The 72,089-nt window shown below is 35.1% G+C and overlaps 1 protein-coding gene across 1 annotated transcript; it reads left to right on the forward strand.

Moving 5' to 3' along the window:
- The first annotated feature begins 21,802 nt into the window (after positions 1 to 21,802).
- On the forward strand, positions 21,803 to 40,084 carry LOC149796409 (protocadherin-20-like). The gene is made up of 5 exons (XM_089961069.1): positions 21,803 to 21,870; positions 22,953 to 25,693; positions 34,016 to 34,192; positions 37,023 to 37,164; positions 38,422 to 40,084. The coding sequence occupies exons 2-5, from the start codon at positions 23,021 to 23,023 to the stop codon at positions 39,084 to 39,086; spliced, it is 3,657 nt and encodes a 1,218-aa protein (XP_089817195.1). The 5' UTR covers positions 21,803 to 21,870; positions 22,953 to 23,020; the 3' UTR covers positions 39,087 to 40,084.
- The last annotated feature ends 32,005 nt before the right edge of the window (positions 40,085 to 72,089 follow it).

Here is a 72,089-nt window from a genome sequence, read left to right on the forward strand (position 1 = left end):
TGTACAAGAAAGAAAAAAATTCAAATAAAAATTCCGAACTTAATCTTCCTGACTATGTCTATGATTTGAAATGTACGTGTTTAAAGGCTGGTAATAGTTTCACTGTACTCAGTCAAAAATGAAATTAAGGCACGACAGAACTGCAAAGGAAAGGAGATTTCACGTTGGTGAGAGAGACTCGCTAATATCAACATCGTATTCGGACTAAATGCTAATGTCTTTGTTCAATTGAAAAGAAAGTAAATGACTTCAATTATACCATTAATACACTTGGTAGGTGAAAACAGAAAAAACTTTGTCGTATAAATGTATTAAAGGATTATGTTGATAGCACAGTTATTTATTCAATCAATATACTTGTATGTATTCAACACAGAGATCGTGTACAGGATGGAACGCAAGCTGTATGTAGTATTCTGTATGTAGTACTCTAATTTCACCAGTCTTCCGAATTCAGAAATGTTAAACAATCTGGAACAGAAACGTTCGCATCTACAACAACCAGAAAGGGGTGAATTTAAACGGCTGTTATGTGAATATGAGCACTTATTTCCTGATTTTCCAACACGAACAAATACAATATATCGTGAAATTGAAATCGTAGAATCTATACATGTGAAACAGCATCCTTACATGATGAATCCTCGCAAACGGGAATACTTGAAAAAGAAATTAAATATTTAATGGAAAATGATTATATAGAATAAGGTAAAAGTATCTGAAGTTCACCGTCTATTCTTGTGCCTAAATCAGATAATGCTTTCCGCATGTGTTCTGACTATAGAAAAGTCAACAGTGTAATCAAAACGGATTGATTTCCAATTCCATGAATAGATTATTACATCGACAACATTTGAAATGTGTATGACACAAAATATTGGACCTTTTGAAAGGATTGTGGCATATTCCAATCACGGAAAGAGCAAAAGAACAACTTCAGATGGACTTCATCAATATAAAGTGATGCCATTTTTGTTTGAAAAACCTAAGTCAACATGCCATCGTTTAATGAACATGAACACACCTGGTCTAAATGATCGTGACGCGTACATGGATGACTTCATCATCTACAATGATACATGGAAATATCACTTGGAAATCATTTAGAAGCTCTTTGTTCCACTCAGTGATGCAAATCTGATGGTCAGTTTAGGTAAAAGTGAGTTTTACCGTGCCTTGACACATTTTCGGACATATCGTGGGACAAAGTCCATTAAACTTGTAGAAGTTATGGTCAAAGAAATTTCTGAATTCCAGTGCCTATTAGTAAAAAGTGACTGATGCGATTTTGGGTACGGCTGGATATTGTCGGAAGGTTTGTTCAAATTTTTTCCGTAATTGCCAAGCATCGGACAAAGTTGTTAATTAAGAAATCCAAAGATTGACCCCGAACTTTTTAGCTCCAAATTTCATAAAATGTATGTTGATACAAGTGATGTAGGGATTGGTAGAGTATTGATTCAAAAAGATATTAAAAAAATAGTGTGGATAATCCTGTGTGGTTTCATTCTATAGCAAATATACAAGCACCAAAGAAATTATTCTACAATCGATAAGGAATATTTGATATTGTCATTACAGTATCTTTGAGTATCTCATATGCAAAAGTATCCGCCATTGCAGCATCTTTGAATATCTTGATACAATTTTCAGCTTATAAAAAGAATAATTTATAGCTATGCAACTGTAGTTACTAACGGCAGATTATCTGAGTATGCTGGGCAATCCCGACAGCGTCATAAAATTTGTTCTTTGTGTATATCAGTCATCTGAATTCATCTTATTTCTTTTTCTTTTTGCTCTTTAATTTAAGGTAATTGTTCTGTGGGATTCTGTTGAAAGTTCCAAAAATAAAAGTTATGGCAACAGGGAATCGGTAGACCAATTTACTGGCGATAGACCAATGCACTGACGTCTTAGTTCTAGCTATTAAGTCGACTTCCGTAGCCCAGCCCACAGTGGAGAGTATTAAAATCAAATATGTCTTTACAGCTTGGTGGATCTGAAGAAAGTTCCACTTAGAATATATTCATTTAAGGTACACATGACACTGTGAGTTAGTTTTGGGGGTAATTGTCTGTATTCGTTTAAAGGACACATGCCACTACGAGTTGGTTTTAGGGGTCATCTTCAGTATTCGTTTAAAGGACACATGACACTACAAGTTGATTTTAGGGGTAATTGTCTGTATTTTTTTAAAGGACATGTGACATTACGAGTTGGTTTTGGGGGTAATTTTTGGTATTAATTTAAGGGACACATGACACTACGAATTGGTTTTGGTGGTAATTCTCGGTATTCATTTAAGGCACACATGACATTACGAGTTGGTTTTGTCGGTAAATGTCTGTATTCATTAAAGGTACAAACGAGAACTACGTGTTGATTTTGGGGGTAATGCCTGTATTCATTTAAAAGGCATTTGACACTACAAGATGGTTTTGGGGGTAATTCTTGGTATTCATTTAAATCAAACATGGCATTACGAGTTGTTTTGTGGAGTAATTGTCTGAATTCATTTAAGGCACACTTGACACTACAAGATGGTTTTGGGGGTGATTCTCTGTGCAGAAACTAGAGACACCTAGACGTTTTGTTATCATCACAATAAATGTGCCCTATTTTAATATCAGCCATTAAATGCACACAATAAACTTTTAAGAAATACTTTAACATATTATTTTCAATGATGAACTCCATAGGAGATGTTCAGAACTCGTGCAGCCCCATTGTTATATGACACATTGATATCTGGCTGATTTGGTGATGACATTGTAATATAAAACACTGACATCTGTCTGATTTCGGGATGACATTGTAATATACAACACTGATATCTGGCTGATTTAGGCATGGCATTGTAATATACAACACTGATATCAGTATGTTATGACACATCCGTATTGTAGACTTTAACACTGTTGTTTTTGTGTGTTTGTGTATGCATATATCATGTAGAATTTAGCATATTGTTGTCTTTATGTATGTATGTATGTAAGTATGTATGTATGTATGTATGTATGTATGTATGTACGTATGTATGTATGTATGTATGTATGTATGCATGTATGTATCTATGTATGTATGTATGTATGTATGTGTGTATGTATGTATGTATGTATGTATGTATGTATGTATGTATGTATGTATGTATGTGCTTTAAAGTCATTGAAATAATGCTAACTTTGCTGGGGAAAATAAAAGAAACAGGTATTAGTTCTGTTTGACTGAATAAATTTTTCCTTCATCGAACGGAAGTTCATCCAGGCTAAGTATTCATTACGACTAATTTAGCGAGGCTCTCTTTCTCCCTCTTGTTGAGAGAACCAAAGAAGCTTGCAAAAATAAATTATGTATTTTAGGGTTTAGTTTTGTATATTACAATGTCATCCCTAAGTCAGCCATATATCAGTGTTGTATATTACAATGTCATCACCAAATCAGCCAGATATCAGTGTTGTATATTACAATGTCATCCCTAAATCAGCCATATATCAGTGTTGTATATTACAATGTTATCCCTAAATCAGCCAGATATCAGTGTTGTATATTACAATGCCATCCCTAAATCAGTCTTATATAAGTGTTGTATATTACAATGTGATCCCTAAATCAGTCTGATATCAGTGTTGCATATTACAATGCGATCCCTAACTTAGCCAGATATCAGTGTTGTATATCACAATGTCATCACCAAATCAGCCAGATATCAGTGTTGTATATTACAATCTCATCCCTAAATCAGCCAGATATCAGTGTTGCATATTACAATGTGATCCCTAACTCAGCCAGATATTAGTTCTGTATATTACAATGTCATCCCTAAATCAGCCAGATATCAGTGTTGTATATTACAATGTGATCCCTAAATCAGCCAGATATCGGTGTTGTATATTACTATGTCATCCTTAAATCAGCCAGATATCAGTGTTGTATATTACAATGTCATCCCTAAATCAGCCATACATCAGTGTTGTATATTACAATATCACCAAATCAGCCAGATATCAATGTGTTTCTGGGTCCTTAAAACTGGATAAGGTTGGATAGGGCAGTGTTGGTTTCTAGGTCCTTAAAAAGATAAGGTGAGATATGGCAGTGTTTGCTTCTGGGTCCTTAAAGATGGATAAGGTTGGATAGGGCAGTGTTAGTTTCTGGGTCCTTAAAACGATAAAGTGAGATAGGGCAATGTTGGTTTCTGGGTCCTTAAAGATGGATAAGGTTGGATAGGGCAGTGTTGGTTTCTGGGTCCTTAAAGATGGATAAGGTTGGATAGGGCAGTGTTGGTTTCTGGGTCCTTAAAGATGGATAATGTTGGATACGGCAGTGTCAATTTCTGGGTCCTTAAAGATGGATAAGGTAGGATAGGGCAGTGTTGGTTTCTGGGTCCTTAAAACAATTAGGTGAGATAGGGCAGTGTTGATGTCTGGGTCCTTAAAACAATTAGGTGAGATAGGGCAGTGTTGATGTCTAGGTCCTTAAAACAATTAGGTGAGATAGGGCAGTGTTAGTTTATGTGTCCTTAACATTGATAGGAAATGCTGTAAGTAGTACTTGTCACATTTGTGTTGGGGTCTTCTGAGAAAATATGAAAACAGACATTTTCAGGCTGTAGTTAAAACTGAAATAACAAATTTAATTATTTAAAGAGTCCATTGCGATTCAGATTGTATATATGTTTATTCTGATTTGTCAAGACAGCTGTCTCGTTTTATTCTTCATTTAAAGTTTTTCCACATTTGTTGACAATTTCTTTCCAAATTTTGTCACTTGACGGACAGGTTGAATGCGTCATCTTGGGGAGAAACCGTGGATGATGATCATGATGGCAAATTAACCAGCTGAGACCCTCCTTTGGGAATCTAGGGAATGCGAAGATTAGCACAACGCATCATCTTATGTCTCAGTTCAGCTTTGTAAATGTACTTTTAAATTACCATAACATGGCCCCATCATTATATTGCCTTTAGAGAATGAATAAGCAGTCTACGTTGATTTTGTTTGCATTATACGTATCAATAGAAGCAGTCTACGTTTACGAGGCGCCGTAGCGGACAAAAGCGGGTCCAATGAGAAAGTTGCAGTTGCAGTTGAAATGTTGATGTCTTTAGTCGAGAAATCCAAGATCACATGTCCTTATAGTTCCATTTTCTAGATCGAAATTTTAGATTTGATATGTTCATGTAATTCACACGTTGAATGTGACTGTTTGTAATGAAAGTTCCTTTTCATATAACGAGTATTTAGATTTCATCTGTTGAATTTCACAGCAGCAAGAAGCAGCCTCCTTGTTTAAAAATAACGTGAGAGCGACCTCTAGCGAAAACATTCATAGTAATTCTCGACCTGTGAAAGTTAACTTTCAAACTGTAAATGCATGAAATGTAATGGCGCCTCATAATTGAATACACGAATGATATATTTTAATACTCTATATTATTTTGAATTGTTCAAGTGGACATTGTGTAAGGTTACTTTTAACACCAACACATCATTTCACCATATAACATTAGCAGTTCTAATAAGCACAATAAAATGTCCAACCACCGCTGTGTAATTCAACAGATGCAATCTAAAAACTCAACATACGAAATGGTACTTTCAAAACATGTTAAATTTAAAATCTCGACATATGACATTAAAATTTCAACAACCGCATAGTCACTCAGAGGAAACAATCTAAAAACTCGACATTGGAAATCGAATTTTCGACCAGCACTGTGTAATTTAACAGATGAAATCTAAATACTCAGCATATGAAATGGAATTTTCAACATAAACTCTTTGAACCAATAAGTATTTTAGGAATTCTTGACGTATGACTTTGAAATTTCAAACCACCGCCGTGTAATTCAAACGACATAATCTAAAAGATCGACCTAGAAAATGGAACTTTAAGGACAAGCATTTTTGATACAAAACGTGAAATTGGAATTCTGGACATATGACATTAAAATTTCAACGGCAACGTTTTGATTGGACCAACTTTTGTCCGCTACTGCGCATCATATACGCTGTTTTTTTTTTGCATTAAATTTAGCACTGGAGCCAGTTATACCCCCTGTTTCCGGTTGATAATGTAGCTATCCATAATTTTGCTACGTGGGTCATACCCCTCCCCCAATTTCCAGTTGGTGAAGCCTTTCGAGTAACTCAAACTTTATCCACATCCTTTCATTAAAATCCTACACTTTTCTCATGTTAATTTGCAATAAAATTCCAAATATAAAGAAAAATGTTTTCACAACTTTCATTAATTTTTTTAATGATCATTATCATTAGTATCTTCATCAATAACACCAATGACAAGAGCCACCTGGGTTATTGTATATGAACCAATAAAGTTACTGGCACGAAAGGAGCAAACATCGATTATATTACCTCTTCTGATGAGATAGTTTTGACTTCGATTGGGTTTATCCAAAGATGACATCAATTATACAATTCTTGGTAATAAATAAGTGCTTTTTCATCTTCACGTAGTTCTTTTCACGCTAGTTTTAGGCGAGGAAGATATTTATTACCCGATAAAACAATTGTTTTCTGTATTCGGCGACAACTGAGTCATACATAGTACGTAAGTTGTCACATGTGAGTCACCGGAAGTATTATTGGATCATATAAGCCTTCGTTTGTTGGCCTGAATGTCACATCTTGCCCTCATAGTACGCAGGAACTGTTTGCAGGCATCTCTTAACCATATGCCATTCCATATCTTCTATCTTTCCGTTACAATGATACTAACGTAGCTTTCATGTACAGATATCGATGTTAGTCCGTTATGCATGAATCACGTGCCGAGTAGACTAGTATTACATCCAATGGGTCAACGAAGCATTTGTAAACTGAATAAAGACTTTTTAACAGGGTGACAAATTTTAGATACAATCCTGACATTAAGATTTTTTATATCAGATACCAAGAAACATGCAGTTAAACAAAATACTTGGTTAACTGACAAGTTCTTTTATGGACAATGTACAATGAGGTGTCGTTAAAACGGATTTTATATATCGGATAGTCCTGTTAATCGTACCATATATTTTAGCCATATTTCTTTGAAATGGTTTTAGGTTTTCTTTCGGATCCTCCGGTAATCGTTATGAAACGGGTCGAATTGACTAACTGGTTAATTACTGTTTAATAGCAAATCAGATCATAAATAAATTATAGTACCAAGAGAGTACAGGAGTATAGTGTCATGGACTGAAATTATTAAATACCGAGGTAGTACACGAGTAGAGTGCCATGAACAGAGATTACTACATACCGAGGTAGTGCAGGAGTAGAGTGCCATGGACTGAGATTATTTAATACCTAGGGAGTATATACAGGAGCAGAGTGCCATGGGATGAGATTACTAAATACCGAGGTAGCACAGGAGTAGAGTGCCATGGGATGAGATTACTAAATACCAAGGTAGTATAGGAGTAGAGTGCCATGGACTGAGATTATTAAATACCGAGCTAGTATAGGAGTTGAGTGCCATTGCCATGGACTGAGATTATTAAATACCGAGCTAGTATAGGAGTTGAGTGCCATTGCCATGGACTGAGATTATTAAATACCGAGCTAGTATAAGAGTTGAGTGCCATTGCCATGGACCGAGATTATTAAATACCGAGCTAGTATAGGAGTTGAGTGCCATTGCCATGGACTGAGATTATTAAATACCGAGCTAGTATAAGAGTTGAGTGCCATTGCCATGGACCGAGATTATTAAATACCGACGTAGCACAGGAGTAGAGTGCCATGGACTGAGATTATTAAATACCGAGGGATTATTGAAGTAGAATGCCAAGGACTGAGATTATTAAGTATCGAGTTAATACAGGGTTAGTGTGTCATGGGCCGAGATACGCCACGCCAGGTGACCCTGGCAGGTCTAGACCGATTCCAAACAGATAGGTTATTCAGCAAGCTAAATATTGGGCACGTGTCGCTCTCCGAAGCAAACGTGTCCGAAGTCACTGTTTTCCCGTATAGACAGGGCAAAATATTTATAAGTTACTTAGGAGTGTTATGGTTGACGCTTAAATGTTCAAGGCTATTATGAAGTGTGATTAATCTATTTGCCTTTTTTCACCAAAATCTTATCATTTTGTTACCTGGTATACAATTATGCGGAAATATCTCCTTTTCTTTGAAACAAATACTTTTTAGTTAATCATTGCGGGTGGGGGAGCGGTCGGATTAAGGGGTGTTTCATTGTGTTATTGTAATTTGATACATATGAATAAAACTAGGAGGAAGAAGTACAATGTCTGAAACTCAAAGAATGAAACGTTAAGGCTTGGATGTAAAAACATTGATCCCAATATATAAATATGACTTCAAATGGCTCATCTATCTGATGAAGTAATACTCATAAGGTTTGAAATACTGCATTACTTTGACAACGGAATTATTCAACACTGTTGCTTGGACCTGAGCATATATAGCAGATTTAGACGATAAATTTATAAATTAACAGTATATATATATATATATATATATATATATATATATATATATATATATATATATATATATATATATATATATATATATATATATATATATATATATATATCTATGTATGTATATATGTATATATATATATATGTATATATATATATATGTATATGTATATATATATGTATCTATATATATATGTATATATATATGTATATATATATATATATATATATATATATATATATATATATATATATATATATATATATATATATACATATACATATATATATATATATATATATATATATATATATATATATATATATATATATATATATATATATATATATGTGTATGTGTGTGTGTGTGTAATTTTTGTGTCGGAAAGGTATCAAAATGCAAGGCAATTAGTTAATCTTTGAAAGATGTATCTATATCCTCTGTCCACCACCTGTTTTGCATTATTATCTCCCTTACATTTCATCGTGACGAAGGTATAAACCAAATTAGAAACGGAGCTTTTAATATTTCCAATGGAGTGAAACTGAGTTATCTCTCCATAGTGAAATCGATTTTGCCTGTGATTGCAGCCAATTGAACGTATTCTGAGGCCAAGGAAAAAAAATTATAGCCAAAGTTCTATTCCTCTCGTATATGCACAAACATGTGTTGTTTTATAATAAACTTCGCACATGTGACATCACTTGTAACTGAATACTTCTCCCGTGATTGCAGTCTGCATAGATCTGTCACAAAAGACTGGCAATAATTCACCAATACTTAGCGGAGGACATGGTGGCCTTGTAATAAATTAATGTTCTATGTTCTAATGGTTATGTGTCCCCCACAACGGTCTATAATGTACTACTGTCATGCGGGACCCATGGTGGCCCAGCAATAATGTACTAATGGCTAGTTAGGGCCAATAGAAGCCCCGCAATAATGTTTAAAGCTTGTTGGGGCCAATGGTGGCCCCGCAATAATGGTATTTTAGTCCGATTTCTATTTTTCGTCTTAAGTTTAAGATGTCGAAAAACTTCAAATACAACACATAATAACAAGGTACAGAACTCGTTCAAATACAACACATAATAACAAGGTACAGAACTCGTTCTGCAACAAGATTATGCATTTGCTGCTTGACCATACAAAATAAAAAGGTAAACTTTCCCCCGTTACCATAGGATCATGAATTGCGTCATAAGAAGCTTAGCACCTAATCCGTTAATCCGACAAACAGAGCCATCATACTGCACTAAGAAAGTGATCATGACAAATCAGGGTTGGTGATATTTGAATGACTGTAGTAATAGTCAAAGTTCTAAGCAGCATTCTAAGGCAGCATTGTGTTTCCTTTTAATCCCCCTGATATGCAAAATATGTTTATCGCTCGTTTCCCCAAAGTATTGTGTCACTAAGTACTTTATTTTACGACTTGTAAAATGACATGAAATAGTCATGGCTGTTTTCTTTCCAGTTTTGTTCCTTTGCTTTACAGGAAAAGAGATCTAACAATGATCCCTCTTTCTAAAGCCATGCGTACTGTTGAGATCAATCAAGGACAAATTTCCCTCATTCCAAGATTCCTTCGTAATAACGTCACTCTCACCAGCCGAGATTTACCAACTCTATTTTTTCACCAAACAGCCAGTTTCATTTTCTTGCACAAAACACCAGATTCCTTCGAAAGGCACTGAGGGTGTTACCGTTATAAGACTCACGACAAAAAGGGTGCGGGTTCGAATCCTCCCGTGGAATCAGCTTGGGTCGACTACTGTTGTTTACCACTGGGCAAGGTGATCTATACCAATTACCTCAGCACCTTATGACCTATTTATGTTGCTGTATCACATAATACCAAACAAAATCTTCAGATACTGATATTGACATAAATATTGATTTAGACATACTATTTACATAAATATTGATTAGGCATCATATTTACATAAATATTGATTAGGCATCCTATTTACATAAATATTGATTTAGACATCCTATTTAGATAAATATTGATTTAGACATTCTATTTACATAAATATTGATTTAGACATAATATTTGCATAAATATTGATTTAGATATTATATTTACATAAATATTGATTTAGACATAACATTTACATAAATATTGATTTATACATTCTGTTTACATAAATGGTCCATTTTTGCTAATGTCAGGCGCCGTAAATCTTTCTATATTTCATATATAACTAAAGTCAGGGATATTTCAAACTTTCAGAACTCATTTTTGTTATCAGCAATCTATTTAAAACCAGTGAGTTATTCATTCTGCCGTCAACCCTGCCCTGTTTCGTTTGTTGATAATATACATTTCGACCGATTTCTGCCCAGAATTTGTCTTCTTATTTATGCATTGAAATTACTAATAATGGTAACTCGTTCCTGTAAGCAGAGGATTAGGATGAGTTAGTTATCAATATATAAGTACGATGACTATATATTTACTTTTTCACTAATACAATCATATACCTTCATGGGGTACTTACCTAATAGTACGTGAGCTGATTAAGTAAAAAGTGACAACAGGATTAGAGAAAACCCCACGAGAAAAGACGGGAGGGGTTTATGCTGTCAAGTCAGGTATATGTGGACCATCTCTTTTACTAGGAGGTATTGAGTAAGTAGGTTCTTGGATTACCTGCAGAACGGCTGTCTGTCTTAATCGGGAGTAGGAATGTCTGGCAGTCTTCTCACTGGTTCATTAGTTCACATATCCAAGCTATTCAAACTGCTTGACATTTATCCTCGTGAGAAGTTGAAAAGTAGTTTCTAAGTCAAGAAAGGATTGTGTGTGTGTGTGTGTATGTGCGTACGTGCGCGTGTTTGCAAAATAAACCATTGACAGTTTGATATAATTTGAATTTGTTATTTTATATACATATTCATTTACACACACACACACACATACTTATATATATATATATATATATATATATATATATATATATATATATATATATATATATATATATATATATATATATATATATATATATATATATATATACATACATACATACATACATACATACACATATATATACACACACACGAAACTAGTATTTAACTAGCCTCATTAAGAGTGGAAAGTGTGTGTGTTTGCTATATATATGTGTGTGTGTGTGTGCTATATGTGTGTGTGTGTGTGCTATATATGTGTGTGTGTGCTGCGTCATAATTTTTGCAGAATAGTTGTTTCTAAGTGCGAATTAGAACTTTATTGATAAAAGGACTTTTTTGATGGTATCTAATGAAAACGAAAATTGAAAACTAAAATCTAATGAAGAAGAAAAATGAGGACTTAGGTATAATGAAGAATGAATATGAAGATTATGATGACAACTCGAGTAGTCTACGTTATAAATATTTTGTTAGAACAATGTGACGAGTCAGGATGAACACATAAAATTATCACATAGCGTCAAAGAAAATAATGTTTCAAACATTTATTTTATATTTTTATCACGTGATATAATATCCTTTGCGTATCTCTTGCGTATATTCTTGGCACTCTTCTCACTGGTTCATTAGCATCTGAGTCAATATCATTTTCAATGAGTACGAGTCAATATCATTATCAACGAGTACGAGTCAATGTCTTCAACGAGTACGAGTCAATATCATTATCAACGAGTACGAGTCAATATCATTATCAATAAGCACAAGTATACACTCATTCTGAGGCATTTTGTAAATACAGACCCCTTCACTTTGTGACTCCATTCTGAGCCTTATGCTTCGATTATCGTGATCGGTAAGAAAGCATCGCAGTCCCCACCATCTGTTAAACGATGTGCTTGTATAGCCAAGGTAAGTAATGATAAACGTGCTAATTACAACAATAAAAACAGCTGAATTGAAAATCGAGACAAGGTTGAAGCATAGTTTTTTTTTATTTGATCCCATATAATCATATATCTGATCAAAATAAACCTGTCATGTACGTTGGAGGAGGCATTTTTTGTACTCGAACTCTCCGAATGATATCATACTCATATAGAGACATCAAAATTTTTTTAATTATTTGTTTGTAGGTTTAGGGTTACATCTTTTAAGTACAGTCCTTACCTCAGTAGGTAATACAAGCCCATCAAACCATGTTGAAGCAAGCCTTTGCAAATAGCGTGGGGTTTTAAAATGATTAGGACAGTATCATGTCATGAGTGTGGTTTTAATATTTCATTAGCACACACCGCTATATTAGGATTCAGCTTTACATGGTATATTGTCCTCGTAGTGTATAGTGTAACACTTATTACAAAAATGTCCAGGATATTCCAAATTGTACTTTTTATTACGAATGCTTTTATTGTAATAACGGTGTATGATTTTGGACATCGGGATGGAAATTGGTAAGTCTAGAGCGTTTGTCTACACACTATGTGCATTTTGTTCTTTAAAAAACCTATATAATGTTCTTTTTTATTGTTGAAATATATGTACTTTACTAACATATGTGAGACCGCTGCGGTGGCCTAGTGGTCAGAGCGTCCGCCTCGGGTGCGAAAGGTCGCGGATTACACCCCCCCCCCCCAGTCATACCCAAAGACTTAAATAAAAGGTATTAACAGCTACCTTGCTAGGCGCTCAACATTAAAATGTTAGTGGTACGACTGGTCTGGAAATGGTCGGCCTGGTGACAGGATAATGTTACTGGGTGTGACATCATGTTCCATGTCTGCGGCATGATGTCCCAGTGCTAGATATCACTATAAACTGACACACTGCAGTCATCTACGCGACGTTACTGAAAAATTGTAAAAGCTACGTTAAAAATCTAAATATCACAGACACACACATATACTGACATATGTGTACTTTATTGAAATGTGTACCTTATTGACATATGGTTACCTTATTGACATATATGAATATGTCGTCATATGTGTACCTTATTGACCTATGTGTTCCTTATTGACATATATGAATATGTCGTCATATGTGTACCTTATTGACATATGGTTACCTTATTGACATATATGAATATGTCGTCATATGTGTACCTTATTGACATATGGTTACCTTATTGACATATATGAATATGTCGTCATATGTGTACCTTATTGACATATGTGTACCTTGTTGGCATATATGTACCTGTTGTCATATGTGTACTTTATTGACATGTGTGTACCTTATTGATATGTGTATCTTGCTGACAGAACCGGAGAGCTTTAACGCAGTCATATTTTTGGTAGATAAATAAATCCAGTTGTTGTATGGGACTATTTACATCATTTATTCTTGGTAAAGTGTCGACTGATGGTCGATTCCAAAACCTTTGCCTCTATCTCATATTTACCACCGACCTGGCTGTTGATTGCTTTGTTGAGAAGCTTGGATAAGAAATTGATGTTTTTCACATCACGCCGTCAGTGAATAGGGTAAGAGTAATTAGGAAACAGGTTCAAAGCCTTTTTTTTTAGTAATTAGATATACCATTTCGCTAACTGTGCATTTGTTTTTGTCAGGCATAATTCGAAGAAAGCATTTTTGGTACTGTTCACACGGGGGTTTATTCATTCACGATCGTGAAATGTAAAAATGGCAGAGTGCAAAATGCCTTATTAAAGTTTTATGCCTTTTGTCAAACGTGTGACTATTGCACGGAAGGGTGACCAGTGTCGAGGGAGTGAGGGGTTTAGGTAAACAAGACAGGTATATATAAATAAAACAAGATCAAAGCAGTGACAATGAAAAGGAAAACAATAGATATGTTTGTGGAATGCCTTAGCTCCGGTCCTTTCATCACCTTCCTGGCCAAGCTGCTTTCCCATCTCGCCTGCATTCGTCGGTAATCAATCAAAAAGGTGTGAATACATGTAGTAATGCTCAACGGAAATTTTAGAAAGAAGATGAACAATCGGTTGCTACTTACAGAAAACCAAATTATCTTTACAACAGTGCTTGCTTGTCTAAGTAAAAACAACTCGACTCTTTGTCATACTGGTAAAATATTTTTTGGCTTAGCCATGACACCAAGACAAAAGTATTTTACAACTAGGTGTTTATGTCAACTTCTACGTACAACGATTGTTGCTTTAGTGTAGTTTATTTAAGTGACTAATTGGATTATGTTAATTGTATTAAGATGAGATCACGTGGATGATGTCAATGGTATTAAGATGAAACCATGTCATTTTACAGATAAACATAGAATAATTCATTGATTAGAGTATGACGTTATTTATAATCATGTTCCGTTTCGTTCTGGGACCGTTTGAACGAGACTAAAGAAAAAGGCGGAAGCTGATACGAAGACATGGACATCAGAGAAATGGTTTTATTGTTGTTTTGGGTGTAACGCCATTTCTTAGACCAAGATAGGGAAGTTACTGTCAGCTTTCTCACCTACCCACACTGGTGGAGCTTGAGACTCAGGCCCAAGATGGACAAGGGTGAGATGGCAGTGGTAAAAAAAAGCGAGAACTTTAGAGAATTCGGCCACATGAGTTCCCATTCTGAACTAAAATAGTAGCAATTAGTTACCTGCCTTTACTTTATATCATGTACATGCCAGTGTATACATGGAAATCATACAAATATATGTTCATACATACATACATACATACATACGAACGCACGCACGCACGCACGAACACACACACACATACATACATAAATGCATACATACATACATACATACATACAGACATACATACATGTACATGCCTATGTCTATGTACCAATACAAAAATGTACGTACTCACTCATGCATAAAAACACATACATGCTCTCACCACGTTTGCGTTGAAAGTAAATATCTACTATATTTTCAATTCATCAATTTCTGTGCTTACAAACTACGATAAAGTTTATGCAAATTTCAGAAATCTGATTGTTTATGAAACGAAATCAACGAGAATAATGCCTGTTTACGCAACATGTTTTAAAGAACCATAACAGAAGAAAAAACTGCGATCACACTTTACTTCTCTCCTCTCACCGGATGTACAGATGCACTTTGTAATACAATCTCTTAAGTTCCTGCGGTGGATGTGGAAATGTTTAAACATGAAACTACACATATCACAGTGTTGTTCAAGGTACTAATCTGGATGGTGCCATCATAGCATATGTCTTTAAGCCTTGTATACAAAGAACCGTCATGAAATGGGGATACTCACACAACATCTGTCTTTAAGGGTTATATACAAGGAACCGTCATGAAATGGGGATACTCACACATCTGTCTTTCAGCCTTGTATACAAAGAACCGTCATGAAATGGGGATACTCACACAACATCTGTCTTTCAGCCTTGTATACAAGGAACCGTCATGAAATGGGGATACTCACACAACATCTGTCTTTCAGCCTTGTATACAAAGAACCGTCATGAAATGGGGATACTCACACAACATCTGTCTTTCAGCCTTGTATACAAAGAACCGTCATAAAATGGGGATACTCACACAACATCTGTCTTTCAGCCTTGTATACAAAGAACCGTCATGAAATGGGGATACTCACACAACATCTGTCTTTAAGGTTTGTATACAAGGAACCGTCATGAAATGGGGATACTCACACAACATCTGTCTTTCAGCCTTGTATACAAAGAACCGTCATGAAATGGGGATACTCACACAACATCTGTCTTTAAGGGTTGTATACAAGGAACCGTCATGAAAGGGGGATACTCACACAACATCTGTCTTTCAGCCTTGTATACAAAGAACCGTCATGAAATGGGGATACTCACACAACATCTGTCTTTAAGGGTTGTATACAAGGAACCGTCATGAAATGGGGATACTCACACAACATCTGTCTTTCAGCCTTGTATACAAAGAACCGTCATGAAATGGGGATACTCACACAACATCTGTCTTTCAGCCTTGTATACAAAGAACCGTCATGAAATGGGGATACTCACACAACATCTGTCTTTAAGGGTTGTATACAAGGAACCGTCATGAAATGGGGATACTCACACAACATCTGTCTTTCAGCCTTGTATACAAAGAACCGTCATGAAATGGGGATACTCACACAACATCTATCTTTAAGGGTTGTATACAAGGAGCCGTCATGAAATGGGGATACTCACACAACATCTGTCTTTCAGCCTTGTATACAAGGAACCGTCATGAAATGGGGATACTCACACAGCACGCCTGTCTCAAAAACCTGGCGTAATTTGAACAGGCGAGATACGTAGTAGTCATTGCAATATATGAATGTGATTGCAAAGACAACCCTTTCATACATAACCGTTTCCAATGCAAAAAACCTAAATGTTCAATCAAAAAGGTGATATGGATAAATAAGCAGTATCTTCGTTTAAACACAAACGCGCGCGCACGTACACGTATCCCCACCTTTTTAAAAATCACACTGCGACCCCAAGAAACTTCATTGGAAAATTGAGAGCAATGCATTTTAGATTTAAGAACCAGCAATGCAGTGGAAATAATGGAAAGTAGTGCAAATTGAAATTGATAAATAGAATTTTATTTTATCACTAGTATTAACTCAATGGTAGTTTATCTGAATTGTCTTTTTAAGATTATTTATTTATTTATTTATTTTTGGGGGAGGGGACTAATGGCTTTTTACGGCCGCTATTTTTGTGCGGGAAATTTTGGCTTTTTTCAATTGGTTTATAATAAATATGTTTAAGTAAGCTTTGTGATTCTTTAATAAAATCGAAAGTATTATCATGACACAAGAATAGTCATGTCTTAATTTCCCCCACCCCTATGTTGCTATTATCAGGTGACAATGATGACAGAATTGATACGAAACAGATTCCATCTCGCACAATAAAAAATACATGCAACTTTGCTTCATTGTTACCACAGAAACTTGAAAATAAGATTGATGCTATGAAAGAACGACTGTTATGATTAATCATCGCTTTTCTGCACATAAAAAAGACAAGGAGAGTTGGGGACTTGGTAAACAAACATAGGTGATCGCCCATTCAATCATAAAATAGATACTTTGTAACAAGCTGTAAAACCAATCGTTTTTTGACTGATCACTTCATTTCTTATCACCTTATCAGTCAAACTGATCACTGGTGTATGTACAGAGGAACAGCTAACCTATGCCATTGATGGAAACTTGTTGAACATTAGGTAAATAAAAGTAAACTGACAGTTTATCAGATCACTAACGTCTGCTGCTCTGACACCTAGATGATAATCACATACCACGTACCATTCCAATAGTCATAACGTAAACATGTACAGCCGTCTATTATGATATTTTCAGTTTACACTTCCGGTGTTATATTACTTTCAACGCGGATTAGTGTGAACAAGTTTGATTTTATATAAGATTCCGTACTTACGGTAGGTATAGTTATCTGATAATGGCGCTGTGTTAATATCGTGTACATTTCTGAAATTATTAGGTTACATACCAGTTCTAAATGGAATTAAATAACAGACAAAAAACGGAAAGACATTAATATAAAAATAGAATGGGAACCACCGTCATCAGTATATTTTTCTCTTGAGCATTTGTGTAATTAATTTTTTCAAAGGAATCACACTATGTGATCATGGTAACATTAGGGAGTTTGTCAATACGAATTTAAACTGGATCGGTTCGATTTGCATAAAATTAACAATTTTCTTCGTTTCTACACTGAAAGTGTCTATTTTTACTGCCCCCAATCTCCAGTATCTGGCTTCGCTCCCGTAAGATAACTGCTTATTGGTTGTTTAGTCTTGCCCGGGATTTCCCCTCAAGGTATTGGCAGTCTCCACATTGACTATATAAAGTATGACGACCAATAACCGCCATGACACAATCCTTTCTCTCATTGTATGTTTGTTTTTTGTTTGTATTTTATGAGAAAAGCTAATGGATTTCTGATGTTATGGTGACAAATGTCAGATATTCCTCTTGTCCTAACTATTTATGGTAACAACAAAACAGACATGTAAACAAATTATCTCGTCTTTCAACAATACATAACAATAGATAACAGAAATCGACACTAAAGTAAAATTCTGCGAAGGTTCGTATGATCTAGTCATTATTTGACACGTATTCCAATCAGTACTGCGATAAAATAGACCTTTATTTAATTCAACCATCTTCATTCAGCTGAAGGTGTCCTAAATGACGAAAGCTCTATAGAATGAATAATGACATTTGTCTTATGTATGTCTGTCTGTCATATGTAGTATTATCTCGATTAGTTTGAGTGACAGATATTATCATGTGCATCATATATATAGTTGATGATTCTTACAACCACCAGAATTAATGTCTTAATTATGACACGATATAAGTAAATTATAATAAACAATTAAATAAATTATAATAAACAATTAAATAAATTATGATAAACAATTAAATAAATTATAATAAACAATTAAGTAAATTAGAATATAGAATTAGCATTCTGATACATAGCGTTTACAATTTAACAATTTTATAATTTTTGTGTTTCAAGTGTAAATGAAGTCTTGTGTACCAGGGAACATCCCTCCCCTCTCCTTCTCTGGTACAGGTATAGATCACAACTACCAGTCCTCTCGTCTTTTTCACTATATCGGTTCTCTGTCGTTTTCTCGATCTCCAGCAGTGTGACTAATACGACCATGTTGATTATGGGCAGAGAGATAAAAGGTGATCTTATAAAACGGGAATTTAGATAAAAGTGATATTAAGTCAGAGTGTAATACACTTCCAAGACAGACAGGTTAGTGCTGTTTACCAAGACTGTTATAGTATCCCCTCATCACTGATAAGGTATACTATGTCAATAAACTGCAGCATATGCAGAGATGAAAAGTCTCACGGTAATGTATACCTCAGTGATCCTGATAAAAGAAAACCAGCAATAATAAGTGTATAACAGACATATAAACAGATGGAGAGTAGAACGGAGAGAAGTTCTTGCGTACCATCATAATCATGTTCATCTTGAGAAGAAAACATACTTTAGAAGTTTTATGTTCCTTGTATGAACTATTTGTATCTAGTTCTATTTTATTCTTTTGTATGGACTATTTTGCAAGTTTTAGTGGTTTTATTTCTTTGAATGGACTATTTTGCAAGTTTTTGTTTTTATTCTTTGTACGGGCTATTTTTTCCCAGTACATTAAGCACCGTTTATGACTTAATTTCTCAAATATTAAAAAAAGAAAATATACAGAATGTAAGAAAGAAAGCAAGGAAGGATGTAAGAGACAGAAACAAAACAAGAAAAAAAAATCAGAAAAGGGGTTTAAATTGAATGTTTGCTATCTGAATACTGATATGTCTTGTAATCGATATGTATATGCGTTTCACTTACCATCCGTTACAAATCACACTAATATTAACCTAATACAGACTAAGTGTACAGTTTTGTATGCTTAATTTTGTATATAACTCGTGAACATTAATCAATTCCATGGCTAGGTATACTTCAATTACCAATTAGCGACATTGATAACAAATAGTTAATGAGGTAATTGGTGATCCTTTAATAACATTGAATGATTTTATAATGAGTTACTTTTGTTGTAATTAATATGTTAATTAGCTACGAAAATTTACAGTTCTTTAGTCCTAACCGATATATTAGTGGAATTTTAATTTGCTATGATATTTCATATCGTCCCTTAAGTTTTTCTCCTTCACCTAATTACAACCATTGTTTATAAAACTACTAGAAACCGTACTTCCTTTACATGTTGAAGACAGGTGTTAATTGAAGAGTGATGTAAATTGAAAACTGATGTTAATTGATGGTACGTGAAAAGTACTCACCATTGTTTCGCGTTTTAATTTTCTTTCTTTCTTTCTCTGTTCTTTCCTTTTTCTTTCTTTCTTTCTTTCTTTCTTTCTTTCTTTCTTTCTTTCTTTCTTTCTTTCTTTCTTTCGAGAGATAGATTGAGAGAGACAGAGAGACAGACATATAGACATAGACAGAGAGACAGAGAGAAAGAACGAAGAGTCCAGTCATACACAAACGTAAAGAATGTACAGGTGAAAACTTAGCAGTAATTTGAGAAATGAAAATATGAAATAGTAAGCACAAGGTACCATTGTTATCAAAGTTGAGTGAACGCTACACTTAGATGGAAGCAAGCGAGAACACTTCACTATTATACACCTTGAAGATGTAACAAGCTGACGTCAACACTACGCCCAAGGTATAGATTTTAAATAAATAACAGGAATATCAAGACACATTAGCTATATGCATTGTGAATAGTCAAATGTTTCTTATATGTCTTAACCACATATAAGTAACAGCTGTGATACTCAGATGATGGAAATACATATTTGATAAATATTATTAAGAATTAGTAAATCACGGGACATTACTCCCTGAAGAATATTGACAAAACCAATATCGAATTATATATATATATATATATATATATATATATATATATATATATATATATATATATATATATATATATATATATATATATATATATATATATATATATATATATATATATATATATATATATATATATGTGTGTGTGTGTGTGTGTGTGTGTGTGTGTGTAAGCATGCACATAGAGAGAGAAAGAGAGAGAGTAGTCAGGTCTAATTTAATTATTTTTACGAAAAGGAGGAGAAAAGTTTTACAAATCTCCGAGCTATTGACAAATTTCTTCTCATACAATGACTAAAGTCTAAGAGAAGGTACTGCCTCACTACGACGTTGCTAGTACCCTTTCCCTAGTCCCCTATTGCTTTATATGTGGGCCCCTCTCCTCACTACGACGTTGCTAGTCCCCTATTGCTTTATGTGGATTCCTCTCCTCACTAGGAGGTTGCTAGTCCCCTATTGCTTCATATGTGGGCCCCTCTTCTCACTACGACGTTGCTAGTCCCCTATTGTTTTGTATGTGGGCCCCTCTCCTCACTACGACGATCCTAGTCCCCTATTGTTTTATATGTGCCCCCCCCCCCCCAGCTATATTAGCTAATAACCGTTGAGGTTTCCCTATCGCTATGAAAATAAGCTAAAGAATATAATCAAGTTTCACTCCCACAAACATATGTTCTCGCTTTCTCTTCAGCTGGTAAATATACATATCAAGCTGTACGCAAGTTAAATTTATTCTCTTGGTGTGCACCCATTAAGCATATATTGTGCACGGCTGTTAGGCAGATACAATCGTTGTGTTAGCTCCATTAGTTTTTAGTCAAGTGTTCCTGAATACCTCACTATTATAGAGACGTTGCAAGAAATGTATAGCTGGGCGAGGCTTGATCAATTGTGAATTCTGATTGGCTGCGAAGCTATGGTGGGGTGGATCTATGTATATAATGATTGGCTGACTACTATTAGGGCGGATTTACATAGATAATTGATTTATATGATATTAACATATCATCTATGGGCCACTGTTTATTGGAAGCTTGTCACTTAACAAACGGATTTGTAGTCTAGTGGAGGACTTAGTACAATACACAGGTAAACATGTTTTTATAAACACTTATACATTTTTTTTCTTGTATGCATTTAATTTATATAAATATAACTGTTACTTATTTATAAGTTTACAAACAACATAATTTGTTACTTATGTTTTTAGGACATTATATAGTGATATAGAATTTCATATAATGTAATACACCATTAGATTAGTCAGTATTTTTAGATGAGTGATATGTACTATAGTGACATGTGAAAATACTTTATGACACTCTAAATACGGACAACGTAGAACACAAACATGCATGTGCATAATATTACAGTAAGATGTGACGTTATGTATGCATGTATCAATGAATGTATCAATGAATGTATCAATGAATGTATCAATGAATGTATCAAATGGTTATAATGAAAAAAGGTAACAGAGTACAGAGTAGTGTACAGGCCACTATATTAATTTGCTATAATAAAAAAAGGAAAAAAATTATTTTCCTTTTACAAGGAACAGAATATATATTGTTTTACACTCCCAAGGGACAAAATATATATTGTTTTACACTCCCAAGGGACAGAATATATATTGTTTTACACTCCCAAGGGACGCCACATCTAAACTGTACAAAGTGTACACGGTGGTCTCCTTTAGGTCACCATTGACGGAATATGATTTTCGGCTTGATAATCATACCTGAAGGTAATACATGTTTTAAGTTTTGACACACACTGACCGTTCTCACATCGTCCTGTTCTGCAATTTGAAAATTCATTACATTAATTTTTTTAAGTTTATTTACATACTTGTTATTTTAAATAAACGTTGATCTAAATAAATGACAACACAACTGTGTTAATTGGCAGCGTGAATTAAAACATATCTGAATTACATCTGTCTGTCCTTATTAAACTTGTATCCTTTATATAGAGACCCAAGTGATATAAAAATACCTGTAAGGGACTCTTATGCAGTGTCACTTATAAAATATTATATATACATATAGTGATCGAAGAGGATTCTTATCAAAATAATTATCTTTTCTTTAGAGAGTGAATAGGAAACATCGCGTGTACCACGGATAACTTAACATTTTAAATAGATTATTTTTTATATTTGTTTGCAGGGTCAAGGGTCACAAGGACAATATTCACATAATGAAAATTGAGTGAATGATTCGTCACACGCAAGAAAATGGAGAAGAAAATATATTTTCCAAAAATAGGGAGGAATAATCTTTATGTGTTTTTTATATTTATATTTGAGTGTTCATGTCAAGAAATTGAGTACAGTATTCTTGAAGGAAAAGATGCTGGAACCTTTATAGGAAATATTAGAACAGATGCAAACCTACGTTCTTATGTTGATCAACAGAATTTCGAACAGCTACGATACAATTTTCTCAACCAAGACGATCCAAAGGTGAAATATTTTAACATCAGTGAACAAAATGGAGATATATTTACTGCTTCTGTTTTAGATCGTGAAGAAATGTGCAAGTTTTTATCTACTTGTATCTTCCCATTCACTATTGCAGCACAATCTTCAACTGGTCCATTCTTCAAAAAAGTCAGCTTCACCATTATGGTAGAAGATGTTAACGATAACACGCCAAAATTTTCTTCTTCATCAGTGTTCGTTTCCTTTTCCGAATCTGTTGTAGTAGGCACCTTCGTAACAGTTGCCGGAGCTGTTGATGAAGACAGTGCTAATTTTTCTGTGGTGAGATATGAAATTTTGCCAGATACTTCACCATTTTCATCAGAATTTAGCAAAAACCTCGACGGAAGTTCTGTGGTTAGAATAATTGTGAAGTCCATGCTGGATAGAGAAACGAAGGACAAATATCAGCTTCAACTGGTCGCCATTGATGGTGGTGATCCACCAAAGAGTGGAATACTTCTTGTAAATATCACTGTCTCGGATGTGAATGACAATCCCCCAAAATTTTCTAGTTCCGTGTATAACGTCACTGTGAAGGAAGACATCGTTATCAATTCCACGATTCTCAGACTTACCGCAACAGACCTTGACGCGGGAGACAATGGAAAAATTGTGTACAGGCTGAGTCCTAACCAAGCTGAAGAGACCAAAAGTTTATTTTCCGTAGATGCTACGAATGGTGATATCAGAATTCTCAAAAATTTCTTTTACTCGGCGGCGGGAATGTACAAAATCATCATCGAAGCCAGTGATCTAGGAGTGCAACCATACACAACACAAACATTAGTGCAGGTTTATATAGAAGATGTGAAGAACCACCCTCCAAGAATCAGCGTCAATCTTCTCTCTTCTGGCCCCTATGCAAAAATATCTGAATATGCTAACAATGGGGCTGTTGTTGCTTTGATCGATGTGTCAGATGACGATAAGGGCAGGAATGGGATTGTTAACTGTTCAACTGACAGCGACTTCTTTCAGCTTCAGAGACTAGAGGTTAATGAATACAAAGTCATCGTCAGCAGATCTCTTGACCGAGAGAAACAAGACAGTCGCCAGGTGACGGTATATTGCCAGGATATGGGTACACCCCCTCTAAATAGTTCGGAGAATTTTACTGTCACGGTCTTAGATGAAAATGACAACTCTCCTGCTTTTTCGAAATATGTATACGAGGCATCGATCACGGAGAATAATCAAGTCAACGCTGTGGTAACGCAGGTGCATGCGGAGGATCAGGACATAGGTTTAAACGGACAAATATCATACGTCCTCTATCCCGATGCTAGTAAAACATTTAGTGTGGACAGCAATGGACTTATTAGTGCAAAGGTGTCGCTCGATCGTGAAACGAAGGATTATTATCGAGTCATAGTGTTTGCTGTTGACGGAGGAAGCCCTTCCTTGACTTCGTCGGCTACGATCATCGTAACAGTTAATGATACAAATGACAATGCTCCAGAATTCGTTCTGTCTTATTACGAATTTGAAATCGAGGAGAATCAGCCAGTTGATACTTTTGTTGGAGAGGTCAGTGCATTTGATAGGGATATATCACTCAACGGAGTCGTATCTTACTATCTGAACAGTGACACCCAAAGTGATCTCCCTTTTGTACTCTTACCAGACGGCAAGTTAAAAACTAAAGGAAGATTAGATCGAGAAGTTCAGAGCATCTATGATTTTGTGGTGACGGCGATTGATCAAGGGACACCAAAGAGATTATATAGCTCAGTAAACATCACCGTGAAAATCAAGGACACAAATGATAATGCTCCGTTGATAATGTCGCCGCCGAATAATAGTGACTTCGTCCTTCATGTGATTTGTTTCACGCCTGTACAGACTGTGATATACCAAATTATAGCACACGATGCAGATGAGGGTGAAAATGCGCGTCTAATTTTTCAAGTAGTAGGAAGGAATGATTCTTCAATTTTTGGTGTTGATAATTACGGTCAAGTTTTCATTTCGAGGAAAATGACAGAATCGGATGCTAAATTGTATTGTTTAAATATAAGTGTGTCTGACTGTGGGTTGACACCTCAACAAGTCATCCTGCAGCTCCACCTGGATGTGACGGCAAGAAATGAAAACCAAACGAGCGTGGAACAAGTTGGGGATGACCTGCACAACCAGAACCTACTTATTGTACTCTCTGTGGTTTTGATAACCGCCGTTCTCGCTGCCACTATTTTGGTAACCATCTGTGTGATAAGGAATTTGGACCGAAGGAAACCACGATTCGTGGATTCTGACACGTCCAGTAACCAGTCGGGAGATATTTCGGTCGTGACAGGACTTACCATTGATGCCAAGAAAATTCTGAATATATCTCTTTCAAGGGACTCGAATATTATTACATCACCGTTTCCGAACAACCAAGTCCTTCCAAGATGTAACAGCAGTGACCAGGATAAATACATGGTAAGTTACAGCTATGTATCTCGTTTAATGGGAATGTACCAAGTTACAGCTATGTATCTCGTTTAATGGAAATATACAAAGTTACAGCTATGTATTTCTCTTGATGGAAATGTTCCAACAGAAATATGGCGTTGGCTGGTCATCATCCACCTAATTACGTATTGGGTCATTGTCTCGTCTTTTGAATATTATACAATCCATGTAAACATTTGGTTCTGTATATGCTATGTACATGTACTGGTACGTATTCTGTCGTGTGAAATCGAGAGACTCATTTTCACCTCATTTTGGATGCGTCTATTTTGAGTTGCCTGCGAAAGCATATTTCATACAGGGGCGACTCTATTTGCGTCATCTTTGTCACACTGCGGTTAGTTTTCATTAACCTTTGATGACCAGACATATCTTTGTTCTAGGCTTTCCCTTCACATGCCTGGCTTTCTATCAAAAAAAATTGTTGTCCCACACCACCCCTTTCTCTGGTTCAGTTTCGCTGGGTCAACTAGCCACCTTCATGATTTAAGCGCCCTTCCTCTAACATTATGCTTTTTAAGATTCTTTTCCTATTTGACTAAGGTATAATGAATGAATCACATTGACAAGTATGCTTCGTTTTATTATGAAGTTCTTATTTTAAGAGGAAACAGCTGAAAGCAAATTGTACCAGTTTAAATACTCAGGGAGTCTTCCTCTCCCTCGATCCCGTACCCTGATAGTCCTATGGACCTGAAACAATATACCGTAAATCCTACCTAAGTGTCACCTGTACGAATAGTCACTTTTCTTACACAGCTGTTTTTTTTAAAAACCTCTATTAACCCAAATATGTGAGGCATGACCCTCTTTTCAGCAAGCCAGTTGCTGTAAGGGGCCAGATTTTGTTTTGCCTCCGATGAAAGGTTTAACTACATAGAAATACATATTAGGCCCCCAAAATTCATGTTAACATTTTGTAATTGATACGATACTAATCAGTACTGGAATCAGTAATATAACTTTCTCGACAAATACCGCATTAACCAGGTTCACATACAACAGTTGTTATGACTCGTTTTTATTACCTATAACGAAATGTGATTTAGAAGCCGTACCGGCATTCTTTTAAGCTCATTCTTTTTGTCCTTACCCGCGCGCTATCAATGTTGGCTTGCTTTTGCCCGTGGTCAATTTTGCAATTAATCCATTTGACAAAGGCTTGTTCTCAAATTATCGCTAAATATAAGATCGTTATCAGTGAAGCTTTTCTGTGTTACTATTACAGCCCCGGGGGTGTTATTTTCAAAAGATTTTACTAAAGGTAAAAGTCCTACCCCATATAATCTTTACAAGTACAGATTTGTTTTTCCAGTTTCTACTCGAACATAAAAAACAAAGTACTATCATGGATTTTACATACACTAATACGAGGTGTATTCATTTTACATTCGAAAATACTTGTTTTATTAATTTTACTTATGTTTGATTTTTCAATTTTACTTATGCTTGATTTATTAATTTTACTTATGCTTGATTATTAATTTTATTTATGCTTGATTTATTAATTTTACGCATGCTTGATTTAATTTTACTTATGCTTGATTTATTAATTTTACTTATGCTAGATTTATTAATTTTACTGTTACTATTATGTGATTTATTCATCTCGATTAATGAAGAGCTCTAGAAATTTAGATATCGCTTCTTCCAAAACCTTGATTATCTACTTTCTGATTCTCAAGTGTTTAAACTAAATCTATATTTTAATGCAAATCATGCAGATTCGTAGCTTTTTAAAATTATGATTTCAAATTGTAACGCCATACCATCCAGAAATTGATTATCAATTCTTAAAATTATTTGAAATAAAATAGAACAATAAGTGCAACATATTTCTATAAATGGCGATTGTATTAATCTTAGAGTATATACTTATATGTATACTTATTCCTTTTACTGCGGAAAATAGAACATTAATTGATTTGATTTTTTTTATGTTTGATATACTTCTATTACTACTCGAGATTTTTGTTGACCTAAACTAGAGATTAATTTTTATCCTTTCTGTACACACTGCTAACCGGTGATTATCCTGGTCTTCCTGAATTTTATTTGATGAATACTGATCACAGAAATCACTCATTTTGTACAATATTCTGAGATAACAATAAGTTATTGCTAATGGGCTAACAGCCCAGAGAAATACGCTTCGACACAAGTGGATTTATTACCTGATTTACCTTGATTATGAAATACAGGTGTATCTTTCACCTGCTCATCATACGATGATCAGTTGATACAAAGTTTTTTATTGCTAGCTTTATATATGGGGTAATACAACGACCATACATGCCCTATATATGGGATAATACAACGACAATACAATGTTAGTCATTACTCATTCTGATAGTGTAATTGGCTCCAATACGAACATATGCAATATTCACTCTAATATTCCCTCTAATAATTGATTCATATCATTTGTTTAAAAGTTTGTTACGCAACCAGATTAAACGGATATTAACAGTTAGATTTATAAAAATTATAATGGCGTCGGATACATTCATATATACCAAGTAAATTAAACTTATTATCATGGTAAAACTGTTTTAGTATTTAGTTATTTATAGATATACACATATGAGGGTATAGGTATATTCCTGAAATAAAATCCGTGCTCATCTAAAAGAGTCTTTGTACTTTTGAAACTAGTTATCACTGTCTGTTGGTAAAATAATTACTAATTCATAACCAATAACTCTCAAAAGTGCATAGTCGATAAAATATTTAAATGGCTGTAAAAGGTACAGTACATGTATAGAACTACAGTTGCATATAGGGTCTGGTAAAAGTGTCCCGGTATGTGGCACAAATGTAACTCGTACTGACTATAGGGTCTGGTAAAAGTGTCCCGGTACAGATTAACTTACACTGACTATAGGGTCCTGGTAAAAGTGTCCCGGTACAGATTAACTTACACTGACTATAGGGTCTGGTAAAAGTGTCCAAGTACTGATATAACTCACACTGGCTTCAGTACGGTAATTCAGTTCGTGTTATGTGTTGAATGGTTGGAAGTAAATAAAATCCATGTTATGCATGATTAATGGATTAATACAGTAATAGAAAATGTTTCCATTTGTTTTGTATTTATTTATAGCTTTCTCGTCTAAAAATAAAAAATAAAAATAATGTATAAAGATAGTCATGCAATCAAAATCCTTTTTTCTTCTTCATAATGTAACCAACTGTGATCACTTCAGTCTGTGTGTTTAACAATGCTATTTTTATCATCTGTCAAATCCTTATTTTATAGAGCCTAAAAATGTCAATAGGGAAGACGAGATAAAAAAAAATACGTTTGATTGTCACTAAATAATAAACATATCAACATATCTTATCAAAAGCCAATCTTTGAACATACCAATCTACCTGTCAACCGTCACTCTTTAAACATACAAACACATGAAAGCCAATATTTAAACAAACCCATCAATATTGTCAAAATTCACTCTTTAAATATACCAATCTACCTAATCAAAATTGACACTTAAAACACCGATCTACCTAGTCCAAGGTCACTCTTTAAACATACAATCTACCTAGTCAAAACTCACTCTTTAAACACACCAATCTACCTAGTCAAAACTCACTCTTTAAACACACCAATCTACCTAGTCCAAATTCATTCTTTAAACACACCAATCTACCTAGTCCAAATTCATTCTTTAAACACACCGATCTACCTTTTCCAAATTCATTCTTTAAACACACCGATCTACCTGTCAAAATGTACTCTTTAAACACTCCAATCAATACAGTCAAAAGTCACTCTTTAAACACTCAAATCTACCTAGTCAAAAGTTATTCCTTTGATATCTTTCCGTTCAAATTTCGTTTGTTTGAATGGACGTCACGAACCGTCCTAAGCAATACATTTGTACTGTCATTCATTTTATCCCCCATCCCAAGATTAAAAAAAAAAATACTAGTTGGAAATATTTGACCACTTTCACCAATAACACCTATGCTGTATACTGTTTTTCAATACTAACACCACTGATGTGTACTGTTTTTCAATACTAACACCATTGACGTGTACTGTTTTTCAATACTAACACCATTGACGTGTACTGTTTTTCAATACTAACACCATTGACGTGTACTGTTTTTCAATACTAACACCATTGACGTGTACTGTTCAGATAACTTTTCTAATCATTTTTCACAGTTTTGAGTTAAATATGTTTTCGAAGTCCAATGGTGGTAAAATTAGTGTCCAAATTGTCAGTTTATCTGATGTGAAATTTTAGACGACGAATCTTTGAGAGGATAAGCGCATCAATGACTTTAAATAGATTTAATATTCCTTGGTCTAATCTTACATATTATGGAGACAGAAGAGCTAAGGTGACAGCTTGTGTGATTAATTTGTTTATGATTGGTACAAGGGGCCGACATTTGCGATTGTTCCTATAAAAACGCCTACATTTGGGATTACTAGGTATATATATATATATATATATATATATATATATATATATATATATATATATATATATATATATATATATATATATATATATATATATATATTTCATATGACCAAGCGCCTCTCACTCATTTGGGGAATGAGCCGTGTAAAAAATAGTAAAATGTAATATTAATATAAACTAGTCCATTGTTGTTATTATTATTATTATTATTATTATTATTATTATTATTATTATTATTATTTTTATGTTCTAGTCCATTACTATTAACATTTACTGGTCCATTACTAGTAGCTTATACTAGTCCATTACTATATTTTGACATGTGCCCATCGATATCTGTTAACATGACTAGTCCATCACTATTAACATGTACTAGTCCATTACTAATAGCGTTGTGCTAGTCCATTACTAATAGCGTTGTGCTAGTCCATTACTAATAGCGTTGTGCTAGTCCATTACTAATAGCGTTGTGCTAGTCCATTACTAATAGCGTTGTGCTAGTCAATTTCTGTTCCGGAGATGGAGTATATCATGGTGTCCTACAGTTTTTTTTTTAACTGTTGTATATAATGTATGCAAAGAGTGAAAATAACTGGAAACAAATTCTGAAATCTTGGCGTGGTAATTTAGAAATCTCGTGAGATACAGTGTTATTGCACGTGTCGCTGTAAATCTAATTAATTGAATTCACATTTGGTTTATTTACTCCAAACATCTGTTTATTACTGCTGGTCCATTTTAGTGCCTTGAGTTTATGACGGCATTAAAGTCGCAGACAGTTGCTTTTCAGGATATAACTATACCCTCCAAATTATGAATAATTCAAACACATTTACTTAATTATTAATTTCTTAATCAAGTGCACGAGTTCCTCTCCAACAATTGTCACTTAGTAGAAATATGGCGATATAGGCATACACAGATGCCAAGTTTTGATACGAGATCTTATTTCGTGAATTTATTTTGTTTATGAACTCAATAACTTTGATAATATACGACATGGATATGAATTTTTGTAATTTAGTACTGTAGGTAACCAATATAGTTCCAGATAAGTCGGAATTACAGATTTAAACAAAGTATCTAATTAGCACCTGATACAGATCGAAATTTCTGACCGTTATACGTTTTATTTACCATTTTTTTATTGTCCTTACTTTTGAATTTGAATCGTGTCATACTTTCCATTGTTTGCTGAGTTATAAAAAAATTTAAAAGTGAAATGTTTTCTTACATGTTTATAGAACCATTCTTTCGAATCCATGGCAGCAAGATGGGTTATCATATCTTATTCTTGGCGTTTTGAGTTATCTGAATAATGGAATGAAATCATCGGATATTTCCCATATCTAATAGTATCAAATAATGTGTGATATTTTCCCATTTTGCACAATATCAGTATTTTCCTGTATCAATGAGTATCAAATAATTTGTGATATTTGTCCATATATAGTAGTATCAGATAATATGTGATTTTTTTCACATATCCAGTAGTATAAAATAATTTGTGATATTTTCCCATATCTATTAGTGTCAAATAATGTTTTATTTCTCCACTTCTAAAAGTGTCAATTAATAGGTTATTTTTTTCCCATATTTAATAGTGTCAAATAATATTATATTTTCCCATATCCACTAGTATCAAATAATATGTGGCAAGAAAATCAAAGCTTGACTTTGAAATTTGATAACAAAAACGGTTTTTGTATTGTGGCATTTGTGAAGCAGGTGTGTGCGTGTGTGTGTTCTGATATTGTCGTTTGTGTATCGAAGAATCTATATGCAAATCAGGAGATGAAAGATAAAGATATTCCCCATGACAAAGTATTGCAAGGATCAAACATACATTTACGATTTTACTACGTGGAGTCCAAAATGTTTCTTTTTACGTTTGAATTAAATAATTGCTCTTATTCCTAAACTATTTGTAGCTGAAACACTTGTTTCCGGTACGCGTTTGGAGCTGAGTTGTGCTCTCTCTCTCCCTCTCTCTCTTTCTCTCTCATGCGATGCGATCTAATATGATCTTATAGTTTAGAATGGTTTAGATGGATCTGAAGCAGACATTGATATTGGCATGTCAATGTGGAACATACTTAAATAATTAAATGGAACTGAGCAATTATTGTAATTCACCTCTAAATGTAAATGAGAGATAATTAGCAGACAAAGTTTAATTAAAGGTGACACAATGAGAAGAGAAACCGAAGCAGGTATAAATAATTTACAAAATACTAAATTGAATTGGCACGGAAGCATAAAAGGACATAAATGGTTATTAACATACCTACATTTGTTTTGAATTATATAAAAATGTACTTGACCATCATTATCGTTGTTATCATTATTATATTTATTTTTCTAGACGCGTTGGTTACAGTGTAAGTTCTCCTATGGTAGCACGTGTTAAATATGACATTTCTTGGTTTAGAAAACAAAACAAATGTAAAACGAAAGAAGTCAAGCCAGTCAGTTTTACAGTTTTATTCTATAAGAAAGCTCTACAATACATGTATATGTTTGGGCATTTTTTTTACTTTACTTTTTAACGAAGTATTTAGGGTTCTAGAATGACGTAGGTTTCTTTTGTCGACAAAGTTAAACGATTTTTAAGTATTCATTTAAATGACATCGTGCGGCAGGACCTTTCATTCAAAATTTTATCTCATTTTTGCTTGCTCAGTGAGTTACTTTCTTCCCATTCACTAATGCATTTACTCGCACACGAAATATAGTTACATCTGTTTACTCCTTTGGGTAATTATTTCTCTCCAGTATTTCATGCCAGAAGGACCCAAAAAACCTTTAAAATTAGAGCATGTATTCTGGCGACATTAATATGCAGGTATTTTTGGCAGTCGTCATAAAAATATCAAAACGATTTTCTAATTAACACACAGATCACAACCACATAAGTGTATTCCGTCTTTTTTGTAACCTTTAAACGATCAAACTATATATATATATATATATATATATATATATATATATATATATATATATATATATATATATATATATATATATATATATATATATATATATATATATATATATACATATATGTGCTGGAACTGATCAAATATACTTGTGTTTACTAGCTTGCGTGTAACCAAATTCGAACGTACTTCTCGAATAAACCATCGATGCATAAGTGCACTGAATTGTTAACATCTTGAAGTAAGAAAATAATATATTCACTTGCAAAATTTTAGAAGCGTTTAAAATACGAGACAGATTATTAGTTTCTGAGTAATTAATTAAAAAAATTAATTGCAAAAAGTTTGCATATTTGTCCATCTTCTTTTTTTTGGATTTTTGACAGTACTGTGTTGAGCTTATGTTTAAAGTTGCACATACAGCTTTTGACAAATACGTAGTATTTGTACTATGTATCCCATAGACAAGTAAATGTTTATGATAATCAATTATTGAATTGAAGATATTTATATATAATTTATCTACTTTAAGTCGGTAGGCAATTATTGATTGTTAAAAATTGTGTTTTATTGGAGACAGTTTTCAACAAGCTTCCAACTTTCTACGCAATCCCCATATATGCTATATTGTTTTGAGTCATACAAGAAGATATTTTCTTTAATAAATATTGTTCAGAAAAATATAGAAAGCAAAAGATTAACAGAAATATTTAAGTACAACCTTGTTCAAACTTTATCAATCGGAGTAGAAAAGACCTTATTATAGACTGTGATTCTTTTCCTCATACTTTGGAAACTTTGAAAACTAAATTTTACTTCCTAGAATGCAGACTCTTTTTTTTTTGCTTGCTTTTATTCCTTTTTTTCCTTAGAGAAAACTATATTTGTGGGTTTTTTCTGTTTATTTTAAGGCGCAGAACTCCAGAAATATGTCCAGTATGACAGATGGAGACGATATTGGATCATTACAGCTAAGGGCGGTCACACCTGAAGACTCTGACACTTCACAACTCCACCGCTTGGCCTCTCTAAGAATTCAACAGGCTTTGCTGAAGTCTCATGAAAATCCTTGGAAAAACAACAATCATGTAAGTATAGATCAACTATTTATCAAAATAACATTATTTCTTTGTACCTCTTAAAGTGGTAACACGCTTGTTTTTCAATTTCCGGCACATGGTCCGAACCCAGAATTATTTAAGGAATAATGGTCATAGATACAATGTTAGTTGTTGCTGTCAAGGTCTCCGGTTTTTACAATCTAATGGCAACCGTACGCATATTTCTTAGGTCAACACATTTTTTTGTCGCCAAAGTTGTTTTTACGTCTTTGCTGTCTACAGTGTTGGTTTAAACATTACTCATTAAAAAAATCATAAAATTAAGATCATACTAGATGCCATACAAGATGCAGAGGATTGAACAACAGTAATCATCTCATTTCGACCTTCTTCCTAATTAACAGTAATCTTTAATTAGATGTTCTTACTAAACTGGCTAATGAAATAATACATTTGCGTAATTGGATCTAAGCTAAATAAATAAATAAATAAATAAATAAATAAATAAATAAATAAATATATAAATAAATAAATAAATAAATAAATAAATAAATAAATAAATAAATAAATAAATAAATAAATAATTAATATTTCATGAGAGTCACCATGGAAAGTTATTAATTCCTTAGCCTAAGTTTATACATGCCTGTTTTCCCATATATCTTTGTATGGAAGGCCAGCTAAAACCAGGAATTCTGATGGGTCTATTAAGTCAATTAACTCATTACATAATTTTTTCCCTTAAAAAAACATCGCTTTCCTTTGATGATGCCAATACAATGCATTCCTACCTCTGTCTATTCATGAATGCACATTTTGCTAAATTCTTCCACTTAATTTACTCAGAACTCAATACGGCCTAATTCCACACATCGTTGCATCAAAGAGTAGGAACAATTAATCGTCGTCATATACATTTGTTTGTTACAGAATGACAAAGATATGCATCTAGTAATTTGTCCGAAAATCAGAACAAGAAAAAAACAAATTTAAGATAGCATAATTTTTTTATATATTGTTAATTACCTGTTAAACGTAACTGAAAATTGTAAGTTAATTCCTTAAGAACTTTTCCCACTAAAAGCAATAAAAGGAATAGACCCTTTTAAGCAAGGTCACTGATTTGAGGAATTATTATTATTATTATTATTATTATTATTATTATTATTATTAGTAGTAGTAGTAGTAGTAGTAGTAGTAGTAGCAGCAGCAGCAGTAGTACTTGTCGTTGCTGCTGCTGTTTTTATGGTAATATTACTTTACTCTAAGGCATTGCACACTTATCGAATTTAGGTTAAATAACAGTACCATTTAAACTTTAAGTTTGAATAACTTATTTGACAACTGTTACTTTGCGGATTCTTATACAAACCCGTATAGCATATAGGAAGTGATTAGGAGAATACATTTCTCCTGAAAATTCTAGATAAATAACCCTTCATCCTGTCTGGCGTAAAACACCGACTTAAGTTTGGTACAATAGGCACACAATATTGGTAAACAAAAATAATACTTAACAGGCTGGGTTCTAGGCAGGGTATTCAACAATTGATACTAATTATTACCTAAGATATCCAGCAAAAAGAAAATGGAGGATTTTATGCAATATTTATAAAAAATAGATTATGAGAAATCTTTTATTTAAATAAACTCGCAATCTGCTGTCCAAAGGGTCGGATTACCCATTAAGCACACTAAGCACGTGCTATGGGCACCTGCCCAAAAGGGGCATCAGAATAAATTCAGATTGATTGTTGATGATAAAATTGAATGAATTGTATATGACCATTTCGATCGGCATATACGAATATTTTTAAATGCAGTAATGGCAACAATGGCATTTTCACACCCTTTTAGCATTTATTTAATTTTATTATTTTTTTTTGAGGTTCACATGGAGGTGGGGTACTATTTCAGTGGTTATGGTTCTGGAAGGCCTTAACCAAGTTGTTGTTGTTGTAGGGTTTAACGCCATGTTTCAGCACACGATAGGCTATACATGGCGACCAGTATTAATGGTGGAGGAAGAACCCAGGAAAACCCCGGAAAAAACCACCGACCCACGAGAAGCTACTGGCAAGCTTTCTCACATACCCACGTTGGCTGAATCCGAGACTCGAACCCACGCAGACAGAGGTGAGATGGCAGCAATCCGTAACGGACAGCGCTTTAGACTACTCGGCCACTCGGGGCCCCTGCCTTAACGAAGCACTGACTGTCCAGCAAACTGACAAATGAGAAAACAAGCATAATGATGTTAAAATTATTGCAGCTGATTTACAACAGTGCAAAAGCGTGAGTGAAATAATAAAAAAAACACAGACAGGTTTGACCTATTCATCTGACTGTTCGTCAGGACTTATACAAGAGTGTTTAGTGTCTCCTATTCTTTTTAATTATTTCGGAATAATTTGGTTTGCCAGAGATACATTAGGGTTCTTCACTTGAATATGTATATATAGTCTCACCTTTGCATGATGTTGGCTTATACCCTTTTGCCGACACCGCAATTCAATTCAATTCAATTCAATTCAATTCTTCTTCTTCTTCTTCTTCTTATTATTATTATTATTATTATTATTATTTTATTATCATTATTTGTTTGTTTGTTTGTTATTGATGAGAACAATAACAATGACTAAGACAAGATCGATAATGATATTATGAGAATGACGATGAAGAATACAGCAACGACACAGTGGCGTCAGTAATGATAGTGACTTTTATTTTTTTTTTGAGGATGATGACGTTGGTGACGACATCATAGAAGGCGACAATAATACTAGACTATTTAAAACTAAAATAATTATGCACCGGAAGTATATTTATACTCATAACCGTTATTGCTTTAATTTAGAACTCGCCAGAAACTACATTAGAGAAGAAGCATGGGGACAACCACAGCGAAATGTCTGCTGACACGGGAGGCACATGTGACAGCGGCCGAGGAGGAAGTGTTTCCGATCTGCAAAGCAACATGGGAATGTCACACGACTCAGGTCAGTTTCAATAAGAATTGTCAGCAAACTTTTTCTTGCTTTCGTTAAAAAAATTGCAGGCTGTATCAGATTATGGACACTATTAAATATTGACATCAGATTATGGACACTATTAAACACTGACATCAGATTAGGGACACCATTAAACACTGACATCAGATTAGGGACACCATTAAACACTGACATCAGATTATGGACACTATTAAACACTGACATCAGATTATGGACACTATTAAACACTGACATCAGATTATGGACACTGTTAAACACTGACATCAGACTATGGACATTATTAAACACTGTCATAAGATTATGGACCCTATTAAACACTGACAACAGATTATGGACACTATTAAACACTGACATAAGATTATGGACACTATTAAACACTGACATCAGATTATGGACACTATTAAACGCTGACATCAGATTAGGGACACTATTAAACACTGACATCAGATTATGGACACTTTTAAACGCTGACATCAGATTAGGGACACTATTAAACATGACATCAGATTAAGGACACTATTAAACACTGACATCAGATTAGGGACACTATTAAATACTGACATCAGATTAGGGACACTATTAAACACGGACTTGCTTTCAGCAGGAAATTGAAAGTGGGATAAAATCAGGAACATTATATCAGTATGATCTCAGATATGAACATTTTGAATCTTGGCATCGTTGTAATTAATTATAAATTTTAGCATTTGTTAATCAGTGAGACTGAAACGTTTGTGTATATCAATTTCAGAAATGAATAATATTCTATTCGTAGTCTAATAACGTTTAATAAAGTTAAAGTGCTTCAGTGTGTCTGAGATCAGTCTATTTTGCTTATTCCGACTTGTCCCACTAGGCACGTGCATTAGGATATACACTAACAGAGTACGAAGTAGAATTAACACCCGTAATTTATGTATTCAAGTCATGGAACGTACATTTGAAGATAACACTTTAAAGACAGTGAGGGCATCAGCAAGCAGCAGTTGCACTAATCTTTATTCCATGGATATTTCAATGACAGCTTGAGAATATCGAATCTAGACCCATTACCTTTCTTCAAACGTTTGGTCGTATTATCCACTTTCCTGAAAGTGATGAACTTTTTTAACAATGAATATGATCACTCGAAATGATTGGAAAAAAGTGAGAATGTGTAGAAAATGAAACCATTGGAATTGAAAATAATACAGAATTAAATAATGTGAAATAAACCATTGGAATTAAAAATATTTTTACTTTCAGATGATTCAAGGATTTTACAGTTACAGAATACTGCTTGTCAAAGTGGAAGGCGGGGTTTACCACCACACAGGGACCAATCAAAATCTTCGAACAAAATGTTGTCTAGGAAACCGGTCTGCACATCCCCCAGGGGCAAGACTGGTCTTGGAATTCAGATGGGACTTTCATCCATTTCTTTAAACAATTACAGAAGCCAGTCGCATTATAATTCATCCCCAGTCAAAGAAGATTCCATGGATTTCCATGGACAGATAAATTCTGTAATGGACAGGTCAGAGCTGCGAAGTCAATGTGCTAATCCAAGTTGCAACAAAGAAACTGAGGCACAGTCTGAAATGGTTCCAACCTATTCAGTAATGCATTCAAATGAACTTCCTCAGGAATGTTTACAAAATTCTAAATACATCGTTATGAACACACGATATCCAAATTACAAATCAGACGGTTTGAAAAACAACAGAGGGGATTCCCAAACTTACAATCGTGAAAGAAACTATTATCCTTGTAACCATCATATCGACATGAACGATACCATAGACAGCATGGCGACAACATTTGATGACGATGACAATACAACAACGTCGGGAAGTTACACAATTGATAACACTTACGATGATTTTCTAGAAGAGTTGAATGTTACAAAGTTTAGAGACGTTCTGGTATGAGGTGATGCTTCATCGTCCAGATTGTAATCTCGAAATATTTCTTTGGTTATTAGTGCTAAGTTATATATATATATATATATATATATATATATATATATATATATATATATATATATATATATATATATATATATAAATTTCTGCCACATGTTCTTATACACATATATTGTAACATCTCAGGTATAGTTTGTCTTCCAATGGTATTATTTAACTGCGCATATAGATTTGTTTATTTTCTTTGTGTTTTCAGTATCTTCGTGTCACAGTAATTGTGTCGCTGTGTAGCTGTGTCGCTGTCACTGTGTCTCTGTGTAACTGTGTCACAAAGATACTTAAAGCATATTATTTAATAGATATAATTACAAAAAATAAAATCACTCAAATTAAAAAAATTTCAAGAAATAAATCTTTATGCAATTCCCCTCTACCCACCCATTTTAGTAAAAAAGATAGATATAGGTATATACGTATCTGTACATATATTCATGTATTAATCTAGTCATTTCTCATATTCGTTTGATTCAATATTTAATCTTTGCTGAAATATATATTTATGTATGTATCTTTACATACATTAGAGTAAGAAAAGAACATTGAAGACATGTATGTCAAAGTCAGTTAAAACAGTGTACTTATAGAAGCCGAGACACAAGACCTTTTGCATGGTACTTTATATAAGATACATTTCATACAGGATTAATTAAGAATGGAGCCGAATTCTTAGTTTTTTTTTTTTTCCACGGAGGTTTAAAGACACATCAATAAACGTCTTTACCGGTATGTTTCGATGATATTTCTTGTGTTGATGACAGCAAACTGTTTCACCGTTTCTTGATATCGACGATATTTTTCACACTGTTACTGTACTTAATTCATTGTTCTTTCATTTTGAGATCCTACCATATTGGTAAATATTTTATTTATTTTGTAAATATATTTTTGATGGTTAAGATATGAGAGTACTTCTACTGTACCTCAATAAAACAAATGCAATATGACACTTGTTCTTGTCCTCTATTAGACACGCTTTGAAAAATTACTTATTTTTGCTTCGCAAGAAGATGCAGATCGCTTTCATCCCCTTCATCTACATTTGTCTGTTTTCTGTCTCTAAGATTACAATCTACCCTGATAATACCTCATTAGAGGATCTGACTTTACAAACTTATTTTTAATAGAAAATAGTATCTTATATTAGGATCTTTATTAATTTTAGACAAAACGGTATATTATGTTAGAATCTTTATTAATTGTAATGCAAAACAATATATTATATTAGAATTTTTATTCATTTTAATGCAAAACAATATATTAAATTCGACTCTTGATTAATTTTAATACAAAACAGTATATTATATTCGAATCTTTACTAATTTTAATATGAAACAGTATATTATATTAGAATTCTTATAGCAATTTTTACGTACTTTTTCTTCACAAGTCCTTGCAAATATTAAAAACTCGTTTTGAGTTATTTCTCATTTGTTATTTCCAAATTATATTTTCCAAACCCGAATGACAAACTTAAGTTATATGCTTACAAACTGTTAATATTCCGTAATACTAAGCTGAAGAAAATTGCACATCTCCTAAGATCGTTTCCATTAATGTTGACTTCGAAGCATATGGGCGAACCAGGCGGTGACCTGGGGCACTAAATTAAACTGAATGCCAAATTTAACAAGAAATTATAGGTGCGTGGATGGGTGGCGCCGATTGCATGGTTCGCCTAGGACGTCAGTAGCTGTTAGCTATCTTAGGGTCGCTCCTTACTGTAAGCACATTTCATAAGATCGTTTCTATTGATGCTGACTTTCATAAGATCGTTTCTATTGATGCTGACTTTCATAAGATCGTTTCCATTAATGCTGACTTCATGAGATTGTTTCTATTGATGCTGACTTTCATGAGATCGTTTCTATTGATGCTGACTTTCATAAGATCGTTTCTATTAATGCTGACTGTCATAAGATCGTTTCCATTAATGCTGACTTCATGAGATTGTTTCTATTGATGCTGACTTTCATGAGATTGTTTCTATTGATGCTGACTTTCATGAGATCGTTTCTATTAATGCTGACTTTCATGAGATCATTTCTATTAATGCTGACTTTCATAAGATCGTTTCTATTGATGCTGACTTTCATGAGATCGTTTCTATTTATGCTGACTTTCATGAGATCGTTTCTATTTATGCTGACTTTCATAAGATCGTTTCTATTAATGCTGACTGTCATAAGATCGTTTCCATTATTGCTGACTTCATGAGATTGTTTCTATTAATGCTAACTTTCACAAGATCATTTCTATTAATGCTGACTTTCATGAGATTGTTTCTATTGATGCTGACTTCATGAGATTGTTTCCATTAATGCTGACTTCATGAGATTGTTTATATTGATGCTGACTTTCATGAGATCGTTTCTATTAATGCTGACTTTCATAAGATCGTTTCCATTAATGCTGACTTTATGAGATTGTTTCTATTGATGCTAACTTTCATGAGATTGTTTCTATTGATGCTGACTTTCATGAGATCGTTTCTATTAATGCTGACTTTCATGAGATCATTTCTATTAATGCTGACTTTCATAAGATCGTTTCCATTATTGCTGACTTCATGAGATTGTTTCTATTAATGCTAACTTTCACAAGATCGTTTCTATTAATGCTGACTTTCATGAGATTGTTTCTATTGATGCTGACTTCATGAGATTGTTTCCATTAATGCTGACTTCATGAGATTGTTTATATTGATGCTGACTTTCATGAGATCGTTTCTATTAATACTGACTTTCATAAGATCGTTTCCATTAATGCTGACTTCATTAGATTGTTTCTATTAATGCTGACTTTCATAAGATCGTTTCCATTAATGCTGACTTCATTAGATTGTTTCTATTAATGCTAACTTTCACAAGATCGTTTCTATTAATGCTGACATTCATGAGATTGTTTCTATTGATGCTGACTTCATGAGATTGTTTCCATTAATGCTGACTTCATGAGATTGTTTATATTGATGCTGACTTTCATGAGATCGTTTCTATTAATACTGACTTTCATAAGATCGTTTCCATTAATGCTGACTTCATGAGATTGTTTCCATTAATGCTGACTTCATGAGATTGTTTCTATTAATGCTGACTTTCATGAGATTGTTTATATTAATGCTGACTTTTATGAGATCATTTCCATTAATGCTGACTTCATGAGATTGTTTCCATTAATGCTGACTTCATGAGATTGTTTCCATTAATGCTGACTTCATAAGATTGTTTCTATTGATGCTGACGTTCAAGAGGTCGTTTCTATTAATGCTGGCTTGCAAGAGATCGTTTCTATTAATGCTGACTTTCATGAGATCATTTCTATTAGTGCTGACTTCATGAGATTGTTTCCATTAATGCTGACTTCATGAGATTGTTTATATTAATGCTGACTTTCATAAGATCGTTTCCATTAATGCTGACTTCATGAGATTGTTTCCATTAATGCTGACTTCATGAGATTGTTTCTACTGATGCTGACTTTCATGAGATTGTTTCTATTAATGCTGACTTTCAAGAGATCGTTTCTATTGATGCTGACTTTCATGAGATTGTTTCTATTAATGCTGACTTTCAAGAGATCGTTTCTATTAATGCTGACTTTCATGAGATCATTTCTATTAATGCTGACTTTCATAAGATCGTTTCCATTAATGCTGACTTCATGAGATTGTTTCTATTAATGCTAACTTTCATGAGATCGTTTCTATTAATGCTGACTTTCATGAGAATGTTTCTGTTAATGCTGACTTTCATGAGATTGTTTCCATTAATGATGACTTTCATAAGATCGTTTCCATTAATGCTGACTTTCATCCAAATAATTGCACTCCGAGTAACATATGTTGTCCTATATTATATTAACGAAACGTTACGAGTACGAAATTAGCTCAGGTTTGATTTACAAAACATTTAACATCATGTAATTTTGATTAAAGTGATTTTAGATTCTTCAAAATTTCTCTAACTTGGAATCCTCTACTTGCATGACAAATTTTAATGACGTATATATAATCCAAGTACGACGACATAGATACTCCAAGCACGAAGTCTGATATAGTTCATGTATGACGTCAGATATTGCCCATGACGACGTCCAATATAGGCCAAGTACGACGTCAGATATAGGTCAAGTACGACGTTAGATATAGGCCAAGTACGACATCAGATTCCGAGTTCTTTTTCTTTAAATGAGCTTGCGGTTCTCGCTTAAATTGTTTCATCAAGAAGGCCTTGGTTGAATGCTACCGACTTATTGCGTTTGGGTTTCTATTGGTTGGATGCTACCGGCTTATTGCGTTTGGGTCTCTATTGGTTGGATGCTACCGACTTGTTGCGTTTTGGTCTCTATTGATTGGATGCTACCAACTTATTGCGTTTTGGTTTCTATTGATTGGATGCTATATACTTATTTTGATTAGATGTCTATTGAAGGTATGTTACAGACTTAGTTTGATTGGTTGTTAATTGATTGGATGCTACAGACTTAATGTACTTGGGTGTCTATTGATTACATGCTACATACTTAGTCTGCTTGGGTGTCTATTAATTGGCTGCCCCAGAAAGGTCCTTGTGTGCTTTGGTATCTATTGATTGGATGCAAAAGACCTGCTATGAACACGCACATTGGTGATCAAATTAGGTCACATGAACACAATTCAAGCTGACCTATCCTAAGTTTGAATAAAGAATCTATAATGATCAACATTGTCCTACAAGGTGTTGAATGAAGGGAGAACATTGTTGGCGTTCAGTCAATTACTGTTTTATATTTCCGTTATCATGTACGACTTTCCCTATGTGGCTACCTAGTCGTAAATTATAGCAAATTTTCAGGAGGGTAAAACTTTTTCGACTTAATTGTGTGTTTTTTGTCCATAATTTAGCTACATTTTAAAATGTTACAGACACTCCAATAATGTATTTTTTAATTTTTTAATTTTTTAAAATCAACTGAACCGTCCCTCTACAGGTTCCAGGCCTTATTACGTTCCCTTTCTTTTCTCTTCGCGTGGCATGACCTCTGATTTCATTTTATATGCAACAATTTCCAGTCTAACAAATTCATATAACTGAATATATATCCAAGGTCAACACATTCTACGGTCATAAACTAAGGAACAGAAAGAATAAAAACCAACAAGTTGTGTAAAACTTAACAAATAATTTAATTATCAAAGTTACAAAGCAGACATTTAAGAGGAACTTACAATATTATAAATTAAATCCAAAATATTCTTTACAAAGCTCCATTCAAGTCCTGATTTATAAAAATAGCATTGTCCAAAACTCATTTGAATTATTCACAATAGTTACAGAATAATATTTTAGTCAAATGAGCACTTGAAGTTCCAATGAGTATTCTTAACAAAATGTTTCCGCTCAAATAATATATAAACACCACAAAAAATTCTTCTGAAGACTGATGCTACAAGAACACAAGATATAAGAATGAGAAACTTTTCCAGTCTTAGCGACTTATATACAAGAGGGAAAACATGCATTTGCACCTACTACTACGGGACGAATTTCAAATAACCAACAGCATAACCAACAGCATAAAATAACCCATTGGCCAACCCATCCAATGGGAAATAACATAATTCTTCTTTGGGAAACAACCCGAAACTTGTCATCATATTTAATACTAATTTTATTAGTAACAGTTAAGCTATACGTACGCATCTATTTAGAGATTCTACTTAAGGTGGCGCTATACAGTTTCGCATTTTGCATAGGGTTAGGATTTTAAAGAAAAAGAATTTCCCCGGCTTTCCTCACTGGTTATACTGGTTATTTAAAAAAGACCTTGTATATCTTAGGTATAATGCAAAGAACCATTAATTCCCTTTATTTTGGTGTATGATTGATGGGTGTACTATGGGTTATAGAGTATACAGCTTGGCCTTCCTTCAAATGTGCACCTTTCAAAAAAGTGCTAGCTCTACTTGGTCATTTTCACTTCCTGAACTTCAGAAGTAAATTGTAAAAAAAAGAGCCGATAACTTTTTTTTACATTTTATATATTTGGTAATTCATTCATTGCACTTTCAGAAGCTGGTATTGTCTAGTCTGGCAAAATTCATTTTTCCTATTTTAATAGCTGCTATGTATAGTGTACTTTAGACTAATTCAGACTGATTTTTTTTACACATGGGAGCAGTCATTTTAGTTAGCAGTGTGCTTAAATCATGTAAAGTTTCCAAAAGTACAATATCCAAAAGAAATATCATCCACATTACATTAATGTAGCATAGAGGTATGCAAACATTCTCTCCACTGTGCATGTTTTAAATGCGAACTACTTCACCTTACATACGTCACTCTCTCAAAAGTACATATTATCTGGTGAGCGCCACCTAAACTTACAATCTTAAAATAGAATATATGCACCTACACTAAATTTAGCTGATGATAATCACTAGAATTTACAGCCATGAGCAAACATTATAAAAAAATATAGTTATACATAACACAATTTCCATAGCAGGATATATTCAAGATCAAGAAAAAATTATTATTGTTGTACATCGAAAATCAGTCAAAGATGAATACGGTTTTGTCTAGCACTGTCAAATGCTACATTAACTGTATGTGCGCATGTACGCAGCAGGGAAAGCTACTGATGCGTAACTCCAATACTGTGGTAATTTTTGCCATATACGGTTTTAACATTGAAGAGAAAAGTGGTAAAAGAAATCTAAAGTGAAAAATTTAAACGATATAAATATAATTTCATGCATTTTTATGCTCAGTGTTCGATCCAGAAGGTGTATGTGAACAATGATATGAGACATCCTCAAAATACCCCGGGGTCTTAATACATACTACTTCATTTCATATACTTGTTAAAGACGTACTCTATATATATTTAATTTAATTCTTTGTTTGTTAGTTTTTAATTTTTGTTTATTCCATTACATACTATCTTGTTCTAAAAACATGACCATGTGACCCTTATCCGGGCATCTGCTTTGCGTCTTACTTAGACTTAATATTGATGTTTTGAGAAAGAATAGTCATTCTGTGCCTTAACACTGGAGAAGTCAAAGTGTTTTATGTTGTAACCAGTTTTTTTATATAGCTAATTATTATGTTTTCTTCAAATTATTTGGATTCCACGAGATTATTTTTCTTTGGAAATACTTGTGCTCTAAATTAGTTCTTGGACAAGAAGAGATATCGAAATTTACACAGAATCCAAACACTGGAATATTATTCATGTGATTCAACAAGGAACTGTTGACACATAAGTATGACGCTGACCACATCATAAGTCATCGCCTTCCATTTTGGATTTCATCGGGATTCGAACTCAGTTTCATTAGGACATTTTATTACAGGGACTTCTATTTTTGTAATTTCTTGGATTAATTTTTGGATTTGATTCGTAGAACCGTAAGTTCTTTTTCTCATTGTTACATTGTTTCTTTAGGGAAATAAATTATTTGTTATATTTTACAAGGCTTCTTGTCTTCACTCTTTTCTTGCTGTATTTTGTAATAACCTTAACGTAATTTTATATATATATATATATATATATATATATATATATATATATATATATATATATATATATATATATATATATATATATATATATATATATATATATATATATATATATATATATATATATATATATATATATATATATATATATATATATATATAATAGCAATGCCAGTAGCTGGTACTGGAAAGTAACATTTCTATTGGTCAGAATATTACCACGTCATCAAAACGAATTGCGTTCATTTCTGTATGAACTGTAAGGAGAACTACTTTTCCACTTCTATAAATAGAGTCACGTGTACAGCATAAGATAAACACCGCCAGTTAAGGCAGACATGAAGCAAGCATTAAAGAAAAACAACATTCTAACAAACAAACAAAAAAATAATTGAAAAAATTGGCTTCCATTGGTTGAAGGACTGGTATTATGATATCTTATTGCGATCAAGCTGGACATCCCAAGTGCTATAAATAGCTACGTAACAGAAAAACCACAAACATGTATTACTACGCTCAATTAAGATTTCTGTTTTTTAATGATGCAAACAAAATGACATAACAAATAATTAAAATTTCAATTATAAGAGTTTAACGTTGTTTTTTTCTGAGTTCATCGTGGTATAAACTGTCAGTTGCCGACTCACACAGCTTACATAACGCCCTTCGGGCGTTATTTGCCGTGTGAGTAGGCAATTGACAGTTATACCACGAAGAACTCAGAAAAAACAACATTAAACTCTTGCATATATATATATATATATATATATATATATATATATATATATATATATATATATATATATATATATATATATATATATATATAGATAGATAGATAGATAGATAGATAGATAGATAGATATAGATATATATTGTTACGTTAAGGTTCTTACAAAATGCAACAAGAAAAGAGTGAAGACAAGATATATATATATATATATATATATATATATATATATATATATATATATATATATATATATATATATATATATATATATATATATATATATATATATATATATATATACATATGCGCATCTAGTCAAATAGTCACAAGAACAAAGCATCAGGAAGCAATTTTACACTAGGGTTGATTTGATAGTAATTCAAAGTACCAGAAATACCACGCACAAAACAATATTTTCTGTTTAATGAATGTAAATGGATGTTGACATTCCACGGATAAGGTTTCACAGTTGGATACCAGTCAAATATAAGTGGTGAACAGACAAAATATTTGCACACCAGTCCAATATAAGTGGAGCAGAAGGATGATTTACAGACATAACTGTCCATTAGAAGCCAAATATAAACCATTGCAACTCACAGCAAGTTTCTGTAATATCTACATTTTCAGATTGTAGTAGTAAATTCAAAAGATGTTTGTCATTTCAAAAACTCTGGAATTATAACTAGTTTCAGAATTTATGACGTGAAAAGACTTCATATGTTTACCCTGTATACAAAAGTACAATGGTTGATAGCGGCAGACAGATTTACAATGCAAAGTAACTCAAATTTGTACATTCACACAATTGCATACAGTGTTCCATAACTACAAAGTAACTCAAATTTGTATATATGTATAAAATGTTTAAAGTGTTCTACAACTACAGTGTAACACAAATTTGTATATATGTATAAAATGTTTAAAGTGTTCTACAACTACAGTGTAACACAAATTTGTATATATGTATAAAATGTTTAAAGTGTTCTACAACTACAGTGTAACACAAATTTGTATATATGTATAAAATGTTTAAAGTGTTCTACAACTACAGTGTAACACAAATTTGTATATATGTATAAAATGTTTAAAGTGTTCTACAACTACAGTGTAACACAAATTTGTATATATGTATAAAATGTTTAAAGTGTTCTACAACTACAGTGTAACACAAATTTGTATATATGTATAAAATGTTTAAAGTGTTCTACAACTACAGTGTAACACAAATTTGTATATATGTATAAAATGTTTAAAGTGTTCTACAACTACAGTGTAACACAAATTTGTATATATGTATAAAATGTTTAAAGTGTTCTACAACTACAGTGTAACACAAATTTGTATATATGTATAAAATGTTTAAAGTGTTCTACAACTACAGTGTAACACAAATTTGTATATATGTATAAAATGTTTAAAGTGTTCTACAACTACAGTGTAACACAAATTTGTATATATGTATAAAATGTTTAAAGTGTTCTACAACTACAGTGTAACACAAATTTGTATATATGTATAAAATGTTTAAAGTGTTCTACAACTACAGTGTAACACAAATTTGTATATATGTATAAAATGTTTAAAGTGTTCTACAACTACAGTGTAACACAAATTTGTATATATGTATAAAATGTTTAAAGTGTTCTACAACTACAGTGTAACACAAATTTGTATATATGTATAAAATGTTTAAAGTGTTCTACAACTACAGTGTAACACAAATTTGTATATATGTATAAAATGTTTAAAGTGTTCTACAACTACAGTGTAACACAAATTTGTATATATGTATAAAATGTTTAAAGTGTTCTACAACTACAGTGTAACACAAATTTGTGCATTGAAACATTGGAGCAAAATATGTATTTCTCTTACTTCGACTACTACCGACTACATAGTTATGCCACAATTATACAGTGGAGTGGGAGTGGGTTATGATAAAAATAACAAAAAGAGGTTCAGTCCAATTCGCAGAGACCGTATGGTCCATTATTTTAATTCAACAGTTTATTATCATGAGCGTTTCCATACTTATATTGCGTGGTTATAGAATGCTACATGTACAACTTTTAACAAAAATTCAAAACGGTAGTCATCAAGAACTGGAAAGGAGAGGATGGACAAATATGCAGTCTTTATAATAAATTGCTCTATAAATAATATTTTATTTATTCTTTTGAATTAAGTGTACACGCAGTCTAGCATGCACAATATGAACTAAAAGAAAATAATCGTCTTTAATATCACGGTTGTCAAAGAGTATACACTATCTTTCACTTATATCAATTATATTGCGTCCATAACTAGTAGTTTCAATTATCAGATTATCAGAAGACACAAAGAGTGTTTCTTTCAAAGCTCATCGGTGCTTATGGTTCCGCAAGCAGTTGAAATAATCTTCGAAGCCGAAGTCAGTTTTTATATGTTTATACAGAGACTGTTTGTTAGAAATTCTGTAATTTATTATTCCATCTGTAACTCTTTGTTTAAAATTTTTAATAAACTTGGAGCAATTTACAGAATCAGGAAACATCCGCACTTCACCAAAACCCAATTTGTTAAGTATCTTATATAGATGGACCCAGCGGATGCTATTACTTTATTCATTTTTAAGATCTAGCTGCAGTGCTAAGCATAATAGTTGCGGAAGTTTTAATTCTAAAACAATTTTTAAATAACTTAACCAGTTTTAAATATTTGAGTGTGATTATTCCTTGTTCACCGTATACACCAGCGTTAGAAATTTACATTTAGCAAATATTTTTTTTTAAAAAAACTTCATTGTATAAGTTCAATGGCGTCGGCCTGGTGAAAACCCCATACCTCTAATGCGTAATTAAAAGCTGAAACATTTATGTATAAAAAAAATCAACCTTATTTTATAATTTAAAAAAAGTTTAACAAATTACAAAAAAGCATATTCATTGCCTTTAGTGCATTAGTAGCCATTGTTTGTTGAGCTTTAGAGAGATTTCCATTGCTCTAAAAATCGAGACCAAAAGTAGTTAAACATTTCAACCATATCAATATTACATTCGGCTATATTCCATACTTCGTATTATCTAAATGGACCACCTTTTCTAAAGGCAAAACCTTTAGTTTTTTTCTTATCAAGGTTAATATTTAGATTACATTCATAAAAGAAGTCCTGTAAATGTTCCACGAGCTTCTGAAATCTTCAGTGTTTCCGGGGCCCCGAGTGGCCGAGTGGTCTAAAGAGCTCACCGTTACGGATCACCATCTCACCTCTGTCTGCGTGGGTTCGAGTCTCGGGCTCGGCTAATGTGGGTATGTGAGAAAGCTTGCCAGTAGCTTCTCGTGGGTCAGTGGTTCTTTCCAGGGTTTTCCCGGGTAATTCCTGGCTGCCATGTATAGCCTATCTTGTGCTGAAAAATGGCGTTAAACCCCATTACAACAACACCAATCAATGTTTCCAGAAAAAAAACTAAATGATCAGCAAACAGTTGCAATAATAAAGACAATTTGTCTAACACTATACAGATCTCTCCCATAGATTGTAATGATGTTTCCAGATCCTCAATAAATAAATAGCATTGATGATAAGACCTCACCTTGTATCAGACCTACTCCATACTCAGAAAGACATTATCGCAATGTAAAGCACAAGATTTAGCTACACGGTTCATAGAACCATGAGTTGGTAGAGTCTTGCAGGTGCAGTTTGGAAACATGGTTGTTCCCCGTGGAAGTTGTTTTAAGAAGTTTTCCGGTCCAGTCAGTCTGGAGGATGCGGAATGCATAGGGAATAAAATTAAGAGAATGTAAGACAGCTGTGCATGGAATGGACAGGGCCGCAGAAAGAGCGTCTAATTGTCTCTGGCTCAGACGTGAAGACAAAATATAGCAGCCATCACAGACAGATAGTACCTTTCACTATTGCCACCCCACAATCTGGAAGGTGTTCCGAGATAAGTAGAAAAATGGGAACTCGGCTGATGATGTCTGTGGAAAGAAATTAAACCAACTATATATCTACACTCTGTGAATTTGTTTTTAAATCATACATCGACTTTCCTTTTGATGAGTTTGGAAGTTAATTGGTTGCATTCGTTCGTCTTGGATGTTATGACTTGTTTATAATAAGAACATTCATACATTATTTCCTTGATAAGAATCTTGAGAGAATTGTTTGAATTTACTTGTTTATATGTAATAAGAATCATGTAGGGAAAGGGAAATAGGTCCATATATATAAACAGCCATAAATTTGGCAAAGAGAGGAGGCAACCAAAATAGAGGTGATGACCAGGAAGGATGCTGGGGAGAAAGAGAAGAGGAATGTTGAATGTGGAAAGACCGGCAATAAACCAGGTTATCCAGGCATGCTGGGCAATAGAGTTCGATCATTCACTCGATTACATTCTGAAATTTGTCTTTTCGTTATGAAAGAACTGCTAATTGTATTTTTTTTTAAAACTTGGTAACTGTTTCTAATAAAGTGTATCGTGCAGATGTCATGTTCAATTTCATTTTGTTTATATAATTGAGTAAATTGTTATATATTGACCCGTGTTATTCTGTTCTATATCTACGCTCACATCGCTGTTATTCCATCCATTAAATCATATTTTATTTATTATATACTCGATCATGGCAATAAACACCGTAGTCTATCATCTTCTAGATAACATTAACCCCATCCACAACGTAACACTCTCACAGCTAACATTAATGCTTGCCATACGGTTATCAAATTGGGCCTGGTTACTTTCCACGTAATGAGAAGTAAAAGCGCTACATTTTAAAGCAAACTCGAATGACGAATGACCTGACTGCGTTTGATATGTACGAATGTGTTTGATTTGGATTTTCAACGTAACTTTAAAAAAAAATTTAGTCATATCACTACGATGGCTGCAGTGTGGCAATTCACAGTAATGTATAGCACTGAGGCATCACGCCGCAGACATGTAGCATGATGTTCCACCCAGTCACATTATCCTGACACCAGGCCCACCAGTCTTAACACTAACCTCTTAATGCTGAGCGTATAACGAGGCAGCTGTTAGTATCATTTTTATAAGTCGTTGGTATGACTCAGTCAGGATTCGAACCCGCGACCTTCCGCATCCGAGGCGGACACCTCTTTCTGCGGCGGTTCGAGTCTAGGATTCAGCCAATGTGGGTATGTGAGAAAGCTTGCCAGTAGCTTCTCGTGGGGCGGTGGTTCTTTCCGGTGTATTCACGGGTTCTTCCTCCACCATTAATACTGGCCGCCATGTATAGCCTATCGTGTGCTGAAAAATGGCGTTAAACCCCACAACAACAACAACAACAACATTATGTTTCTATTTTCATCAACACACGATAAAAATGGGTGCCGGTCTTTTTAACATACCATTTAAGTGGGTTTTGATATTCATCAACATATGATTTAAATGGGTGCTGGTATTCATCAACATACCATTTAAGGGGTGGTGTTATTCATCAACATACCATTTAAGTGGTGGTGTTATTCATCAACATACCATTTAAGCAGGTACCGATATTCATTAACATACCATTTAAGTGGATGCTGGTATTCATCAACTTACCATTTAAGTGGGTGTTGGTAATCATGAACATACCATTTAAGTGGGTGCCGTTTTCCGTCAACATACCGTTTAAGTGGGTGCCGTTTTCCGTCAACATACCGTTTTAATGGGTACCTGATTTCGTCAACATGTAAATAAGGTAAATAACAAAAATAATTGGAATCTTTCCTATCGTAAAGTAAAGTAAAGTCTTTTTGTTTTCAAAACCCATTCAGTTAGTTAACCTAGTATGCGTGATGATAAAAAACGAGAAAATCAAGTCTTCTCTGTTTTCTAACATTACTGTTTTAGCAAACATATCAATAATTTGAATTGAAATGCGGTTTTATTAAACCTTAATACACACTCGATAGTTAAATATCTTGCCACACATAACTAACATGCTTGCACATATGTTACATTGTCGTTTTGTCATTCTACAGTTTTCCTTAAGAATCGCACTAAGTTTTCACAATAACAATTACATTTCGTACAAAATCAGCAAAAGTCTGATTTACACTACCTTTATAAAATCACTGAAATTAGCCTCACAATACAATTGATTTTGTAACAATTAACTGAGCACGAAAGGAAATTTTGTTCTTTCGTTGATATTATCGAACAAAAGAGCCACTGTAAAGAGTGTGTGAAATTAAACACTGATTCGTGGACACCGTCCGTTCTTGAATAAATTAAATTAGGCAGGCTTTTCGTTGCACTTGCAAAAAGAAAGATTCCATTACTCCGATAAAACGGCTGGTTTATCCTTTAATTAAGGTAGTCAGCTTGATTTAACAAAACAGTGAGATAATTTACTAACTGGTCAGATACAATTATCTTGATTATGTCTTGCTTTCTCTCTCTCTCTCTCTCTCTCTCTCTCTCTCTCTCTCTCTCTCTCTCTCTCTCTCTATATATATATATATATATATATATATATATATATATATATATATATATATATATATATATATAAATTAAAATGGCTTGTAAGGTGTTGGTAGGAAGTAGAAAGCAATTTGATATACCAATACTGTTGGTATAACTAATTGTGATCCACTCATGGCGCATTAAAAGGCATATATAAATATTGTTTCAACATCAGGTTATGTTTCTACAGTAGGCTATCGCTTCTATATTTTATATATCTGTGATGAATTCCCATTGATTAATCCCAGACATATCCCAATCCTGGCACCAGAGACAACGGCGGCTCCAGGAGTTGTCCCAATTGACTGTAGCTGTTGAGAGTGCGGAGGCAGCTTGAGTGACCTCATCATCCCAAGCTTCAACAGTTCCAACAGTTTCGCAATTATGTTGCTCATGATTCTTGTAGTTGACTAGTCAACAATGGGCAGCCAGACTGACGAACGCGTCCCTTTATATGCGTGAAGTACGGACGTGAATAAAATCATTCCCTGATACCAAAACTTACAAGAATCATATCACTATCAACCAGAAAAACATGGAACGAGCAGGACCTAAAAGAAACGCTCACTCACTTTTTACCAACATTCACTAACTACAAACACACATACTATTTGACAAGCAAGGGAAGCGAAGTGCTTATTGACACGCTTCTATTGTTTTGGACAGAAAAGAAAGAAACGAAGTGCTTATAGACACGCTGGTATTTTTTTAAAGTACAGACAAACACAAATACAGAAATTGTTTTGCAATTGGACTAGAATATAGAGGTAGCCATGAAAAGGGTTGTTTTTTGTGGACGGGGAGTATAGCAATCTTTTATCGTTTAAGATTGCGTTCTCGTCTGGCGACAGGCTTTTCCCACAAGATAGGATCTGCTTATTCAGAAAGAGAAGAACTCTTTCGTGTCTACACGGCAGTTGAGAAAACCTCTGCCCGGTTCCTGCTGCTGTTGCTGCTCTCTCTGCTCTCTTTGCTTCTGAAGTCTGTACTTCTCCGTCCATTCTTCTTTCTTCTTCTTGATTTCCTCTCTGAAGACCTCTTCTATTAGGTCTTCGGCCGCTTTCAGATTCCCGACATTCTCTATCTCTTCAGGTTTGGGTATCAGGCTTTGCCGACACGATGCAAATACACGTAGGCTTCGTTTAGGTTAGTTTAATTAAAAAGCAACTTCATAGGTGAACAAGTCAACAATGGATAGTCGGACTGGAGATTGCCTCGCTTTATATTTTTCAAGCGCGGACGCGATAGGAAACATTTCTACGATTTTGTTGGGTCGGAACGCCATGATAGCTGGATTTAGGGTGAGGGATAGAAAGAAGTCAAAGAGTATGTATAATGATAAAAATTGAAAACAAGCGACAGACACAAAAGTTTTCAAAACACGACATTTTTATTCAAACAACTAACAACCAACAATTAACAATAAAATAAATAAACAAAAAAACTATTTTTGACATGGTTGACAACGTTGTGAAGTGAAGTGAGATTTTCACTGATGGAAGTCATTGGACCATTGATGTACACTACCTTTCCTAGCTGAAGGCAAAAGATAGCCATAATGGTTACAAAACCATCGATCTACTTTGTCATCGTTTCTAGAAGAGTTACGATCAAAATAAGTCACATAATATTCTAAAGAATATCCAAGACTGCGTTGATGAAGAAAATACACACAATATTGTCCATACACCATGGAATCTGTGCCTTGTAATTTCACAGTATTGAATCGTGTCGTCTGGGCATTTCTTCTCATAAATTCGACGATGTGGTCTTCCAAAGGTGGTAATCCATACGAATCAAAATATTCCACACAACCCTCTTTAGGGAAGTAGAACAACCCTCTTTAGGGAAGTAGACGGCTACCCAGTGGGTTCCTGTTAGATAACTATCGTCCATGTTGATGACATAAGCTTGATGGTCTTGAGGTTTGTGATGATGCAGTTCATCTTTACCACACACCACTGGATTCCAAGAGGAGGTGTACGAACTGTTATTCAAAAGGTAATAACGTTCTCAGGTATTCATTTTTTTCTTCTTCTTGTTTTTTCTTCTTCTCCACAGATAATGATAAGTCATTAATTCAATCCTGATCTTTTTTTTTTTACAAATCTCTGACAAGTAACCGTTTCTTCGCTTCGTCTCCCCACTCTGAGCCAAGAGAGCTTCGATGTCATCATGGATCTCTAGAGCAATCATTGGAGGGGAGGAATTATCACGTAAGTCTTTATACTACTGATGCAACACGGCTTCTTCCGAGATGAGACCCCAAGCGGCCTCCAGATACTTGTCCAATTTGTCTTCTTGACTTATCATCATACATTTATCGTGTTGAAGTTGACTGGGATGATCGTTTTGACATCCACAGCAATCTTTCTTGATCAATTCCTTAATTGTATATGCCAGGTGATTGGCAAAACAGGAGACTAATTGTTGTTCTATATCTGGCCATCTGGACATGACCATCACGTTCTCTTCGTCTTTGTCTTAGGGTTCTTCTTCCACGGTATCCTCCTATTCAATTTACATAGAGTCTCCACCATTCAAAGAAGGATAAGAGTCTTCCATAGCGTCTAATAATCTCTCAAACTGTTGATTTCTATGGCATTTTCAAATTCGGCATACAGGATGACGTTCACCGTTACTTCAGGATCTTGGTTTGCAAACTGAATTTCCACACGAAAGTAGTTAAGTGGGGCACTATACGTACAATGGAAATTAGCATTACGGAGACCCCTGGGTGAATATACGTACAATGGAAATTTAACATGGCGAAAAATCGTGGGTTAATATACGTACAAGGGGAATTAACATGGGAAAAAACTGTGGGCGGATATACGTACAAGGGGAATTTAACATGGGGAATAGATCGTGGGACTGTCTAGGGACAATGGGAAATTTAACATTACGGAAACCCCTGGGGGATATAGCCTCAAGGGAATTTAACATATGGAAATTGAACATGGTGGGTCTGTATAGCGTCAAGGGGAATTGAACATGGTGGGATTGTCTAGGGACAATGATGGTAGAGGGTCAAACACAACAGAGACAGAAACATACATACACTAGTACAAGCGTGAGATTTATATATAAAGCATTACCAAGACCTGAAATCTTTCTGGGGTGTTCAAAAATTTGCATAATTGTAATGATGCTATAAATAGCTATAATCAAGGAAATGCTCAACGACAAAATGGATGTGACTAAAAGTAACGTTAAAATGACGAAATTGTCCCAGAATTCAAAGGAAAATAAACATATCCCCGAAAATTAAGTTACAATGGTTTAGACTAAAATGGATAAAATTAGTAACTACTTACAATATCAACTTCTGTGACGATCGTGGATAAATACCTATGTATCTATAATCAGCTGAAATTCCTATGAAATCCCACTATCTATTTATAGCTCCAACTTGTGGGTTTTTCCTTTGGAAAATCCCACTATCTTTTTATAGCCTCAGCTTGAGTGACGTTCCTGTTTATGAATTCCAGTATATGTATAGCTACAAAATGTGGAAATCCCCAAGTCGATATTTATAGTCTCAAAATTTCCAGCGTCAGTGACCTCACTGTACTGAACACTAGGGATAAACGGCAACAGTGTTGCAAGTGGCTGACCTGAATACGCGCTACTGTAGATAGGTAGGTAGAATGTATCTGATAGGGATAAAGTGAGTTTTATTGGGACAAACAGAGACCAATACACACACACACACACACACACACAACATACGCGCGCAGATTCACACACACACACACAGAGGGAAGAGGAAAAAACAAACCCCAAAATATACTATCCACACTCGGGAGGAAGAAAAAAAAACAACCAAATATACGATCTACACAACGTACGCGAACAAACACACACACACACACACACACACACACACACACACACACACACAACATACGCGCGCAGACTCACACACACACACACACACACACACACACACACAGAGGGAAGAGAAAAAAACAAACCCCAAATATACTATCCACACTCGGGAGGAAGAATAAAAACAGCCAAATATACGATCTACACAACGTACGCGAACAAACACACACACACACACACACAACATACGCGCGCAGACTCACACACACACACACACACAACATACGCGCGCAGACTCACACACACACACACACACAGATGGAAGAGGAAAAAACAAACCCCAAATATACTATCCACACTCGGGAGGAAGAAAACAAACAACCAAATATACGATCTACACAACGTACGCGAACACACACACATACACACACACACACACACACACACACACACACACACACACACACACACACACACACACACACACAGAGGGAAGAGGAAAAAACAAACCCCAAATATACTATCAACACAGAAGGGAGATAATACAAACCCCAAATAAACTATCCACACAAACGTACGCGAACGCATACAAACCCCAAATACACTATCAACACAGAAGGAAGATAATACAAACCCCAAATAAACTATCCACACAAACGTACGCGAACGCATACAAACCCCAAATATACTATCCACACAACGTCGCTAACGCATACAAACCGCAAATATACTATCCACACTCGGGAGGAAGAAGAAGAAGAAAAACAACCAAATATGCGATCTACACAACGTACGCGAACACACACACACACACACGCACACCACAGAGGGAAGAAGAAGAAAACCATTATACACTATCCACACGCAGTGAAGAAATAACCCTTTATATATATACTATCAACAGAGAGTGAAGAAAATAACCCATTATATTCCATCAACACAGAGTGAAGAAGAAAAAGTTTTTTGAAAGCACCTAAGCCCTCACCTGCAATGACCAACTCTGCCAAACACCTACACCCCACCCACCCCCACTCCCAACACTACAAAACCCATTTAACCCGTTATTTTATGGCATCAGTGTGTGATTTAGGAAACATCAAGACACAAAATGATGGACGAATAGACTGACTATTGTTTACGGACTTGCATGCCTAAAGAACGTGCGTGAAGGAAAACATCCTTCCATTTCAATTCTAACTAAAACATGATCCAGAGGGATAGAGAGAGGTGAAAGAGCACAATTTCATAAAGTGTGAGTAAAAACAAAACACGCCATCCTTATTATACAATGTCAAGACCAAGAGACACTTACGTTTTCTTTCTGGTCTATTCTCTTTTAGAAGGTAGTATGAAATTTCACATCAGGGCCAACGCATCGGCTCACATTGTCAATTTTTCCATTTCCATGTTTTTACTGGCACAAGTTCTTCATCATCTTCAATTTCTTCTTCTGAATCCCTCTTCTCTGTTTCGTCTTGTTTTTGTTTCTTCTCTTTTCTCGTAGGGCACTCTGAATTCCAGTGTCCTTTCTCCTGACAACGATATTAGGTATCTTGACTTTTGTCTCTCTTTCTTAGACGAAGCAGGTATTCTGGAGACAAATACCCATTTACCTTTGCAGATATAGCAAACTTCATTAGCACTTACACACTTTCGTATGACTCTCATCAAATCAACGACCAAAAGAGTAAGTTTTGTTGCCACTTTCGCATGTGAATTATGCTTTCGTATGACTTTTAGCAAATATTTGACCAGCAGGTCGATCTGTGCTGACTCTTCCATCTTCTTGATCGTTTGAGAGCGGAATGAATACTCTGACGCTAAGACACTCTCCTTATATACATGGACCTGCTGCGTATGAAACCTAGTCAAATGTAATTTTGCAATAAGATGAAACGATTTCATTGAGGAAGTAAAAAGCAATGATGTACCGTATCGCCTCACACAAAACCTGAAGTTTTAGTTCAAATCCGTGTCAGCGATTTCGAAGACGACATAACTGAGCTTTAATCAATGCTCTCCAATTATGCCACAAAACCACGAGTCCTGATTCACGCCAAAAGAAATTTCGTTCGGTCCATAAAAAATAGTATCAAATCTGAGAAACGCAAAAACGAACTTCCAGAAAACTGAGAACGACGGCTTACACCTACAACGTAAATGTGTGAGTTCAAGTAGTGCGTAAAACTTAGTCAAATTAGATTTTTATAGTCAAGACGAAACGATCTCTTTTCGAGCAAGAAAGCAGACACCAAGCGACAATGGCGATCCGTGTCACACAACACTTTTCAAAATGTATATTATCAGAGGTTTGTTCTAGCGATCTGCACGGTTAAATTAAATGTTGATGTATTTTGCAATAAGACGGACACAATTTCCATGGGATCGCCCATGGTACGATTGTTCGTGCATTAGTTTAATTTTTAAAAATATTTTTTTATATAAATCGCCTATAGGATAGACCCAGTAAAGCATGGCCATTCTCGCCACTGTCTGAATAGCTACTCAAGTCAATTCGAAGCGAACGCGGTAAGAAAATAAGTATAGCCAATGAAATGGCTTACAACGGGTGATGCATTGTTTTGTTCTAGGGCTGTGTGGCATAATAATCCCTATGTTCTTGTGTTGTTACCATTACAGTGCAGACAGACTGAAATGTGAACTTACGAGCCCTCTTTGTGTGTGTTGTACCATTTCCTCTTACCACATCAAAATACTGAGCGTCACAGTATTGGTTCGCGTTTTCAAGCTGACCATTTTTTTATTTCTCACTTAAACATTTCGACATAAACACTCACATCGGTAGAGTCAGAACAGACGTGTTACAGTATTGAGGGGCATGTTATCTTTTCTTTTTCAAACTAATAAATTTGGGGTTTGTATGAAGTAAAGAACCGAAAGTACAGTGAAACTCAAGGATGATGACCCAATCTGTCTGTCTATTGATGCGTGTATTTACTTAAGAAGAAATATGACCTCTAAAACACAAAAAGATACGGCAAGCATGATTAGATTAAACACAACGATGTTTTCCTTCACGCCCGTGTAATTTAGAGTTTCAATCGTCTTTGAAGACAAACTTGGTCTCCTTTTGTAGGGCTTGAAATAATAAAAGAACTGAAAAATCTTAAGCACTTTGCTATAGATAATTTCATCAACAGACCAAACAACATAAATACCGTTACAACAATAGAAAGCCTTAAATCTTCTATCAAAAAGAAATGCATGAAAAAAATTAAAGATTAACGATAACTAACCAATGAAACCGAATTTAACAAAGGCAATGACATGTGAAGAAATGCCTCTCACTTTGGAAAGGTAGGCGAATGTACTCTGTCATGCACCGTCAACTTGAAAAAAATTATAAACAGAGAGAAACCTGAATTCAAAATTCAGTTGTTTCTTTTTCTTCAAAATTATTTCGTTTCTTTTTTCTTTTTCTTTTTTTTTTTGGAACAAATCTAAGCACTAATATAGAGTGGAAAAGGGAAAATGCACATACAAGCTTTGATATTTCTGAAAAAAGGAGGGGATATTCCTAACGTTCATAACCACCTATATATGCTTGGACTTGTCTGTGACTTATCCACAAAACAAGATATACATATTTCTGGTCAAGCTGCAAGTGTGTGCGTGTTTTTGAAAATGGTAAAAATTGGATATACAATTTTCTCGTGACACTTATAAAGTGAAGAGTCTGTGCAAGTGTCAAAAGCCAAAGTCATATAAGTTTTGTATTTTGTACGGCTTGTAAAGATTTCTACTTTAGAAAATGTGAAGTATCACAAGTTATTATCACAAACAGAAGTGGAACATAGGGGCTTGCAAGAAAGAAAATAACCCAGACAGTTGGTGTCATCAAGAGTGCTAGAGACGGTACCCGAACTTGCTTGCCTGAATTAAAGTGATTTTCGCTCTAATGGAGCATGTATCACTGGTTTAATAACGCACCGCGTGATTTTTAATTACTCCTGGGGAAGGAAAGAGAGCCTCATCCCCCAGGCTTTTATGTACTCACAGACTATTTTTAAATTTAGCCACTCAGGTGTAGGACTAACTAGTCCTTAACAACCTGACTGAAAGACTTTAAACATGAGTGGGAATTGTCTCACCACACACTCATTTTTCTGTCCGAGCGTGGTAAAGGAGGAAAAAGGTGCTCAGCAAGACAGCCATGGATGTTAAGTACTCACCAAAACGCTAGCCCGTACTTATTTCAAATCAAGTCCCGTTTTTGCTAATGGACAATAAAAGGTACCAATAATGTGTTAACCACCTGTGCAATTAGTTCAAATCTAACGAGTCTGTTAAATTTCCTACTTCCTAACATATCTGTCTAATATTAGTACTTAGTGTACATAAAAATAGCCATACTGATCTTATTTTAAATTATTATGTCTAAGCGACATATACCAGTTTGGTCACTGTTAGGTTTAAAAAGTTAAGTTTGTTGTGGTGTTCCAATGGGTCAAGTTTGTTTCGAGAATAGTTTAGTCAAGGAGGGATACCAAGCCAAATATGGTTCCCTATTTAATAAAAAGCAATCTTTTGGAGCCCTAAAAAAAGTCTGTTTTTTCTGTTAGAAGGTAACACGTCTCTCTTTTGCTTTCACGTTCTTTCCCGCACTCCTAGTCTCATGATTCTTGATATCAGGAAATGCGTAGCCATGATGGGCGGTAATGTAAGCAGCGGTTTCTACCAGTTGACTGAGGGGGTATCCAGTGTAGGCTTGTCTGTAGAATTGGGGAAGAACTCTGACCCCTAATCCCCATTGAGAAGGTCTTGGTTTAAAGGTGTCTAGAGATTTGTAGGCAACGTATTGTATGGCTGTAATAAACTGCCCTGCTATGTTGACGTCATACAATGCTTGATCTAGCCCCATTTCGGTGTACTTCTCAACGAGGGTCAGCGTCCCCCTCCTCCTCAACCGCCTCAATTTCCTCTTCTGGTTCTGATACTAATTCTTCAGTTGAGGTAGATAGTTTCAAATCCGCTGCTATGGTGTCTGTCGCTGTTATTGTTGTTGTGGTTGTTCTTTCAGCTGAGATTGCCTGTAGTATCGGAGTGAGAAAAGAACGTAGTGCCTCCGATAATTACATTTGAGTTTGCCATACCGTTTGTGTAACATAATTTGACCTTTGTTTTGCCACCACTCTTTCCGGGACGGGTTGTTTGTTAGGTATAGTCGGCTGTTGACTAGCTGTTATTTGTGTTCTCGATGTGGGTGGAGTGCTAACTGGCTAGGTCTGCATTTCTTGCTCCCGCTGCTGTTGCGTATATTTCTTCCCTCCACACCGAGTTCTGGACCTAATTCTTTAAATTTCGTTGTACCCGAACTTACATTATCCATATTATCACCAACAAAAGAAAACAAAACGCACAGACCTAAAAGAAACACTCATTCACTTTTTACAGAACATTACTATTTTTAAAATTTTGATAAGCGACGGAAACGAACAACTTAGAGTCACACTTTCTAACCAAGATAAAGAAATCATGTGCTGATAGACTCACTTCTGTATTTTTTCTTCTAACTGACTAACGTATCATAGGCAATTTAATGTGATTTCTTTTCGAGAGTATGGGGTAGCCCTGAAATTTTTTTTTGGGAAGTTGAAGCTATGGCGATCGCTTAGGTTATAAGATGACGGCCTCCTCTGACGACAGGCTTTCTCACAGGATAAGGTCCGCTTCTTCGGAAAGAGAAGAAGAACTCTTTGGTGTCGATAAAACTGTTAACAAAGCCTCTGCCAGGTTCATGCTGCTGCTGCTGTTGCTGCTCTCTCTGCTGTTTATGAAGTCTGTACTTCTCCGTCCATTTGAATTCAAAATTGTTGTGTTGTGTTGTGTCTCCAGTCTGTCCATCCATTGTCGACTCATCTTCCTACGAAGATGTGCTCAAGATAAGCCAAGTTGAACGAAGCCTATGTGAATTTGCATAGGGTCATGACCAGTCTGATACCGAGACCTGAAGAGATAGACAATATCATAATGTTGAAAGTCACTGAAGACCTGAAAGAAGAGCTCTTCAAGGAGGAATTCAAGAAGGAGAAAGAAGAATGGACGGAGAAGTACAGACTTCATAAACAGCAGAGAGAGCAGCAACAGCAGCAGCAGCATGAACCTGGCAGAGGCTTTGTTAACAGTTTTATCGACACCAAAGAGTTCTTCTTCTCTTTCCGAAGAAGCGGACCTTATCCTGTGAGAAAGCCTGTCGTCAGAGGAGGCCGTCATCTTATAACCTAAGCGATCGCCATAGCTTCAACTTCCCAAAAAAAAATTTCAGGGCTACCCCATACTCTCGAAAAGAAATCACATTAAATTGCCTATGATACGTTAGTCAGTTAGAAGAAAAAATACAGAAGTGAGTCTATCAGCACATGATTTCTTTATCTTGGTTAGAAAGTGTGACTCTAAGTTGTTCGTTTCCGTCGCTTATCAAAATTTTAAAAATAGTAATGTTCTGTAAAAAGTGAATGAGTGTTTCTTTTAGGTCTGTGCGTTTTGTTTTCTTTTGTTGGTGATAATATGGATAATGTAAGTTCGGGTACAACGAAATTTAAAGAATTAGGTCCAGAACTCGGTGTGGAGGGAAGAAATATACGCAACAGCAGCGGGAGCAAGAAATGCAGACCTAGCCAGTTAGCACTCCACCCACATCGAGAACACAAATAACAGCTAGTCAACAGCCGACTATACCTAACAAACAACCCGTCCCGGAAAGAGTGGTGGCAAAACAAAGGTCAAATTATGTTACACAAACGGTATGGCAAACTCAAATGTAATTATCGGAGGCACTACGTTCTTTTCTCACTCCGATACTACAGGCAATCTCAGCTGAAAGAACAACCACAACAACAATAACAGCGACAGACACCATAGCAGCGGATTTGAAACTATCTACCTCAACTGAAGAATTAGTATCAGAACCAGAAGAGGAAATTGAGGCGGTTGAGGAGGAGGGGGACGCTGACCCTCGTTGAGAAGTACACCGAAATGGGGCTAGATCAAGCATTGTATGACGTCAACATAGCAGGGCAGTTTATTACAGCCATACAATACGTTGCCTACAAATCTCTAGACACCTTTAAACCAAGACCTTCTCAATGGGGATTAGGGGTCAGAGTTCTTCCCCAATTCTACAGACAAGCCTACACTGGATACCCCCTCAGTCAACTGGTAGAAACCGCTGCTTACATTACCGCCCATCATGGCTACGCATTTCCTGATATCAAGAATCATGAGACTAGGAGTGCGGGAAAGAACGTGAAAGCAAAAGAGAGACGTGTTACCTTCTAACAGAAAAAACAGACTTTTTTTAGGGCTCCAAAAGATTGCTTTTTATTAAATAGGGAACCATATTTGGCTTGGTATCCCTCCTTGACTAAACTATTCTCGAAACAAACTTGACCCATTGGAACACCACAACAAACTTAACTTTTTAAACCTAACAGTGACCAAACTGGTATATGTCGCTTAGACATAATAATTTAAAATAAGATCAGTATGGCTATTTTTATGTACACTAAGTACTAATATTAGACAGATATGTTAGGAAGTAGGAAATTTAACAGACTCGTTAGATTTGAACTAATTGCACAGGTGGTTAACACATTATTGGTACCTTTTATTGTCCATTAGCAAAAACGGGACTTGATTTGAAATAAGTACGGGCTAGCGTTTTGGTGAGTACTTAACATCCATGGCTGTCTTGCTGAGCACCTTTTTCCTCCTTTACCACGCTCGGACAGAAAAATGAGTGTGTGGTGAGACAATTCCCACTCATGTTTAAAGTCTTTCAGTCAGGTTGTTAAGGACTAGTTAGTCCTACACCTGAGTGGCTAAATTTAAAAATAGTCTGTGAGTACATAAAAGCCTGGGGGATGAGGCTCTCTTTCCTTCCCCAGGAGTAATTAAAAATCACGCGGTGCGTTATTAAACCAGTGATACATGCTCCATTAGAGCGAAAATCACTTTAATTCAAGTAAGCAGGCAAGCAAGTTCGGGTACCGTTTCTAGCACTCTTGATGACACCAACTGTCTGGGTTATTTTCTTTCTTGCAAGCCCCTATGTTCCACTTCTGTTTGTGATAAAAACTTGTGATACTTCACATTTTCTAAAGTAGAAATCTTTACAAGCCGTACAAAATACAAAACTTATATGACTTTGGCTTTTGACACTTGCACAGACTCTTCACTTTATAAGTGTCACGAGAAAATTGTATATCCAATTTTTACCATTTTCAAAAACACGCACACACTTGCAGCTTGACCAGAAATATGTATATCTTGTTTTGTGGATAAGTCACAGACAAGTCCAAGCATATATAGGTGGTTATGAACGTTAGGAATATCCCCTCCTTTTTTCAGAAATATCAAAGCTTGTATGTGCATTTTCCCTTTTCCACTCTATATTAGTGCTTAGATTTGTTCCAAAAAAAAAAAAAAAAAAAAAAAGAAACGAAATAATTTTGAAGAAAAAGAAACAACTGAATTTTGAATTCAGGTTTCTCTCTGTTTATAATTTTTTTCAAGTTGACGGTGCATGACAGAGTACATTCGCCTACCTTTCCAAAGTGAGAGGCATTTCTTCACATGTCATTGCCTTTGTTAAATTCGGTTTCATTGGTTAGTTATCGTTAATCTTTAATTTTTTTCATGCATTTCTTTTTGATAGAAGATTTAAGGCTTTCTATTGTTGTAACGGTATTTATGTTGTTTGGTCTGTTGATGAAATTATCTATAGCAAAGTGCTTAAGATTTTTCAGTTCTTTTATTATTTCAAGCCCTACAAAAGGAGACCAAGTTTGTCTTCAAAGACGATTGAAACTCTAAATTACACGGGCGTGAAGGAAAACATCGTTGTGTTTAATCTAATCATGCTTGCCGTATCTTTTTGTGTTTTAGAGGTCATATTTCTTCTTAAGTAAATACACGCATCAATAGACAGACAGATTGGGTCATCATCCTTGAGTTTCACTGTACTTTCGGTTCTTTACTTCATACAAACCCCAAATTTATTAGTTTGAAAAAGAAAAGATAACATGCCCCTCAATACTGTAACACGTCTGTTCTGACTCTACCGATGTGAGTGTTTATGTCGAAATGTTTAAGTGAGAAATAAAAAAATGGTCAGCTTGAAAACGCGAACCAATACTGTGACGCTCAGTATTTTGATGTGGTAAGAGGAAATGGTACAACACACACAAAGAGGGCTTGTAAGTTCACATTTCAGTCTGTCTGCACTGTAATGGTAACAACACAAGAACATAGGGATTATTATGCCACACAGCCCTAGAACAAAACAATGCATCACCCGTTGTAAGCCATTTCATTGGCTATACTTATTTTCTTACCGCGTTCGCTTCGAATTGACTTGAGTAGCTATTCAGACAGTGACGAGAATGGCCATGCTTTACTGGGTCTATCCTATAGGCGATTTATATAAAAAAATATTTTTAAAAATTAAACTAATGCACGAACAATCGTACCATGGGCGATCCCATGGAAATTGTGTCCGTCTTATTGCAAAATACATCAACATTTAATTTAACCGTGCAGATCGCTAGAACAAACCTCTGATAATATACATTTTGAAAAGTGTTGTGTGACACGGATCGCCATTGTCGCTTGGTGTCTGCTTTCTTGTTCGAAAAGAGATCGTTTCGTCTTGACTATAAAAATCTAATTTGACTAAGTTTTACGCACTACTTGAACTCACACATTTACGTTGTAGGTGTAAGCCGTCGTTCTCAGTTTTCTGGAAGTTCGTTTTTGCGTTTCTCAGATGTGATACTATTTTTTATGGACCGAACGAAATTTCTTTTGGCGTGAATCAGGACTCGTGGTTTTGTGGCATAATTGGAGAGCATTGATTAAAGCTCAGTTATGTCGTCTTCGAAATCGCTGACACGGATTTGAACTAAAACTTCAGGTTTTGTGTGAGGCGATACGGTACATCATTGCTTTTTACTTCCTCAATGAAATCGTTTCATCTTATTGCAAAATTATATTTGACTAGGTTTCATACGCAGCAGGTCCATGTATATAAGGAGAGTGTCTTAGCGTCAGAGTATTCATTCCGCTCTCAAACGATCAAGAAGATGGAAGAGTCAGCACAGATCGACCTGCTGGTCAAATATTTGCTAAAAGTCATACGAAAGCATAATTCACATGCGAAAGTGGCAACAAAACTTACTCTTTTGGTCGTTGATTTGATGAGAGTCATACGAAAGTGTGTAAGTGCTAATGAAGTTTGCTATATCTGCAAAGGTAAATGGGTATTTGTCTCCAGAATACCTGCTTCGTCTAAGAAAGAGAGACAAAAGTCAAGATACCTAATATCGTTGTCAGGAGAAAGGACACTGGAATTCAGAGTGCCCTACGAGAAAAGAGAAGAAACAAAAACAAGACGAAACAGAGAAGAGGGATTCAGAAGAAGAAATTGAAGATGATGAAGAACTTGTGCCAGTAAAAACATGGAAATGGAAAAATTGACAATGTGAGCCGATGCGTTGGCCCTGATGTGAAATTTCATACTACCTTCTAAAAGAGAATAGACCAGAAAGAAAACGTAAGTGTCTCTTGGTCTTGACATTGTATAATAAGGATGGCGTGTTTTGTTTTTACTCACACTTTATGAAATTGTGCTCTTTCACCTCTCTCTATCCCTCTGGATCATGTTTTAGTTAGAATTGAAATGGAAGGATGTTTTCCTTCACGCACGTTCTTTAGGCATGCAAGTCCGTAAACAATAGTCAGTCTATTCGTCCATCATTTTGTGTCTTGATGTTTCCTAAATCACACACTGATGCCATAAAATAACGGGTTAAATGGGTTTTGTAGTGTTGGGAGTGGGGGTGGGTGGGGTGTAGGTGTTTGGCAGAGTTGGTCATTGCAGGTGAGGGCTTAGGTGCTTTCAAAAAACTTTTTCTTCTTCACTCTGTGTTGATGGAATATAATGGGTTATTTTCTTCACTCTCTGTTGATAGTATATATATAAAGGGTTATTTCTTCACTGCGTGTGGATAGTGTATAATGGTTTTCTTCTTCTTCCCTCTGTGGTGTGCGTGTGTGTGTGTGTGTGTTCGCGTACGTTGTGTAGATCGCATATTTGGTTGTTTTTCTTCTTCTTCTTCCTCCCGAGTGTGGATAGTATATTTGCGGTTTGTATGCGTTAGCGACGTTGTGTGGATAGTATATTTGGGGTTTGTATGCGTTCGCGTACGTTTGTGTGGATAGTTTATTTGGGGTTTGTATTATCTCCCTTCTGTGTTGATAGTGTATTTGGGGTTTGTATGCGTTCGCGTACGTTTGTGTGGATAGTTTATTTGGGGTTTGTATTATCTCCCTTCTGTGTTGATAGTATATTTCGGGTTTGTATGCGTTCGCGTACGTTTGTGTGGATAGTTTATTTGGGGTTTGTATTATCTCCCTTCTGTGTTGATAGTATATTTGGGGTTTGTTTTTTCCTCTTCCCTCTGTGTGTGTGTGTGTGTGTGTGTATGTGTGTGTGTTCGCGTACGTTGTGTAGATCGTATATTTGGTTGTTTTTTTTTCTTCCTCCCGAGTGTGGATAGTATATTTGGGGTTTGTTTTTTCCTCTTCCCTCTGTGTGTGTAAGTGTGTGAGTCTGCGCGCGTATGTTGTGTGTGTGTGTGTGTGTGTTTGTTCGCGTACGTTGTGTAGATCGTATATTTGGTTGTTTTTTTTCTTCCTCCCGAGTGTGGATAGTATATTTGGGGTTTGTTTTTTTCTCTTCCCTGTCTGTGTGTGTGTGTGTGTGTGTGTGTGAGTCTGCGCGCGTATGTTGTGTGTGTGTGTGTGTGTTTGTTCGCGTACGTTGTGTAGATCGTATATTTGGTTGTTTTTTTTTCTTCCTCCCGAGTGTGGATAGTATATTTTGGGGTTTGTTTTTTCCTCTTCCCTCTGTGTGTGTGTGTGTGTGAATCTGCGCGCGTATGTTGTGTGTGTGTGTGTGTGTGTGTGTGTGTGTGTGTGTGTGTGTGTGTGTGTGTGTGTGTGTGTGTGTGTATTGGTCTCTGTTTGTCCCTATAAAACTCACTTTATCCCTATCAGATACACTCTACCTACCTATCTACAGTAGCGCGTATTCAGGTCAGCCACTTGCAACACTGTTGCCGTTTATCCCTAGTGTTCAGTACAGTGAGGTCACTGACGCTGGAAATTTTGAGACTATAAATATCGACTTGGGGATTTCCACATTTTGTAGCTATACATATACTGGAATTCATAAACAGGAACGTCACTCAAGCTGAGGCTATAAAAAGATAGTGGGATTTTCCAAAGGAAAAACCCACAAGTTGGAGCTATAAATAGATAGTGGGATTTCATAGGAATTTCAGCTGATTATAGATACATAGGTATCTATCCACGATCGTCACAGAAGTTGATATTGTAAGTAGTTACTAATTTTATCCATTTTAGTCTAAACCATTGTAACTTAATTTTCGGGGATATGTTTATTTTCCTTTAAATTCTGGGACAATTTCGTCATTTTAACGTTACTTTTAGTCACATCCATTTTGTCGTTGAGCATTTCCTTGATTATAGCTATTTATAGCATCATTACAATTATGCAAATTTTTGAACACCCCAGAAAGATTTCAGGTCTTGGTAATGCTTTGTATATAAATCTCACGCTTGTACTAGTGTATGTATGTTTCTGTCTCTGTTGTGTTTGACCCTCTACCATCATTGTCCCTAGACAATCCCACCATGTTCAATTCCCCTTGACGCTATACAGACCCACCATGTTCAATTTCCATATGTTAAATTCCCTTGAGGCTATATCCCCCAGGGGTTTCCGTAATGTTAAATTTCCCATTGTCCCTAGACAGTCCCACGATCTATTCCCCATGTTAAATTCCCCTTGTACGTATATCCGCCCACAGTTTTTTCCCATGTTAATTCCCCTTGTACGTATATTAACCCACGATTTTTCGCCATGTTAAATTTCCATTGTACGTATATTCACCCAGGGGTCTCCGTAATGCTAATTTCCATTGTACGTATAGTGCCCCACTTAACTACTCACGAATCTAGCCGGATTTTATAGGGTGGAAATGTCCCTCGTCGCTGCCTTGGTCTGGAATGAAATCAAAAAGCCCACAACGCGTAGTATCTTGCTTAATCTTCGTACGTAATATCGTGACTGGTGTTGGTTCCTAACTGTCCGGTGGCTTCGTACAGGGATAAATACGGCATCAAGTAATTCATCTTGACACCAAAGTTAGGTTCGAAGGGTCTGGTACAGAAGGTCTTGCCATCGCGACTGTCTTCCATCTTGGACACGTCGTAGTGCTGCAACTTGAAGGGATTTTGATGGGGGGCTCCGTTTAAGGCTGCATTGCTAACGATACTAATGATTAATCGCTTGGGTAACTGTGCTTGGAACAGATGATCTTCGATCTTGGATCGGAGTCCAGTGGCAATGGTGAACGTTTTCACTTCCACGCGTCTTATCGGATACTTGGCGGTCGTTCTGCTCAAAGTGTGACTGATGTCGTTTCCAACTTTAGGTAACACTTCCACGCATCGCACGTAGAGTACGTAATGCCATGACTGGTGTTGGTCTCTATCTGTCTCGTGGCTTTGTACAGGGATAAGTACGATCTCAAGCAATTATTTCTCTCAAAGTCAGGTTCGAAAGGTCTGGTACACAAGGTCTTGCCATCGCGACTGACTTCGATCTTTGACACACCAAAGTGGAGAACGTTGAAGGCTTCGTTGCTTACCATATCAATGATTAAATTCTTGGGTAACTGTCCTTGGAACAGATGATCTTCGGTCATGGATGGCCGCCCTTGGGAATGGTGAAGGTTTTTACTTCCACGCGTAACTTTGCAGTCGTTCTGCTTAAAGTGTGCCTGAAGTCCTTTTCCACTTTAGGTAACACTTCCACAGAAGCACCAGCCATCAAATGCAAAGCGGTACTGCTTTGATTCAGTCTCAGGCGGACATCCACACCATTCAGCTTATACTTCCCGTGCAACCACATGCCCAAATGGAAACGATCCATCAGTTCTAAGCTATTACCGTCTATGATTTTGTTTCTTCGCTCTTCGAATCCATCATTGTCTTCCGATACATTGTCGAACTCGCCCGCGTCGTCTTGTTCCCATAACACGCAGGCACCCAGATGGGTGTTCATGGCGTCAATGTACTTGAGAGTGTGTTGAAGTGTAAATTATTTCCACATGCCTTCTTTCAAGGTGCATTGAAAACGTTCCACGATGCTGATTTTGGTTTCGGGATTCTCGGTGGTGAAAAACTGAATCTCACGTTTCTTTAATTCCTTTTGGAAATCTTGGTTCAGACATTCGATTCCTTTGTATGTTTTTTATCTAAGTGGGTGACGACCACTTTGTTTCAACACTAGCTTGAGGGC

The sequence above is a fragment of the Sinohyriopsis cumingii genome, chromosome 6 (assembly GCF_028554795.1).
Source record: "Sinohyriopsis cumingii isolate HCF-2022 chromosome 6, ASM2855479v2, whole genome shotgun sequence".
NCBI lineage: Eukaryota > Metazoa > Mollusca > Bivalvia > Unionida > Unionidae > Sinohyriopsis > Sinohyriopsis cumingii.

Excerpts from the sequence above, each read along its gene's own strand:
- LOC149796409 (XM_089961069.1), top strand. The coding sequence starts at position 23,021 with ATGGAGAAGAAAATATATTTTCCAAAAATAGGGAGGAATAATCTTTAT. Across the intron at positions 34,193-37,022 it reads CTTGGAAAAACAACAATCAT|AACTCGCCAGAAACTACATT; the intron begins GTAAGTATAGAT and ends GCTTTAATTTAG. Across the intron at positions 37,165-38,421 it reads GGGAATGTCACACGACTCAG|ATGATTCAAGGATTTTACAG; the intron begins GTCAGTTTCAAT and ends TTTTACTTTCAG.